The sequence below is a fragment of the Camellia sinensis genome, chromosome 5, assembly GCF_055761805.1.
Source record: "Camellia sinensis isolate YWXY chromosome 5, ASM5576180v1, whole genome shotgun sequence".
NCBI lineage: Eukaryota > Viridiplantae > Streptophyta > Magnoliopsida > Ericales > Theaceae > Camellia > Camellia sinensis.
The window spans coordinates 413116-485204 of NC_138965.1; positions in this window are offsets into that span (position 1 = coordinate 413116).

The window sequence follows — 72089 nt, forward strand, 5'->3', positions numbered from 1 at the left end:
ATCGCACTGTTTTCTGCACAATACTTGTATTTCGCACGCTATCTTGCGCACCTCATCGCACTGTTTTCTGCACATTACTTGCATTTTGCATGCATTTTGTCGCGCTATCTTGCGCAACTCATCGCACTGTATTCTGCACATTACTTGCATTTTGCATGCATTCTATCACGCTATCTTGCGCATCGCGCTATTTTGCGTTGTGACCATTACTTGCATTTGGCATGCATTTTATCGCGCAATCTTGCGCATCTCATCGCACTGTTTTCTGCACATTACTTTCATTTTGCATGAATTTTGTCGCGCTATCTTGTGCTCCTCATCGCACTGTTTTCTGCACATTACTTGCATTTTGCATGCATTTTGTCGCGCTATCTTGCGATCCTCATCGCACTTTTTTCGGCACATTACTTGCATTTTGCATGCATTTTATCGCGCTATCTTGCGCATTGCGCTATTTTGCGCTGTGACCATTACATGCATTTTGCATGCTTTTTGTCGCGCTATCTTGCGCACCTCATCGCATTGTTTTCTGCACATTACTTGCATTTTTCATGCATTTTATCGAGCTATCTTGCGCACCTCAACGCGCTGTTTTCTGCACATTACTTGCATTTTGCATGCATTTTCTCGCGCTATCTTGCTCACCTCATCGCACTGTTTTCTGCACATTACTTCCATTTTGCATGCATTTTGTCGCGCAATCTTGCGACCTCATCGCACTGTTTTCTGCACATTACTTGCATTTTGCATGCATTTTATCGCGCTATCTTGCGCACCTCATCGAACTGTTTTCTGCACATTACTTGCATTTTGCATGCATTTTATCGCGCTATGTTGCGCATCACGCTATTTTGCGATGTGACCGTTACTTGCATTTTGCATGCATTTTATCGCGCTATCTTGCGCACCTCATCGCACTGTTTTCTGCATATTACTTGCATTTTGCATGTATTTTATCGCGCTATCTTGCGCATCGCGATATATTGGGCCGTTTGAAATTCTTGAGAAAGTTAACACCGTTGCTTACAGACTCGCTTTGCCGCCAGATTTGAGCCAAGTCCACAGTGTGTTCCATGTTTCAATGCTGAGGAAATATATCCGAGACCCACTGCATGTAATAGATTACTCCGGGGTTGTAGTTAATGAAGACTTGGGCTACGAAGAGAAGCCGACGAGAATTATCGACAGACAAGTGAGACAATTGAGAAACAAGTCGATACCAATGGTGAAAATCGAATGGGAGAAGCATTATGGCGAGGAGGCCACATGGGAAAAGGAAGGGGAGATGAAAATCCGTTACCCGGAGTTATTCGTAGGACGAGGTAACTTAAGTTTGGGGACCAAACTTCTTTAAGGAGGGTAGACTGTAAGAACCCACATTTTATGTCCTCATCATGTTCATGAGCATCTGTATGATTATGGCTTGTTAAATTTGCATGTGTGTGCTTGTGACTTGTTTCGCTTAAGCGAGTGTGATTCATGCCTTGTTTTGAAGCATTGTGAATTGTCTAAGTGTAGAATGCTTGTCTTGTTCCTTCCTTGATGTGAAACTTAGGTCACGCCTTGCCTGAGTTTTTGCTAGCCGATGTTATTCCGAGCCGAGGTCATCCTTAGTCTAGTAGTAGTGTCTTGGAACCCTTGTTGACCTCCGTCCTTGCCTTGAACACATTAGCCGAGATGTTACCTTGCACCCAAGTGATCTCGTCCTGGAGTGGTATGACCTAGGCCGAGGTGTGGCACATCTACGCCAAGATGTGGCACGGCTTAGTCAAGTGTTGTCCTTCCTAGCCGAGGTCATTGTCACCTTAGTTGCCGAAGTCCTTTGTTAGCCGATGTCATTGCCTTGTCAGAGAGCCCATACCGCTTTACCTGTTAAACACCCTTCCTCCATGCTTTGTCTGGTCTGTCAGCCACCTTTTCAGGAAGAACCCAACCAGTCGCCGCCACGTGTCTCAGCAGAGGGTTAACCCCAGAACCGGGTATAGAAAACTATCATTTAGTATCATAACCTTGTCTTGTAGAGAGAGAAACTCTAGGAGGAAGAAGGAGTTTTAGAGTGAGGAAGTAGATCTTCAAGCTTGATTCCTAGAGATCCAACCGTTAGATCCGCGTTCTAAGGTTAGATTCTTGATCTACTCGTGATGTTCTTTATGTTTATGTTATTGCATTGCATGATTAAAAATGATTTGTAAGCCACGCATCGTTTTGAAGTCCGATTTTAGAAAGAGAAAATGACATTCATGTGTTCTTCAAGAAAGTCTTGTTTTGATCCGAAAGCTTGCATAAAGAATTCCAAGTACGGGTACCCAGGTCCATGTTTTCAAACTCATAGCACGAAAATCCCAGATTTGTGATGACAGATTATGATTGAGCATTCAATATTTTTCATGTTTCACACTCATGTTTTTCATGTTCATCAGCAGAGGGAAACCCAGAATTTCCCGACCTCTTTTCCTTGCATGTGGCCCTCGGGAACACACCTTGGCGAGGAGGTGTGGAACCTCGGCTGGACCTGGTTGGTGCCCAGCATGTTTTCCGAAACCATTTGTGTACATACGAAACTTGTTGAAGGTGCATTCAATAGGCTTTGCCCTGTGTTTGTAGGACTTGGGCTTGTCTCGACCCCGACGTGTGAAGAAACTATGTGAGTGGTATTTCTAATAAAGCTATGTTATAACGTTTTGTTAAAGCTTCGCTTCGCTTGTTTTGAAAAGTACTTGATCTAGCATGAATGACTATCCCTACTTGTATATTAAACACTATCTTGTTTTGATGACATGTCTTGAAAGTCCTTAGCTGCAGGGGACTATAATGCAACTGCACTCTTGTCTTGAAAGTCCTTAGCTGCAGGGGACTATAATGCAACTGCACTCTTGTCTTGAAAGTCCTTAGTTGCAGGGGACTATAATGCAACTGCACTTTTGTCTTGAAAGTCCTTAGCTGCAGGGGACTATAATGCAACTGCACTCTTGTCTTGATATGTCATCGCACTTGTAATATGTAGATGTAATAACATCCAAAGAACTTGAAAGGCCGGCAATAAGCTTGATTTCCCTCTTGATTGTAAAGTATGCTATGTATCGTTTTGAAAGAAATCTTGGATATCAATCATGCAAAACCTTTATTACTAATATCATTCACTGAGTATCCAAGCTCACCCTCTCTATATATATGTAGGTAACGAACAAGAAGGCATTGAGGCCTAGACGTGATGCCGATGTGTTTTTGGGTGCATAGCCGACATGTTTTGGATTAGCATTTTTGTACCGTCTTGAAGATCATGCTTCTCGGCTTATTTTTCATTTGTACTTGTGTATGTCGGCTTGAGAAGCCTTTTGGTCAAGATGTGTTTTGTACCTCATTTCCTTATTGTATTTAAGTTGTAAGACTTTATAAAGATGTATGTCATTTCATTTGACTTATGCACTGCTCTTATGGACCACTTGTATCTTGAATTATTGCTTCCGCATTTGTGAGCCCCCTATATAAATACTCTGATTGTGAGTGATTCTTGTAAGTCGGCCTTCGGTAATTACGGATTACTGGCCATCATGGCTCCAAACTACTAGGGGCGGTTTGGGGGCGTGACATCATCGCACTTTTTTCTGCACATTACTTGCATTTTGCATGCATTTTATCGCGCTATTTTGCGCATCGCGCTATTTTGCGATGTGACCATTACTTGCATTTTCCATGCATTTTATCGCGCAATCTTGCGCACCTCATCGCACAGTTTTCTGCACATTACTCGCATTTTGCATGCATTTCATCGCGCTATGCTGCGCACCTCATCGCACGGTTTTCTACACATTACTTGCATTTTGCTTGCATTTTATCGCGCTATCTTTCGCATCGCGCTATTTTTCGCTGTGACCATTACTTGCATTTTGCATGCATTTTATCGCGCTATCTTGCGCACCTCATCGCACTGTTTTCTGCACATTACTTGCATTTTGCATGCATTTTATCGCGGTATCTTACGCATCGCGATATATTGTGTTGTAACCATTACTTGCATTTTGCACGCATTTTGTCGCGCTATCTTGCGCATCTCATCGCACTGTTTTCTGCACATTACTTGCATTTTGCATGCATTTTGTCGCGTTATCTTGCGCACCTCATCGCACTTTTTTCTGCACATTACTTGCATTTTCCATGCATTTTATCGCGCTATCTTGCGCACCTCATCGCACTGTTTTCTACACATTACTTGCATTATGCTTGCATTTTATCGCGCTATCTTGCGCACCTCATCGCACTGTTTTCTGCACATTACTGTCATTTTCCATCCATTTTATCGCGCTGTCTTGCGCACCTCATCGCACTGTTTCTGTACATTACTTGCATTTTGCTTGCATTCTGTCGCGCTATCTTGCGCAACTCATCGCACTGTTTTCTGCACATTACTTGCATTTTGCATGCATTTTATCGCCCTACCTTGCGCACCTCGTCGCACTATTTTCTGCACGTTACTTGCATTTTGCATTCATTTTATCGCGCTATCTTGCGCACCTCATCGCACTGTTTTCTGCACATTACTTTCATTTTCAATGCATTTTATCGCGCGATCTTGCGCACCTCATCGCACTATTTTCTGCACATTACTTGCATTTTGCATGCATTTTGTCGCGCTATCTTACGCACCTCATCGCACTGTTTTCTGCACATTACTTGCATTTTGCATGCATTTTACTGCCCTATCTTGCGCACCTCATCGCACTGTTTTCTGCACATTACTTGCATTTTGCATGCATTTTATCGCGCTATCTTGCGCATCGCGCTATTTTGCATTGTGACCATTACTTGCATTTTGCATGCATTTTGTCGCGCTATCTTGCGCACCTCATCGCACCGTTTTTTGAACGTTACTTGCATTTTGCATGCATTTTGTCGCGCTATCTTGCGCACCTCATCGTACTGTTTTCTGCACATTACTTTCATTTTCAATGCATTTTATCGCGCTATCTTGCGCACCTCATCGCACTGTTTTTTGCACATTACTTGCATTTTGCATGCATTTTGTCGCGCTATCTTGCGCACCTCATCGCACTGTTTTCTGCACATTACTTGCATTTTGCATGCATTTTACTGCCCTATCTTGCGCACCTCATCGCACTGTTTTCTGCACATTACTTGCATTTTGCATGCATTTTATCGCGCTATTTTGCGCATCGCGCTATTTTGCACTGTGACCATTACTTGCATTTTGCATGCATTTTGTCGCGCTACCTTGCGCACCTCATCGCACAATTTTTTGCACGTTACTTGCATTTTGCATGCATTTTATCGCGCTATCATGCGCACCTCATCGCACTGTTTTCTGCACCTTACTTGCATTTTGCTTGCATTTTATCGCGCTATCTTGCGCACCTCATCGCACTGTTTTCTGCACATTACTTGCAATTTGCATGTATTTTATCGCCCTATCTTGGCCACCTCATCGCACTGTTTTCTGCACATTACTTGCATTTTGCATCCATTTTATCGCCCTATCTTGCGCATCACGCTATTTTGCGTTGTGACCATTACTCGCATTTTGCATGCATTTTGTCGCGCTATCTTGCGCACCTCATCGCACGGTTTTTGCACATTACTTGCATTTTGCATGCATTTTGTGGCGCTATGTTACGCACCTCATCGCACTTTTTTCGGCACATTACTTGCATTTTGCAAGCATTTTATCGCAATATCTTGCGCACCTCATCGCACTGTTTTCTGCACATTACTTGCATTTTGCATACATTTTATCACCCTATCTTGTGCACCTCATCGCACTGTTTTCTGCACATTACTTGTATTTCGCCTTCATTTTATCGCGCTATCTTGCCCATCACGCTATTTTGCGCTGTGACCATTACTTCCATTTTGCATGCATTTTATCGCGCTATCTTGCGCACCTCATCGCACTGTTTTCTGCACAACACTTGCATTTTGCATGCATTTTGTCGTGCTATCTTGCGCACCTCATATTTTGCGCTGTGACCATTACTTGCATTTTGCATGCATTTTGTCGTGCTATCTTGCGCACCTTATCGCACTGTTTTCTGCACATTACTTGCATTTTGCATGCATTTTATCGCGCTATCTTGCGCATCGCGCTATCTTGCGCTGTGACCATTACTTGCATTTTACATGCATTTTATCGCGCTATCTTGCGCATCTCATCGCATTGTTTTCTGCACATTACTTGCATTTTCGATGCATTTTATCGCGCTATCTTGCGCACCTCATCGCACTGTTTTCTGCACATTACTTGCATTTTGCATGCATTTTATCGCGCTTTCTTGCGCATCGCGCTGTTTTGCGCTGTGACCATTACTTGCATTTTACATGCATTTTATCGCGCTATCTTGCGCACCTCATCGCACTGTTTTCGGCACATTACTTGCATTTTCCATGCATTTTATCGCGCTATCTTACGCACCTCATCGCACTGTTTTCTGCACATTACTTGCATTTTGCATACATTTTATCGTGCAATCTTGCGCATCACGATATTTTGCGCTGTGACCATTACTTGCATTTTGCATGCATTTTGTCGCACTATCTTGCGCACCTCATTGCACTGTTTTCTGCACATTACTTGCATTTTGCACGCATTTTGTCGCGCTATCTTGCGCACTTCATATTTTGTGCCGTGACCATTACTTGCATTTTCCATGCATTTTGTCGTGCTATCTTGCGCACCTCATCACACTATTTTCTGCACATTACATGCATTTTGCATGCATTTTCTCACGCCATCTTGCGCATCGCGCTATTTTGCGCTGTGACCATTACTTGCATTTAACATGCATTTTATCGCGCTACCTTGCGCACCCCATCGCACTCTTTTCTGCACATTACTTGCATTTTGCATGCATTTTATCGCACTATCTTGCGCACCTCATCGCACTGTTTTCTGCACATTACTTGCATTTTGCTTGCATTTTATCGCGCTATCTTGCGCAGCGCGCTATTTTGCGCTGTGACCATTACTTGCATTTTGCATGTTTTTTATCGCGCTATCTTGAGCACCTCATCGCACTGTTTTCTGCACATTACTTGCATTTTCCATGCATTTTATCGCGCTATCTGGCGCACCTCATCGTACGGTTTTCTGCACATTACTTGTATTTTGCATGCATTTTATCGTGCTATCTTGCGCACCTCATCGCACTGTTTTCTGCACATCACTTGCATTTGGCATGCATTTTATCGCGCTATCTTGCGCATCGCGATATTTTGCGCTGTGACCATTACTTGCATTTTGCATGCATTTTGTCGCGCTATCTTGCGCATCTCATCGCACTGTTTTCTGCACATTACTTGTATTTTGCATGCATGTTGTCGCGCTATCTTGCGCACCTCATCGCACTTTTTTCTGCACATTACTTGCATTTTGCATGCATTTTATCGCGCAATTTTGCGCATCGCGCTATTTTGCGCTGTGACCATTACTTGCATTTTCCATGCATTTTATCGCGCTATCTTGCGCACCTCATCGCACAGTTTTCTGCACATTACTTGCATTTTGCATGCATTTTATCGCGCTATCTTGCGCACCTCGTCGCACTGTTTTCTGCGCATTACTTGCGTTTTGCATGCATTTTATCGCGCTATCTTGCGCATGGCGCTATCTTGCGCTGTCACCATTACTTGCATTTTGCATGCATTTTATCGTGCTATCTTGCCCACCTCGTCGCACTGTTTTCTACACATTACTTGAATGTTTCATGCATTTTATTGCGCTATCTTGCGCACCTCGTCGCACTATTTTCTGCACGTTACTTGCATTTTGCATGCATTTTATCGCGCTGTCTTGCGTACCTCATCGCACGGTTTTCTACGCATTACTTGCATTTTGCATGCATTTTATCGCGCTATCTTGCGCATCGCGCTATCTTGCGCTGTGACCATTACTCGCATTTTGCATGCAATTTATCGCGCCATCTTGCGCACCTCATCGCACTGTTCTCTGCACATTACTTGCATTTTGCATGCATTTTGTCGCGCTATCCTGCGCACCTCATCGCACTGTTTTCTGCACATTACTTGCATTTTGCATGCATTTTACCGCCCTATCTTGCGCACCTCATCGCACTGTTTTCTGCACATTACTTGCATTTTTCATGCATTTTATCGCGCTATCTTGCGCATCGCGCTATTTTGCACTGTGACCATTACTTGCATTTTGCATGCATTTTGTCGCGCTATCTTACGCACCTCATCGCACTGTTTTTTGCACGTTACTTGCATTTTGCATGCATTTTATCGCGCTATCTTGCGCACCTCATCGCACTGTTTTCTGCACCTTACTTGCATTTTGCAAGCATTTTATCGCGCTATCTTGCGCACCTCATCGCACTGTTGTCTGCACATTACTTGGATTTTGCATGCGTTTTATCGCCCTATCTTGCGCACCTCATCGCACTGTTTTCTGCACATTACTTGCATTTTGCATGCATTTTATCGCCCTATCTTGCGCACCTCATCGCACTGTTTTCTGCACATTACTTGCATTTTGCATGCATTTTATCGCCCTCTCTTGCAGATCGCGCTATTTTGCGTTGTGACCATTACTCGCATTTTGCATGCATTTTGTTGTGCTATCTTGCGCACCTCATCGCACTGTTTCTGCACATTACTTGCATTTTGCATGCATTTTGTGGCGCTATCTTGCGCACCTCATCGCACTTTTTTCGGCACATTACTTGCATTTTGCAAGCATTTTATCGCGCTATCTGGCGCACCTCATCGCACTGTTTTCTGCACATTACTTGCATTTTGCATGCATTTTATCACGCTATCTTGCGCACCTCATCGCACTATTTTCTGCACATTACTTGCATTTCGCCTTCATTTTATCGCGCTATCTTGCTCATCACGCTATTTTACGCTGTGACCATTACTTGCATTTTGCATGCATTTTATCGCGCTATCTTGCGCACCTCATCGCACTGTTTTCTGCACATTACTTGCATTTTGCATGCATTTTATCGCGCTATCTTGCGCACCTCATCGCACTGTTTTCTGCGCATTACTTGCGTTTTGCATGCATTTTATCGCGCTATCTTGCTCATCGCGCTATCTTACGCTGTGACCATTACTTGCATTTTGCATGCATTTTATCGCGCCATCTTGCGCACCTCATCGCACTGTTTTCTGCACATTACTTGCATTTTGCATGCATTTTGTCGCGCTATCCTGCGCACCTCATCGCACTGTTTTCTGCACATTACTTGCATTTTGCATGCATTTTACCGCCCTATCTTGCGCACCTCATCGCACTGTTTTCTGCACATTACTTGCATTTTTCATGCATTTTATCGCGCTATCTTGCGCATCGCGCTATTTTGCACTGTGACCATTACTTGCTTTTTGCATGCATTTTGTCGCGCTATCTTACGCACCTCATCGCACTGTTTTTTGCACGTTACTTGCATTTTGCATGCATTTTATCGCGCTATCTTGCGCACCTCATCGCACTGTTTTCTGCACCTTACTTGCATTTTGCAAGCATTTTATCGCGCTATCTTGCGCACCTCATCGCACTGTTGTCTGCACATTACTTGGATTTTGCATGCGTTTTATCGCCCTATCTTGCGCACCTCATCGCACTGTTTTCTGCACATTACTTGCATTTTGCATGAATTTTATCGCCCTATCTTGCGCACCTCATCGCACTGTTTTCTGCACATTACTTGCATTTTGCATGCATTTTATCGCACTATCTTGCGCATCGCGCTATTTTGCGCTACACGTTACTCGCATTTTGCATGCATTTTGTCGCGCTATCATGCGCATCTCATCGCACGGTTTTCTGCACATTACTTGCATTTTGCATGCATTTTGTCGCCCTATCTTGCGTATCGCGCTATTTTGCGTTGTGACCTTTACTGGCATTTTGCATGCATTTTGTCGCGCTATCTTGCGCACCTCATCGCACTGTTTCTGCACATTACTTGCATTTTGCATTCATTTTATCGCCCTATCTTGCGCACCTCATCGCACTGTTTTCTGCACATTACTTGCATTTTGCAAGCATTTTATCGCCCTATCTTGCGCACCTCATCGCACTGTTTTCTGCACATTACTTGCATTTTGCATGCATTTTATCGCCCTCTCTTGCAGATCGCGCTATTTTACGTTGTGACCATTACTCGCATTTTGCATGCATTTTGTCGCGCTATCTTGCGCACCTCATCGCACTGTTTCTGCACATTACTTGCATTTTGCATGCATTTTGTGGCGCTATCTTGCGCACCTCATCGCACTTTTTTCGGCACATTACTTGCATTTTACTTGCATTTTATCGCGCTATCTTGCGTACCTCATCGCACTGTTTTCTGCACATTACTTGCATTTTGCATGCATTTTATCACGCTATCTTGCGCACCTCATCGCACTATTTTCTGCACATTACTTGCATTTCGCCTTCATTTTATCGCGCTATCTTGCTCATCACGCTATTTTACGCTGTGACCATTACTTGCATTTTGCATGCATTTTATCGCGCTATCTTGCGCACCTCATCGCACTGTTTTCTGCACAATACTTGCATTTTGCATGCATTTTGTCGCGCTATCTTGCGCACCTCATATTTTGCGCTGTGACCATTACTTGCATTTTGCATGCATTTTGTCGTGCTATCTTGCGCACCTCATCGCACTGTTTTCTGCACATTACTGGCATTTTGCATGCATTTTATCGCGCTATCTTGCGCATCGCGCTATTTTGCGCTGTGACCATTACTTGAATTTTACATGCATTTTATCGCGCTATCTTGCGCATCTCATCGCATTGTTTTCTGCACATTACTTGCATTTTCGATGCATTTTATCGCGCTATCTTGCGCACCTCATCGCACTGTTTTCTGCACATTACTTGCATTTTGCATGCATTTTATCGCGCTTTCTTGCGCATCGCGCTATTTTGCGCTGTGACCATTACTTGCATTTTACATGCATTTTCTCGCGCTATCTTGCGCACCTCATCGCACTGTTTTCGGCACATTACTTGCATTTTCCATGCATTTTATCGCGCAATCTTACGCACCTCATCGCACTGTTTTCTGCACATTACTTGCATTTTGCATGCATTTTATCGCGCAATCTTGCGCATCGCGATATTTTGCGCTGGGACCATTACTTGCATTTTTAATGCATTTTGTCGCGCTATCTTGCGAACCTCATTGCACTGTTTTTTGCACATTACTTGCATTTTGCATGCATTTTGTCGCGCGATCTTGCGCACTTCATATTTTGTGCCGTGACCATTACTTGCATTTTCCATGCATTTTTGTCGTGCTATCTTGCGCACCTCATCGCACTATTTTCTGCACATTACTTGCATTTTGCATGCATTTTATCGCGCAATCTTGCGCATCGCGCTATTTTGCGCTGTGACCATTACTTGCATTTTGCATGCATTTTATCGCGCTACCTTGCGCACCCCATCGCACTGTTTTCTGCACATTACTTGCATTTTGCATGCATTTTATCGCACTATCTTGCGCACCTCATCGCACTGTTTTCTGCACATTACTTGCATTTTGCTTGCATTTTATCGCGCTATCTTGCGCAGCGCGCTATTTTGCGCTGTGACCATTACTTGCATTTCGCATGTATTTTATCGCGCTATCTTGAGCACCTCATCGCACTGTTTTCTGCACATTACTTGCATTTTCCATGCATTTTATCGCGCTATCTGGCGCACCTCATCGCACGGTTTTCTGCACGTTACTTGTATTTTGCATGCATTTTATCGTGCTATCTTGCGCACCTCATCGCACTGTTTTCTGCACATCACTTGCATTTGGCATGCATTTTATCGCGCTATCTTGCGCATCGCGATATTTTGCGCTGTGACCATTACTTGCATTTTACATGCATTTTGTCGCGCTATCTTGCGCATCTCATCGCACTGTTTTCTGCACATTACTTGTATTTTGCATGCAAGTTGTCGCGCTATCTTGCGCACCTCATCGCACTTTTTTCTGCACATTACTTGCATTTTGCATGCATTTTATCGCGCTATCTTGCGCATCGCGTTATCTTGCGCTGTGACCATTACTTGCATTTTGCATGCATTTTATCGCGCTATCTTGCGCACCTCATTGCACTGTTTTCTGCACATTACTTGCATTTTGCATGCATTTTGTCGCGCTATCCTGCGCACCTCATATTTTGCGCTGTGACCATTACTTGCATTTTGCATGCATTTTGTCGCGCTATCTTGCGCACCTCATCGCACTTTTTTCTGCACATTACTTGCATTTTGCATGCATTTTATCGCGCTATTTTACGCGTCGTGCTATTTTGCGCTGTGACCATTTCTTGCATTTTCCATGCATTTTATCGCGCTATCTTGCGCATCTCATCGCACAGTTTTCTGCACATTACTTGCATTTTTTTGCATGCATTTTATCGCCCTATCTTGCGCACCTCATCGCACTGTTTTCTGCACATTACTTGCATTTTGCATGCATTTTATCGCCCTCTCTTGCAGATCGCGCTATTTTACGTTGTGACCATTACTCGCATTTTGCATGCATTTTGTCGCGCTATCTTGCGCACCTCATCGCACTGTTTCTGCACATTACTTGCATTTTGCATGCATTTTGTGGCGCTATCTTGCGCACCTCATCGCACTTTTTTCGGCACATTACTTGCATTTTACTTGCATTTTATCGCGCTATCTTGCGTACCTCATCGCACTGTTTTCTGCACATTACTTGCATTTTGCATGCATTTTATCACGCTATCTTGCGCACCTCATCGCACTATTTTCTGCACATTACTTGCATTTCGCCTTCATTTTATCGCGCTATCTTGCTCATCACGCTATTTTACGCTGTGACCATTACTTGCATTTTGCATGCATTTTATCGCGCTATCTTGCGCACCTCATCGCACTGTTTTCTGCACAATACTTGCATTTTGCATGCATTTTGTCGCGCTATCTTGCGCACCTCATATTTTGCGCTGTGACCATTACTTGCATTTTGCATGCATTTTGTCGTGCTATCTTGCGCACCTCATCGCACTGTTTTCTGCACATTACTGGCATTTTGCATGCATTTTATCGCGCTATCTTGCGCATCGCGCTATTTTGCGCTGTGACCATTACTTGAATTTTACATGCATTTTATCGCGCTATCTTGCGCATCTCATCGCATTGTTTTCTGCACATTACTTGCATTTTCGATGCATTTTATCGCGCTATCTTGCGCACCTCATCGCACTGTTTTCTGCACATTACTTGCATTTTGCATGCATTTTATCGCGCTTTCTTGCGCATCGCGCTATTTTGCGCTGTGACCATTACTTGCATTTTACATGCATTTTCTCGCGCTATCTTGCGCACCTCATCGCACTGTTTTCGGCACATTACTTGCATTTTCCATGCATTTTATCGCGCAATCTTACGCACCTCATCGCACTGTTTTCTGCACATTACTTGCATTTTGCATGCATTTTATCGCGCAATCTTGCGCATCGCGATATTTTGCGCTGGGACCATTACTTGCATTTTTAATGCATTTTGTCGCGCTATCTTGCGAACCTCATTGCACTGTTTTTTGCACATTACTTGCATTTTGCATGCATTTTGTCGCGCGATCTTGCGCACTTCATATTTTGTGCCGTGACCATTACTTGCATTTTCCATGCATTTTTGTCGTGCTATCTTGCGCACCTCATCGCACTATTTTCTGCACATTACTTGCATTTTGCATGCATTTTATCGCGCAATCTTGCGCATCGCGCTATTTTGCGCTGTGACCATTACTTGCATTTTGCATGCATTTTATCGCGCTACCTTGCGCACCCCATCGCACTGTTTTCTGCACATTACTTGCATTTTGCATGCATTTTATCGCACTATCTTGCGCACCTCATCGCACTGTTTTCTGCACATTACTTGCATTTTGCTTGCATTTTATCGCGCTATCTTGCGCAGCGCGCTATTTTGCGCTGTGACCATTACTTGCATTTCGCATGTATTTTATCGCGCTATCTTGAGCACCTCATCGCACTGTTTTCTGCACATTACTTGCATTTTCCATGCATTTTATCGCGCTATCTGGCGCACCTCATCGCACGGTTTTCTGCACGTTACTTGTATTTTGCATGCATTTTATCGTGCTATCTTGCGCACCTCATCGCACTGTTTTCTGCACATCACTTGCATTTGGCATGCATTTTATCGCGCTATCTTGCGCATCGCGATATTTTGCGCTGTGACCATTACTTGCATTTTACATGCATTTTGTCGCGCTATCTTGCGCATCTCATCGCACTGTTTTCTGCACATTACTTGTATTTTGCATGCAAGTTGTCGCGCTATCTTGCGCACCTCATCGCACTTTTTTCTGCACATTACTTGCATTTTGCATGCATTTTATCGCGCTATCTTGCGCATCGCGTTATCTTGCGCTGTGACCATTACTTGCATTTTGCATGCATTTTATCGCGCTATCTTGCGCACCTCATTGCACTGTTTTCTGCACATTACTTGCATTTTGCATGCATTTTGTCGCGCTATCCTGCGCACCTCATATTTTGCGCTGTGACCATTACTTGCATTTTGCATGCATTTTGTCGCGCTATCTTGCGCACCTCATCGCACTTTTTTCTGCACATTACTTGCATTTTGCATGCATTTTATCGCGCTATTTTACGCGTCGTGCTATTTTGCGCTGTGACCATTTCTTGCATTTTCCATGCATTTTATCGCGCTATCTTGCGCATCTCATCGCACAGTTTTCTGCACATTACTTGCATTTTTTTGCATGCATTTTATCGCCCTATCTTGCGCACCTCATCGCACTGTTTTCTGCACATTACTTGCATTTTGCATGCATTTTACTGCCCTATCTTGCGCACCTCATCGCACTGTTTTCTGCACATTACTTGCATTTTGCATGCATTTTATCTCGCTATCTTGCGCATCGCGCTATTTTGCACTGTGACCATTACTTGCATGATGCATGCATTTTGTCGCGCTATCTTGCGCACCTCATCGCACTGTTTTTTGCACGTTACTTGCATTTTGCATGCATTTTATCGCGCTATCTTGCGCACCTCATCGCACTGTTTTCTACACATTACTTCCATTTTGCATGCATTTTATCGCGCTATCTTGCGCACCTCATCGCACTGTTTTCTGCACATTACTTGCATTTTGCATTTTATCGCGCTATCTCGCGCACCACATCGCACTGTTTTCTGCACATTACTTGCATTTTGCATGCATTTTATCGCCCTATCTTGCGCATCGCGCTATTTTGCGTTGTGACCATTACTCGCATTTTGCATGCATTTTGTCGCGCTATCTTGCGCACCTCATCGCACTGTTTCTGCACATTACTTGCATTTTGCATGCATTTTGTGGCCCTATCTTGCGCACCTCATCGCACTGTTTCGGCACAATACTTGCATTTTGCAAGCATTTTATCGCGCTATCTTGCTCATCACGCTATTTTGCTCTGTCACCATTACTTGCATTTTGCATGCATTTTATCGCGCTATCTTGCGCACCTCAACGCACTGTTTTCTGCACAATACTTGCTTTTTGCATGCATTTTGTCGCGCTATCTTGCGCACCTCATCGCACTGTTTTCTGCACATTACTTGCATTTTGCATGCATTTTATCGCGCTATCTTGCGCACCTCATCGCACTGTTTTCTGCACATTATTTGCATTTTCCATGCATTTTATCGCGCTATCTTGCACACCTCATCGCACTGTTTTCTACACATTACTTGCATTTTGCATGCATTTTATCGCGCTATCTTGTGCACCTCATCGCACTGTTTTCTGCACATTACTTGCATTTCGCATGCATTTTATCGCGCTATCTTGCGGATCGCGATATTTTGCGCTGTGACCATTACTTGCATTTTGCAGGCATTTGGTCGCACTATCTTGCGCATCTCATCGCACTGTTTTCTGCACGTTACTTGCAGTTTGCAAGCATTTTGTCGAGCTATCATGCGCACCTCATCGCACATTTTTCTGCACATTACTTGCACTTTGCATGCATTTTATCGCGCTATTTTGCGCATCGCGTTATTTTGCGCTGTGACCATTACTTGCATTTTCCATGCATTTTATCGCGCTATCTTGCGCACCTCATCGCACAGATTTCTGCACATTACTTGCATTTTGCATGCATTTTATAGCGCTATTTTGCGCATCGGGCTATTTTGCGATGTGACCATTACTTGCATTTTGCATGAATTTTATCGCACTATCTTGCGCACCTCATCGCACTGTTTTCTGCACATTACTTGCATTTTGCATGCATTTTATCGCGCTATCTTGCGCACCTCATTGCACTGTTTTCTGCACATTACTTGCATTTTGCATGCATTTTGTCGCGCTATCCTGCGCACCTCATATTTTGCGCTGTGACCATTACTTGCATTTTGCATGCATTTTGTCGCGCTATCTTGCGCACCTCATCGCACTTTTTTCTGCACATTACTTGCATTTTGCATGCATTTTATCGCGCTATTTTACGCGTCGTGCTATTTTGCGCTGTGACCATTTCTTGCATTTTCCATGCATTTTATCGCGTTATCTTGCGCATCTCATCGCACAGTTTTCTGCACATTACTTGCATTTTTTTGCATGCATTTTATCGCCCTATCTTGCGCACCTCATCGCACTGTTTTCTGCACATTACTTGCATTTTGCATGCATTTTACTGCCCTATCTTGCGCACCTCATCGCACTGTTTTCTGCACATTACTTGCATTTTGCATGCATTTTATCTCGCTATCTTGCGCATCGCGCTATTTTGCACTGTGACCATTACTTGCATGATGCATGCATTTTGTCGCGCTATCTTGCGCACCTCATCGCACTGTTTTTTGCACGTTACTTGCATTTTGCATGCATTTTATCGCGCTATCTTGCGCACCTCATCGCACTGTTTTCTACACATTACTTCCATTTTGCATGCATTTTATCGCGCTATCTTGCGCACCTCATCGCACTGTTTTCTGCACATTACTTGCATTTTGCATTTTATCGCGCTATCTCGCGCACCACATCGCACTGTTTTCTGCACATTACTTGCATTTTGCATGCATTTTATCGCCCTATCTTGCGCATCGCGCTATTTTGCGTTGTGACTATAGCGGTCCCGATATTTCCTGTTGTTGTTTAACTATAATCCGGACTCGGTTCCGTAGATTCGTTGTTATCTTATCCTCATTTCTATCCCTTACTCTTTTAATTAGAATTTTGGGTTGTGTTGGGCAGGTTGGGAATAAGTGGGTCGTGTTTTAAAACTTAGAAATTTTGCCCAGGTTTTGGTCTCTCCGCTCGAGCGGCGATTTGACGCTCGAGCGGGATTTTGTTGTTGCCTCTCCGCTCGAGCGGCAGTTTGGACGCTCGAGCGTGAATTTCCTTCTCTCAGCATTTTGGTCGTCTGCAGAAAATTCTGGGAGAGTGCACCCGGCGCTCGAGCGGATCTTTGGACGCTCGAGCGTGAACCTGTGTCTGTACGCTCGAGCGGGGTGTTGTACGCTCGAGCGGACCTGCTTTTATATCAGTTCGTGAAACCACCTTTTTGATCACTTTTTGATTTCCTTTCTCTCTCTTACTTTTTCAAAACCTCCATTGGAGAGCACCTCACTCTAAAACCGAACTTCTCTCTTAGGATTGATCTACCTAGAGTGTTTTCCTCACCTTGGGCCTTTGTAAGAAGTGTGTTGATCGTCGAGGGCTTTGTTGAGATCTGAGAAATTTGGGATTTGGAGCACTTCCGAGTTTTACTCATCTTCTCCCTTGGAGCTCTGAATTTGAGGTAGGGATAACCTACTCCTCTCTATGGGTTTTGTCTTTAAATTTTGGTAATTTGAGAGGTTAGGGTTGGTTTGGTAATTTTGTGAAAGTTTGGGCCTTTTGTGTTATCTTACAAAAGTTGGAGTTTTATTTGTAATAAACCTAGATGCATGTTTGGTATAGAGAAATGGAATAAATGTTGAATCATTGATGAAAATGGGACCTAAGGGTGGTAATGGTAATTATGGAAAATGACCTAATTACATTGTTTAATTAATTGAGATAATTAATTGTGGGAAATGAGGAAATGAAATGGAATTGTTGAGATTGGGAGTGCATGGGGTTAAAGGGTGTAGTTGAATTATTTATCACTCACCGAATTGAAATGTCGATTGAATATCCATTGTGCATTTATTTCCTGCTTAGAAATAATTGCTTTGGGCTACCGGTGGAGGGTAGTGTTGATTGTTGTAGACAATGCTTGATGATTAGGCAAACTAAAACTAATCAATTGGATGTGTCATAGAGCATGTCGGTTGATAGAATACATTAATTTTATGTATTGATTGATTGCATATGTGATTCTGTGTTTATATGCATTACTTGTGTATGGGAGGAGATAGGGGATGTACTCCACGGTTTAGGGGAAGATGGGGGATGTACCTCTAAACCGGTTAATGGTTTAGGGGAAGATGGGGGATGTACCTCTAAACCGGTTGTTGGAATGTTGATATAGCTCATATGCTTATCGGTTGAAGTGTTGATACAGCTCATATGCTTATCTGTTGTAGTAGTGATATAGCTCATATGCTTATCTATTGAAAAGTTTGTTTGATTTGATATAGCACTAAAATGTATATCATCATTGTTTGCGAAGTATGGGAGTAGTTTATGTGTTATTGATACAACACCATAATGTGTATCCACCTTGGATTTCGAAAGTGTTCTAGTGATGAACTATAATCTCATCAAACGTTCTGGCCAGAGTACTGAGCCTTGTTTTCAAACTCAAAGTTGAACAAAAATGAAAAGTGAATTGTAATATAGACTTGGCTGTCATGGTAACGTAGGGAGATGTAAATGGAAGTGTCAGTGTTGACCATCTACCAGTTGCTAATCTTTTAGTCATTGTTCATGGTTGGTTTAGTGTATTTCTACTGGGCTGTGGCTCACCCTATATGGGAATATCATTTTCAGGTACAGGTAGCATGCCACCTCCAAGGACGTAGCTTGGGAGGCCAGAGGCGGACTTTTTGTTGTTTTACTTTTGATGTATTACATGTAAATTCAAGCCAAGGGCTTAACGTGTTTGAGTTAGTACTCTTTTGTTGTAACCAAGTGTTAACTTGGAAAGCTGTAAGCCCATAGGGCATTTGCTTTTGTTGTTAACATGTAATACTTTTTGTAATGAAACTCTGATAAATGAAAGAATGTGAAGCTTTTGAATATCAATGCATGTCTTATTTAATGGGTTTAAAGTTATTATTTTGAGGGCGTTACAACTTGGTATCAGAGCGTACCTGGTTCGAATACTTTGGGTACGTGGGAAGTGATTAGTATCACAATGGGTTTCTCTCGCTTGTTAGAGACTTAGACGTAATGTTACGTACTTTTGTGATAACATGTTTATGTGACTATTTGGGTATGGAATGTAGTTTCTTGGATGTTGATTGGATCCTTGGGTTTCTGGGAGTCCAGTTGGAAAGGCACTTGATCAATGCTGTTTCTGATCGGAACTCTAGTAACGCCTCGGGACTATCATTATCTGGAAATGAAATTCGTAAGTGCTTACATGTTTATGTGCTTATGTGGAGTGAATTACAGTTGTCCATGTGTTAGGATGTAAGTGTTTAGCTTCGGCACATGTATGAGTGTGCTAACGTGTCTCCGTTACTTTTACTAGGATGCCTAGGCGAGGAAGTTGCGATTTCCCTCCTTCCGCTCGGGAAGAGCTGCGGAAACAATTTGTGGAATTACGCCAAGGTACTACACCTTTGGTGCGGTTCGAAAGATGGTTTGCTAATCTGTCGAGGTTTGCTCCAGAATTGGTGGAGACAGAGGACTTACGTTGTTTTGAGTTTGAGAGTAAGCTGCGTGACGACATCCGTGTAAGGATAGCGGGGTCTTGGCATAAAAGATATAGGGCGCTTGTTGAGGCGGCCGCCCATGTAGAGGCTGCAGTGCTAGCAATGGGGCAGAGTGGGGAGGAAGCCATCTCGGCGACTCCTGTGACTCAGGGTGTTGGTAGGCCTTTTAAGAGGCAGAGGGTTTTAAACTCGCAACAGGGAGGACGGGCTAGAACTGCCCTTCCAGTGTCAGATTTGGGTTCGGGGGAAAGTAAGCAGAGGGGCATCATTTGTTTCAGATGCGGTCTGCTGGGCCACAGGGTTTCGGTTTGCCCACAGAAGAAAGGGGTGGGGTTAGCAGTTCAACCAGTAGTTGTACCACCAGGATCATCCAACCAGTCGGGTTTTGGACCGATTAAATGCTCAGTGGGGAGGAAGTTGTTGGGGTCTTCATCAGCCCAGATTCTGAACCAATCTCGTGCTCAGGCACCGCCTACCTGTTGGGTGTGTAATCAGCCGGGTCATATTCGACGTTCTTGTACTCAGCCGGGAGCTTCTTTAGGGGTTTTGCAACCTAACCAGGCTCAGTTTCTTTCGACTGGACAGGAACAGTATCGTTTTGGGGGACTAGCAGGCCAGATTGCGAGGGCCTCAGTAGAGTCAAGTTCCCAAGTCCCAGCTAGGGAAGTTTGTAGTTGTTCCAGGTGTGCGCAGAGGGGGCATACCAGTGGTTCTTGTCCGTGACTTGTAAGCTCGTAGGTTGCCTTATGTTCGGGGATGACCAACTTCGGCGGTCCAACAAGGGACGGTAGTAGTAGTAATACTGATGGGATGGTTTTGTTTTGACTAATCCGTTTTGTAATCAGTGGATTATTGTTTTGTGATCATTGGGTTCCGTTGTGTAACCAATGTGTTTTGGGAAGGTTGAAACATCTAAACTGTTTGTTTATATATATATATATACATATATGCTTTGTTTGTTAATTTCCCTAGAGTGGGTGAATTGGAGCATGTCGTAGCTCTAAAATTTTATTAATGTATAAAGTTCCTATATAAAAAAAAAAATTTTTTTTTTTTATGCTTGTGACTTGATTTGGGCAGGATGAGGGCTAGAGAACCATGTTTTCAAAATTTGGAAGAACCACCGAGGGGTACGTGTCCTAGCCAAGGTAATATTGGAGCGAGAACTGTTTTACTTGCCGAGTGTGTGGAATTACATGAGTACTACCCATTTAAAGTTTTGTGCGTGGTATAGCTTTTGATCTACTGTCGGGTGAACTTGAGAGGATGTGAAGTGTACGATTAATACTAGATGTAACACGTATTTAATATGGTGTCCTACGGGGGCATGGCACATAATTTTGTCAAGGTTGGACTCGTACCTTCGTGGTAAGTAACGTTGTCAAGATTGCAGGTGTACTGATTGGCCGTTTCAAGTGAAGGGATGTCAGTCCCTATATAAGGTTGTGATTGTTGTATCGGGAGCGATGTGTTGTGAGTAGCTGGTACTATACCTCGAGCTGTAGTATAATGGATGTCTCCCTAAGTTTTCAAATTTCTTTATTTGGATTGAATGTGATAAGTTCGTACCTTAGCACTGGTCAAGTCAGAGGATATTATCAGAAGCGTTAATTGGGTATATAGCCCATGGTTAGAGTGTGACCCGTGGGTGGAGTCACAGTGGTATGGTGTTTGCAGATGAAGATGTGGGTTAATGACGAGGGAGGCGAGGACTTTTACCCCTCTGGAAAGTTAGATGAGTGAATCTTTGGAAGCCCTATCGGCGACTTGTGACGGTGTCGGGGTTTGGTTCATGATGGTTGCCTAGCGGTAGTGTGGACTAGTGGTTTAGCACGGAGGCCGGGCCTCTTGATGGTACTCTCGAGATGAGTGATAAGTAAGATATAGAGTAACGAGTGGATCCTATGAGTTATTGGAGGATTCGGTGTAGGAGTAAGAGGGCTTGCAAAATAAGGAGGTTTTGCCTAGTACGGTTGAATGTGTTAGATGGGATGGTTTCGAGAGTTGCGCGGTGTTGGCAGGACTATATGAGAATGTTCGAGGGAACGTGAGATTTGTATCTCGAGTTAGTGGGAATGGTACCTGTATGCTGGTTCGTGTGTTGGGCCTTGCTAGATAGTGAGTCTGTGGTGACCCCCCCTTGGTTGTATAGGGGTAGTGTTCATATTGTGATTGGTTATCCATTGTTGGGTGTGGGTTATGAGTGGATGCTGCCAACATTCTTTGAAGGAAGAGCAATTCGTGTTCTAAAGTAATGAGTATAGCGTGGGTCAAAGTAGTCCTTCGTATTCGGGATGTTGTGATTGAGGTTGACCATGTCGGTCTTCGGTCAAGGAAGTGAGCAGGCTTGCTAGATAACCATGGCGGGGGATGGTGATTCCTTTAGACGCGATGTTGAGGCGGTTAAATTTTAGGAAATCCAGTGAGATTCCAAAATTTGTGGTTCGTGTAGAGAACTCCGTGGTTGGGGTTAGTGGTCTGAGTAGCACATCAGTGTGTGGATTACTGAGTGTAGAGTTTATTGAGCTGACTAGTCAGCTTGTCGGTATCGGGTGTTGGGGTGGCATTGGTCACCTTGAGTTTAGTCTCGTTCGTTGTAGACTACGTATGTTGATTAAGGAAAACTGAAATTAATCGAACATGTTTTGTCGTTGAGTCTGACGGTTGGAATAATACATCTAATATATGTATTGATTGATCATTGTGAATGATTGGCTTTTTATACATTATGAGTGTATGGTGTTTAGTTTGATGTTGATACAGCACTATAATGTGTATCATTTGTGTATTTCTGAGCCGTGTTTATGATTTTAAAGTGGTTAAGTAAAGGGAGGCGGGATAAAATTGCAAAACCATGAATTTCTTATACCTTATGTGTTGATAGTACTGTTGTTATTTCTATTAATTATCATTATAGAAATGTTATGTTCTGTGTCGGTTGTGGCATCACTGTATGAGTGATGGTTGTGGATAGTGCTGTTTTGGAAAGAAATGGAAAACAAAATTTTTCCAGTGTTTGGACCATATAAATGCGTTGTTGAAAAGTTGATTTAATTCAAGAATTTTAAAGAATTCCAGATTAATCTTTTGGCAAATAAACTGTGGATGACTCTGCGTTTTGGGTAACACCGTATTTGTGAAAAATGTTTGCAAAGCTTTTGAGTTTTCGTACGGAACATGCAAGATTTATTCCGGAACGTTAACGTTGAAAATTTAAACATCTTTGGGAAATGCCTCTTGAACAAGAAAATGTTTTCTTATTATCTACTCTAAAGATTTGCTTTGGTCGTGTTGTTGAGTAGTGACTTAGCTTGGAATGCTAGCCGGTTGTTGGTGAATTGTTTCGGGGGAGGTTTGGTTTGTTGAGGCTTGCGTACCTAAGGTGTGGTTGTTTAGAATGTGTTTCCTTGGTTAGTATCTTCCTTGCTAAGAGTAAGTCGGAGGTTTGTTGTGAGAGTAATTTCTTTCCTTGGGGCTCGATTGTTGAATGCTCTGTTATCAGTTGGCCTTGTGTTTTGGCGTACCCTTAATTTCGGGGACGAAATTCTTTAAGGGGGGGAGGTTATAGCGGTCCCGATATTTCCTGTTGTTGTTTAACTATAATCCGGACTCGGTTCCGTAGATTCGTTGTTATCTTATCCTCATTTCTATCCCTTACTCTTTTAATTAGAATTTTGGGTTGTGTTGGGCAGGTTGGGAATAAGTGGGTCGTGTTTTAAAACTTAGAAATTTTGCCCAGGTTTTGGTCTCTCCGCTCGAGCGGCGATTTGACGCTCGAGCGGGATTTTGTTGTTGCCTCTCCGCTCGAGCGGCAGTTTGGACGCTCGAGCGTGAATTTCCTTCTCTCAGCATTTTGGTCGTCTGCAGAAAATTCTGGGAGAGTGCACCCGGCGCTCGAGCGGATCTTTGGACGCTCGAGCGTGAACCTGTGTCTGTACGCTCGAGCGGGGTGTTGTACGCTCGAGCGGACCTGCTTTTATATCAGTTCGTGAAACCACCTTTTTGATCACTTTTTGATTTCCTTTCTCTCTCTTACTTTTTCAAAACCTCCATTGGAGAGCACCTCACTCTAAAACCGAACTTCTCTCTTAGGATTGATCTACCTAGAGTGTTTTCCTCACCTTGGGCCTTTGTAAGAAGTGTGTTGATCGTCGAGGGCTTTGTTGAGATCTGAGAAATTTGGGATTTGGAGCACTTCCGAGTTTTACTCATCTTCTCCCTTGGAGCTCTGAATTTGAGGTAGGGATAACCTACTCCTCTCTATGGGTTTTGTCTTTAAATTTTGGTAATTTGAGAGGTTAGGGTTGGTTTGGTAATTTTGTGAAAGTTTGGGCCTTTTGTGTTATCTTACAAAAGTTGGAGTTTTATTTGTAATAAACCTAGATGCATGTTTGGTATAGAGAAATGGAATAAATGTTGAATCATTGATGAAAATGGGACCTAAGGGTGGTAAGGGTAATTATGGAAAATGACCTAATTACATTGTTTAATTAATTGAGATAATTAATTGTGGGAAATGAGGAAATGAAATGGAATTGTTGAGATTGGGAGTGCATGGGGTTAAAGGGTGTAGTTGAATTATTTATCACTCACCGAATTGAAATGTCGATTGAATATCCATTGTGCATTTATTTCCTGCTTAGAAATAATTGCTTTGGGCTACCGGTGGAGGGTAGTGTTGATTGTTGTAGACAATGCTTGATGATTAGGCAAACTAAAACTAATCAATTGGATGTGTCATAGAGCATGTCGGTTGATAGAATACATTAATTTTATGTATTGATTGATTGCATATGTGATTCTGTGTTTATATGCATTACTTGTGTATGGGAGGAGATAGGGGATGTACTCCACGGTTTAGGGGAAGATGGGGGATGTACCTCTAAACCGGTTAATGGTTTAGGGGAAGATGGGGGATGTACCTCTAAACCGGTTGTTGGAATGTTGATATAGCTCATATGCTTATCGGTTGAAGTGTTGATACAGCTCATATGCTTATCTGTTGTAGTAGTGATATAGCTCATATGCTTATCTATTGAAAAGTTTGTTTGATTTGATATAGCACTAAAATGTATATCATCATTGTTTGCGAAGTATGGGAGTAGTTTATGTGTTATTGATACAACACCATAATGTGTATCCACCTTGGATTTCGAAAGTGTTCTAGTGATGAACTATAATCTCATCAAACGTTCTGGCCAGAGTACTGAGCCTTGTTTTCAAACTCAAAGTTGAACAAAAATGAAAAGTGAATTGTAATATAGACTTGGCTGTCATGGTAACGTAGGGAGATGTAAATGGAAGTGTCAGTGTTGACCATCTACCAGTTGCTAATCTTTTAGTCATTGTTCATGGTTGGTTTAGTGTATTTCTACTGGGCTGTGGCTCACCCTATATGGGAATATCATTTTCAGGTACAGGTAGCATGCCACCTCCAAGGACGTAGCTTGGGAGGCCAGAGGCGGACTTTTTGTTGTTTTACTTTTGATGTATTACATGTAAATTCAAGCCAAGGGCTTAACGTGTTTGAGTTAGTACTCTTTTGTTGTAACCAAGTGTTAACTTGGAAAGCTGTAAGCCCATAGGGCATTTGCTTTTGTTGTTAACATGTAATACTTTTTGTAATGAAACTCTGATAAATGAAAGAATGTGAAGCTTTTGAATATCAATGCATGTCTTATTTAATGGGTTTAAAGTTATTATTTTGAGGGCGTTACAGTGACCATTACTCGCATTTTGCATGCATTTTGTCGCGCTATCTTGCGCACCTCATCGCACTGTTTCTGCACATTACTTGCATTTTGCATGCATTTTGTGGCCCTATCTTGCGCACCTCATCGCACTGTTTCGGCACAATACTTGCATTTTGCAAGCATTTTATCGCGCTATCTTGCTCATCACGCTATTTTGCTCTGTCACCATTACTTGCATTTTGCATGCATTTTATCGCGCTATCTTGCGCACCTCAACGCACTGTTTTCTGCACAATACTTGCTTTTTGCATGCATTTTGTCGCGCTATCTTGCGCACCTCATCGCACTGTTTTCTGCACATTACTTGCATTTTGCATGCATTTTATCGCGCTATCTTGCGCACCTCATCGCACTGTTTTCTGCACATTATTTGCATTTTCCATGCATTTTATCGCGCTATCTTGCACACCTCATCGCACTGTTTTCTACACATTACTTGCATTTTGCATGCATTTTATCGCGCTATCTTGTGCACCTCATCGCACTGTTTTCTGCACATTACTTGCATTTCGCATGCATTTTATCGCGCTATCTTGCGGATCGCGATATTTTGCGCTGTGACCATTACTTGCATTTTGCAGGCATTTGGTCGCACTATCTTGCGCATCTCATCGCACTGTTTTCTGCACGTTACTTGCAGTTTGCAAGCATTTTGTCGAGCTATCATGCGCACCTCATCGCACATTTTTCTGCACATTACTTGCACTTTGCATGCATTTTATCGCGCTATTTTGCGCATCGCGTTATTTTGCGCTGTGACCATTACTTGCATTTTCCATGCATTTTATCGCGCTATCTTGCGCACCTCATCGCACAGATTTCTGCACATTACTTGCATTTTGCATGCATTTTATAGCGCTATTTTGCGCATCGGGCTATTTTGCGATGTGACCATTACTTGCATTTTGCATGAATTTTATCGCACTATCTTGCGCACCTCATCGCACTGTTTTCTGCACATTACTTGCATTTTCCATGCACTTTATCGCGCTATCTTGCGCACCTCATCGCACTGTTTTCTACACATTACTTGCATTTTGCATGCATTTTATCGCGCTATCTTGCGCACCTCATCGCACTGTTTTCTGCACAATACTTGCATTTTGCATGCATTTTGTCGCGCTATCTTGCGCACCTCATATTTTGCGCTGTGACCATTACATGCATTTTGCATGCATTTTGTCGTGCTATCTTGCGCACCTCATCGCACTGTTTTCTGCACATTACTTGCATTTTGCATGCATTTTTTCGCGCTATCTTGCGCATCGCGCTATTTTGCGCTGTGACCATTAATCGCATTTTGCATGCATTTTGTCGCGCTATCATGCGCACCTCATCGCACTGTTTTCTGCACATTACTTGCATTTTGCATGCATTTTTTCGCGCTATCTTGCGCATCGCGCTATTTTGCGCTGTGACCATTAATCGCATTTTGCATGCATTTTGTCGCGCTATCATGCGCACCTCATCGCACTGTTTTCTGCACATTACTTGCATTTTGCATGCATTTTGTGGCGCTATCTTGCGCAACTCATCGCACTTTTTTCGGCACATTACTTGCATTTTGCAAGCATTTTATCGCGCTATCTTGCGCACCTCATCGCACTGTTTTCTGCACATTACTTGCATTTTCCACGCATTTTATCGCGCTATCTTGCGCACCTCATCGCACTATTTTCTGCACATTACTTGCATTTTGCCTTCATTTTATCGCGCTATGTTGCTCATCACGCTATTTTGCGCTGTGACCATTACTTACATTTTGCATGCATTTTGTCGTGCTATCTTGCGCACCTCATTGCACTGTTTTCTGCACATTACTTGCGTTTTGCATGCATTTTATCGCGCTATCTTGCGCATCGCGCTCTTTTGCGCTGTGACCGTTACTTGCATTTTGCATGCATTTTATCGCGCTATCTTGCGAACCTCATCGCATTGTTTTCTGCACATTACTTGCATTTTCCATGCATTTTATCGCACTATCTTGCGCACCTCATCGCACTGTTTTCTGCACATTACTTGCATTTTGCATGCATTTTATCGCGCTATTTTGCGCATCGCGCTATTTTGCGATGTGACCATTACTTGCATTTTGCATGCATTTTATCGCGCTATCTTGCGCACCTCATCGCACTGTTTTCTGCACATTACTTGCATTTTCCATGCATTTTATCGCGCTATCTTGCGCACCTCATCGCACTGTTTTCTACACATTACTTGCATTTTGCATGCATTTTATCGCGCTATCTTGCGGATCGCGATATTTTGCGCTGTGACCATTACTTGCATTTTGCAGGCATTCGGTCGCACTATCTTGCGCATCTCATCGCACTGTTTTCTGCACGTTACTTGCATTTTGCAAGCATTTTGTCGAGCTATCATGCGCACCTCATCGCACCTTTTTCTGCACATTACTTGCACTTTGCATGCATTTTATCGCGCTATTTTGCGCATCGCGTTATTTTGCGCTGTGACCATTACTTGCATTTTCCATGCATTTAACCGCGCTATCTTGCGCACCTCATCGCACAGATTTCTGCACATTACTTGCATTTTGCTTGCATTTTATCGCGCTATTTTGCGCATCGGGCTATTTTGCGATGTGACCATTACTTGCATTTTGCATGCATTTTATCGCGCTATCTTGCGCACCTCATCGCACTGTTTTCTGCACATTACTTGCATTTTGCATGCATTTTATCGACCTATCTTGCGCACCTCATCGCACTGTTCTCTACACATTACTTGCATTTTGCAAGCATTTTATCGCGCTATCTTGTGCACCTCATCGCACTGTTTTCTGCACCTTACTTGCATTTTGCACGCATTTTATCGCGCTATCTTGCGGATCGCGATATTTTGCGCTGTGACCATTACATGCATTTTGCATGCATTTTTTCGCGCTATCATGCGCATCGCGCTATTTTGCGCAGTGACCATTACTCGCATTTTCCATGCATTTTGTCGCGCTATCATGCGCACCTCATCGCACTGTTTTCTGCACATTACTTGCATTTTGCAAGCATTTTATCGCGCTATCTTGCGCACCTCATCGCACTGTTTTCTGCACATTACTTGCATTTTCCACGCATTTTATCGCGCTATCTTGCGCACCTCATCGCACTGTTTTCTGCACATTACTTGCATTTTCCATTCATTTTGTCGCGCTATCTTGCGCAAATCATCGCACTGTTTTCTGCACATTACTTGCATTTTGCCTTCATTTTATCGCGCTACCTGGCTCATCACGCTATTTTGCGCTGTGACCATTACTTGCATTTTGCATGCATTTTGTCGTGCTATCTTGCGCACCTCATCGCACTGTTTTCTGCACATTACTTGCGTTTTGCATGCATTTTATCGCGCTATCTTGCGCATCGCGTTCTTTTGCGCTGTGACCGTTACTTGCATTTTGTATGCATTTTATCGCGCTATCTTGCGCACCTCATCGCATTGTTTTCTGCACATTACTTGCATTTTCCATGCATTTTATCGCACTATCTTGCGCACCTCATCGCACTGTTTTCTGCACATTACTTGCATTTTGCATGCATTTTATCGCGCTATTTTGCGCATCGCGCTATTTTGCGATGTGACCATTACTTGCATTTTGCATCTATTTTATCGCGCTATCTTGCGCACCTCATCGCACTGTTTTCTGCACATTACTTGCATTTTCCATGCATTTTATCGCGCTATCTTGCGCACCTCATCGCACTGTTTTCTACACATTACTTGCATTTTGCATGCATTTTATCGCGCTATCTTGCGGATCGCGATATTTTGCGCTGTGACCATTACTTGCATTTTGCATGCATTTTGTCGCACTATCTTGCGCATCTCATCGCACTGTTTTCTGCACGTGACTTGCATTTTGAATGCATTTTGTCGCGCTATCTTGCGCACCTCATCGCACTTTTTTCTGCATATTACTTGCATTTTGCATGCATTTGATCGCGCTATTTTGCGCATCGGGCTATTTTGCGCTGTGACCATTACTTGCATTTTTCATGCATTTTATCACGCTATCTTGCGCACCTCATCGCACAGTTTTCTGCACATTAATTGCATTTTGCATGCATTTTGTCGCGCTATCTTGCGCTCCTCATCGCATTTTTTTGGGCACATTAGTTGCATTTTGCATGCATTTTATCGCGCTATCTTGCGCACCTCATCGTACTATTTTCTGCACATTACTAGCATTTTGCATGCATTTTGCCGCGCTATCTTGCGTATCTCATCGCACTGTTTTCTGCACATTACTTGCATTTTGCATGCATTTTGTCGCGCTATCTTGCGCACCTCATCGCATTTTTTTCTGCACATTACTTGCATTTTGCGTGCATTTTATCGCGCTATTTTGCGCTGTGACCATTTCTTGCATTTTCCATGCATTTTATCGCGCTATCTTGCGCATCTCATCGCACAGTTTTCTGCACATTACTTGCATTTTTTTCCATGCATTTTATCGCCCTATCTTGCGCACCTCATCGCACTATTTTCGGCACATTACTTGCATTTTGCATGCATTTTACTGCCCTATCTTGCGCACCTCATCGCACTGTTTTCTGCACATTACTTGCGTTTTGCATGCATTTTATCGCGCTATCTTGCGCACCTCATCGCACTGTTTTCTGCACATTACTTGCATTTTGCATGCATTTTATCGCGCTATCTTACGCACCTCATCGCACTGTTTTCTGCACATTAATTGCATTTTGCATTTTATCGCCCTATCTTGCGCACCTCATCGCACTGTTTTCTACACATTACTTGCATTTTGCAAGCATTTTATCGCCCTATCTTGCGCATCGCGCTATTTTACGTTGTGACCATCACTCGCATTTTGCATGCATTTTGTCGCGCTATCTTGCGCACCTCATCGCACTGTTTCTGCACATTACTTGCATTTTGCATGCATTTTGTGGCGCTATCTTGCGCACCTCATCGCACTTTTTTCGGCACATTACTTGCATTTTGCAAGCATTTTATCGCGCTATCTTGCGCACCTCATCGCACTGTTTTCTGCACATTACTTGCATTTTGCATGCATTTTATCACGCTATCTTGCGCACCTCATCGCACTGTTTTCTGCACATTACTTGCATTTCGCCTTCATTTTATCGCGCTATCTTGCTCATCACGCTATTTTGCGCTGTGACCATTACTTGCATTTTCCATGCATTTTATCGCGCTATCTTGCGCACCTCATCGCACTATTTTCTGCACATTATTTGCATTTTCCATGCATGTTATCGCGCTATCTTGCACACCTCATCGCACTGTTTTCTACACATTACTTGCATTTTGCATGCATTTTATCGCGCTATCTTGTGCACCTCATCGCACTGTTTTCTGCACATTACTTGCATTTTGCATGCATTTTATCGCGCTATCTTGCGGATCGCGATATTTTGCGCTGTGACCATTACTTGCATTTTGCAGGCATTTTGTCGCACAATCTTGCGCATCTCATCGCACTGTTTTCTGCACGTTACTTGCATTTTGCATGCATTTTGTCGAGCTATCATGCGCACCTCATCGCACTTTTTTCTGCACATTACTTGCACTTTGCATGCATTTTATCGCGCTATTTTGCGCATCGCGTTATTTTGCGCTGTGACCATTACTTGCATTTTCCATGAATTTTATCGCGCTATCTTGCGTACCTCATCGCACAGATTTCTGCACATTACTTGCATTTTGCATGCATTTTATCGCGCTATTTTGCGCATCGGGCTATTTTGCGATGTGACCATTACTTGCATTTTGCATGCTTTTTATCGCGCTATCTTGCGCACCTCATCGCACTGTTTTCTGCACATTACTTGCATTTTGCATACATTTTATCGACCTATCTTGCACACCTCATCGCACTGTTCTCTACACATTACTTGCATTTTGCATGCATTTTATCGCGCTATCTTGTGCACCTCATCGCACTGTTTTCTGCACCTTATTTGCATTTTGCATGCATTTTATCGCGCTATCTTGCGGATCGCGATATTTTGCGCTGTGACCATTACTTGCATTTTGCATGCATTTTGTCGCACTGTCTTGCGCATCTCATCGCACCGTTTTCTGCACGTTACTTGCATTTTGCATGCATTTTGTCGCGCTATCTTGCGCAACTCATCGCACTTTTTTCTACACATTACTTGCATTTTGCATGTATTTTATCGCGCTATCTTGCGCACCTCATCGCACTGTTTTCTGCACAACACTTGCATTTTCCATGCATTTTGTCGCGCTATCTTGCGCACCTCATATTTTGCGCTATGACCATTACTTGCATTTTGCATGCATTTTGTCGTGCTATCTTGCGCACCTCATCGCACTGTTTTCTGCACATTACTTGCATTTTGCATGCATTTTTTCGCGCTATCTTGCGCATCGCGCTATTTTGCGCTGTGACCATTACTCGCATTTTGCATGCATTTTGTCGTGCTATCTTGCGCACCTCATCGCACTATTTTCTGCACATTACTTGCGTTTTGCATGCATTTTATCACGCTATCTTGCGCATCGCGCTCTTTTGCGCTGTGACCGTTACTTGCATTTTGCAAGCATTTTATCGCGCTATCTTGCGCACCTCATCGCATTGTTTTCTGCACATTACTTGCATTTCGCATGCATTTTATCGCACTATCTTGCGGATCGCGATATTTTGCGCTGTGACCACTACTTGCATTTTGCATGCATTTTGTCGCACTATCTTGCCCATCTCATCGCACTGTTTTCTGCACGTGACTTGCATTTTGCATGCATTTTGTCGCGCTATCTTGCGTACCTCATCGCACTATTTTCTGCACATTACTTGCATTTTCCATGCATTTTATCGCACTATCTTGCGCACCTCATCGCACTGTTTTCTGCACATTACTTGCATTTTGCGTGCATTTTATCGCGCTATTTTGCGCATCGCGCTATTTTGCGATGTGACCATTACTTGCATTTTGCATGCATTTTATCGCGCTATCTTGCGCACCTCATCGCACTGTTTTCTGCACATTACTTGCATTTTCCATGCATTTTATCGCGCTATCTTGCGCACCTCATCGCACTGTTTTCTACACATTACTTGCATTTTGAGTGCATTTTATCGCGCTATCTTGCGGATCGCGATATTTTACGCTGTGACCATTACTTGCATTTTGCATGCATTTTGTCGCACTATCTTGCGCATCTCATCGCACTGTTTTCTGCACGTGACTTGCATTTTGCATGCATTTTGTCGCGCTATCTTGCGCACCTCATCGCACTTTTTTCTGCACATTACTTGCATTTTGCATGCATTTTATCGCGCTATTTTGCGCATCGGGCTATTTTGCGCTGTGACCACTACTTGCATTTTCCATGCATTTTATCGCTCTATCTTGCGCACCTCATCGCACAGTTTTCTGCACATTAATTTCATTTTGCATGCATTTTGTCGCGCTATCTTGCGCATCTCATCGCACTGTTTTCTGCACATTACTTGCATTTTGCATGCATTTTGTCGCGCTATCTTGCGCACCTCATCGCACTGTTTCTGCACATTACTTGCATTTTGCATGCATTTTATCGCCCTATCTTGCGCACCTCATCGCACTGTTTTCTGCACATTACTTGCATTTTGTATTTTATCGCCCTATCTTGCGCACCTCAACGCACTGTTTTCTGCACATTACTTGCATTTTGCATGCATTTTATCGCCCTATCTTGCGCATCGCGCTATTTTGCGTTGTGACCATTACTCGCATTTTGCATGCATTTTGTCGCGCTATCTTGCGCACCTCATCGCAATGTTTCTGCACATTACTTCCATTTTGCATGCATTTTGTGGCGCTATCTTGCGCACCTCATCGCACTTTTTTCGGCAAATTACTTGCATTTTGCAATCATTTTATCGCGCTATCTTGCGCACCTCATCGCACTGTTTTTTGCACATTACTTGCATTTTGCATGCATTTTGTCACGCTATCTTGCGCACCACATCGCACTGTTTTCTAAACATTACTTGCATTTTGCATGCATTTTGTCGCGCTATCTTGCGCACCTCGTATTTTGCGCTGTGACCATTAATTGCATTTTGCATGCATTTTGTCGTGCTATCTTGCGCACCTCATCGCACTGTTTTCTGCACATTACTTGCATTTTGCATGCATTTTATCGCGCTATCTTACGCATCGTGCTATATTACGCTGTGACCATTACTTGCATTTTATCGCGCTATCTTGCGCACCTCATCGCATTGTTTTCTGCACATTACTTGCATTTTCGAGGCATTTTATCGCGCTATCTTGCGCACCTCGTCGCACTGTTTTCTGCACATTACTTACATTTTGCATGCATTTTATCGTGCTATCTTGCACATCGAGCTATTTTGCGCTGTGACCATTACTTGCATTTTGCATGCATTTTATCGCGCTATCTTGCGCACCTCATCGCACTGTTTTCTGCACATTACTTGCATTTTGCATACATTTTATCGCGCAATCTTGCGCATCGTTATATTTTGCGCTGTGACCATTACTTGCATTTTGCATGCATTTTGTCGCGCTAACTTGCGCGCCTCATTCCACTGTTTTCTGCACATTACTTGCATTTTGCATACATTTTGTCGCGCTATCTTGCGCACTTCATATTTTGTGCCGTGACCATTACTTGCATTTTGCATGTATTTTGTCGTGCTATCTTGCGCACCTCATCGCACTTTTTTCTGCACATTACTTGCATTTTGCATGCATTTTATCGCGTCATCTTGCGCATCGCTCTATTTTGCGCTGTGTCCAATACTTGCATTTTGCATGCATTTTATCGCGCTACCTTACGCACCCCATCGCACTGTTTTCTGCACATTACTTGCATTTTGCATGCATTTTATCGCGCTATCTTGCGCACCTCATTGCACTATTTTCTGCACATTACTTGCATTTTGCTTGAATTTTATCGCGCTATCTTGCACAGCGCGCTATTTTGCGCTGTGACCATTACTAGCATTTTGCATGTATTTTATCGCGCTATCTTGCGCACCTCATCGCACTGTTTTCTGCACATTACTTGCATTTTCCATGCATTTTATCGCGTTATCTTGCGCACCTCACCGCACGGTTTTCTGCACATTACTTGTATTTTGCATGCATTTTATCGTGCTATCTTGTGCACGGTATCGCAATGTTTTCTGCACATCACTTGCATTTGGCATGCATTTTATCGCGCTATCTTGCAAATCGCGATATTTTGCGCTGTGACCATTACTTGCATTTTGCATGCATTTTGTCGCGCTATCTTGCGCATCTCATCGCACTGTTTTCTGCACATTACTTGTATTTCGCATGCATGTTGTCGCGCTATCTTGCGCACCTCATCGCACTTTTTTCTGCACATTACTTCCATTTTGCATGCATTTTATCGCGCTATCCTGCGCACCTCATCGCACTGTTTTCTGCGCATTACTTGCGTTTTGCATGCATTTTATCGCGCTATCTTGCGTTGTGACCATTACTTGCATTTTGCATGCATTTTACCGCGCTATCTTGCGCACCTCATCGCACTGTTTTCTGCACATTACTTGATTTTTCCATGCATTTTCTCGCGCTATCTTGCGCACCTCATCGCACTGTTTTCTGCACATTACTTGCATTTTGCATGCATCTTATCGCGCTATCTTGCGTACCTCATCGCACGGTATTCTACACATTACTTGCATTTTGCATGCATTTTATCGCGCTATCTTGCGCATCGCGGTATCTTGCGCTGTGACCATTACTTGCATTTTGCATGCATTTTATCACGCTATCTTGCGCACCTCATCGCACTGTTTTCTACACATTACTTGCATTTTGCATGCATTTTGTCGCGCTATCCGGCCCTTCTCATCGCACTGTTTTCTGCACATTACTTGCATTTTGCATGCATTTTACCACCCTATCTTGCCCACCTCATCGCACTGTTTTCTGCACATTACTTGCATTTTGCAAGCATTTTGTCGCGCTATCTTGCGCACCTCATCGCACTGTTTTCTGCACATTACTTGCATTTTGCATGCATTTTGTCGCGCTATCTTGCGCACCTCATCGCACTGTTTTCTGCACATTACTTGCATTCTGCATGCATTTTATCGTGCTATCTTGCGCACCTCATCGCGTTGTTTTCTGCACATTACTTGCATTTTTCATGCATTTTATCGCGCTATCTTGTTCACCTCATCGCACTATTTTCTGCACATTACTGGCATTTTGCATGCATTTTGTCGCGCTACCGTGCGCACCTCATCGCACTGTTTTCTGCATATTACTTGCATTTTGCATGCATTTTCTCGCGCTATCTTGGGCACCTCATCGCACTATTTTCTGCACATTACTTGCATTTTGCATGCATTTTGTCGCGCAATCTTGCGCACCTCATCGCACTCTTTTCTGCACATTACTTCCATTTTGCATGCATTTTATTGCGCAATGTTGCGCATCGCGCTATTTTGCGCTGTGACCGTTACTTGCATTTTGCATGCATTTTATCGTGCTATCTTGCGCACCTCATCGCACTGTTTTCTGCACATTACTTGCATTTTGCATGCATTTTATCACGCTATCTTGCCCATCGCGATATTTTGTGCTGTAACCATTACTTGCATTTTGCTTGCATTTTGTCCTGCTATCTTGCGCACCTCATCGCACTGTTTTCTGCACATTACATGCATTTTGCATGCTTTTTGACGCGCTATCTTGCGCATCTCATCGCACTTTTTCTGCACATTACTTGCATTTTGCATTCATTTTATCGCGCTATTTTGCGCATCGTGCTATTTTGCGCGGTGACCATTACTTGTATTTTCCATGCATTTTCTCGCGCTATCGTGCACACCTCATCGCACAGTTTTCTTCACATTACTTCATTTTGCATGCATTTTATCGTGCTATCTTGCGCACCTCATCGCACTGTTTTCTGCACATTACTTTAACTTTGCATGCATTTTATTGCGCTATCTTGCGCACCTCATCGCACTGTTTTCTGCACATTACTTGCATTTTGCATGCATTTTGTCGCGCTATCTTGCGCAGCTCATCGCACTGTTTTCTGCACATTACTTGCATTTTGCATGCATTTTATCGCCCTATCTTGCGCACCTCAACGCACTATTTTCTGCACATTACTTGCATTTTGCATGCATTTTATCGCGCTATCTTGCGCATCACGCTATTTTGCACTGTGTCCATTACTTGCATTTTGCATGCATTTTGTCGCGCTATCTTGCGCGCCTCATCGCACTGTTTTCTGCACTTTACTTGCATTTTGCATGCATTTTATCGCGCTATCTTGCGCACCTCATCGCACTGTTTTCTGCACATTACTTGCGTTTTGCATGCATTTTGTCGCGCTATCTTGCGCACCTCATCGCACTGTTTTCTGCACATTACTTGCATTTTGCATGCATTTTATCGCCCTATCTTGCGCACCTCATCGCACTGTTTTCTACACATTACTTGCATTTTGCATGCATTTTATGACGCTATCTTGCGCACCTCATCGCACTGTTTTCTGCACATTATTTGCATTTTGCCTTCATTTTATCGCGCTATCTTTCGCATCACGCTATTTTGCGTTGTGACCATTACTTGCATTTTGCATGCATTTTATCGCGCTATCTTGCGCACCTTATCGCACTGTTTTCTGCACATTACTTGCATTTTGCATGCATTTTGTCGCGCTATCTTGCGCACCTCATATTTTACGCTGTGACCATTACTTGCATTTTGCATGCATTTTATCATGTTATCTTGCGCACCTCAGCGCACTGTTTTCTGCACCTTACTTGCATTTTGCATGCATTTTAACGCGCTATCTTGCGTATCGCGCTACTTTGCGCAGTGACCATTACTTGCATTTTGCATGCATTTTATCGCGCTATCTTGCGCACCTCATCGCACTGTTTTCTGCACATTACTTGCATTTTGCATGCATTTTCTCGCGCTATCTTGCGTATCGCGCTATTATGCGCAGTGACCATTACTTGCGTTTTGCATGCATTTTATCTCGCTATCTTGCGCACCTCATCGCGCTGTTTTCTGCACATTATTTACATTTTCCATGCATTTTATCGCGCTATCTTGCACACCTCATCGCACTGTTTTCTACACATTACTTGCATTTTGCATGCATTTTGTCGCGCTATCTTGGGCACCTCATCGCACTGTTTTCTGCACAATACTTGCATTTTGCATGCATTTTATCGCGCTATCTTGCGTATCGCGATATTTTGCGCTGTGACCATTACTTGCATTTTGCAGGCATTTTGTCGCACTATCTTGCGCATCTCATCGCACTGTTTTCTGCACGTTACTTGCATTTTGCATGCATTTTGTCGAGCTATCATGCGCACCTCATCACACTTTTTTCTGCCTATTACTTGCACTTTGCATGCATTTTATCGCGCTATTTTGCGCATCGCGTTATTTTGCGCTGTGACCATTGCTTTCATTTTCCATGCATTTTATCGCGCTATCCTGCGCACCTCATCGCACTGTTTTCTGCACAATACTTGCATCTTCCATGCATTTTATCGCGCTATCCTGCGCACCTCATCGCACTGTTTTCTGCATAATACTTGCATTTTGCATGCATTTTGTCGCGCTATCTTGCGCACCTCATCGCACTGATTTCTGCACATTACTTGCATTTTGCATGCATTTTATCGCCCTATCTTGCGCACCTCATCGCACTGTTTTCTGCGCATTACTTGCATTTTGCATGCATTTTATCGCGCTATCTTGCGCATCGCGCTATTTTGCGCTGTGACCATTACTTGCATTTTGCATGCATTTTGTCGCGCTATCGTGCGCGCCTCATCGCACTATTTTCTGCACATTACTTGCATTTTGCATGCATTTTGTCGCGCTATCTTGCGCACCTCATCGCACTGTTTTCTACACATTACTTGCATTTTGCATGCATTTTGTCGCGCTATCTTGCGCACCTCATCGCGTTGTTTTCTGCACATTACTTGCATTTTGCATGCATTTTGTCGCGCTATCTTGCGCACCTCATCGCACTGTTTTCTGCACATTACTGGCATTTTGCATGCATTTTGTCGCGCTACCGTGCGCACCTCATCGCACTGTTTTCTGCATATTACTTGCATTTTGCATGCATTTTCTCGCGCTATCTTGGGCACCTCATCGCACTATTTTCTGCACATTACTTGCATTTTGCATGCATTTTGTCGCGCAATCTTGCGCACCTCATCGCACTGTTTTCTACACATTACTTGCATTTTGCATGCATTTTATCGCGCTATCTTGCGCACCTCATCGCACTCTTTTCTGCACATTACTTCCATTTTGCATGCATTTTATTGCGCAATGTTGCGCATCGCGCTATTTTGCGCTGTGACCGTTACTTGCATTTTGCATGCATTTTATCGTGCTATCTTGCGCACCTCATCGCACTGTTTTCTGCACATTACTTGCATTTTGCATGCATTTTATCACGCTATCTTGCCCATCGCGATATTTTGTGCTGTAACCATTACTTGCATTTTGCTTGCATTTTGTCCTGCTGTCTTGCGCACCTCATCGCACTGTTTTCTGCACATTACTTGCATTTTGCATGCTTTTTGACGCGCTATCTTGCGCATCTCATCGCACTTTTTCTGCACATTACTTGCATTTTGCATTCATTTTATCGCGATATTTTGCGCATCGCGCTATTTTGCGCAGTGACCATTACTTGTATTTTCCATGCATTTTATCGCACTATCGTGCACACCTCATCGCACAGTTTTCTGCACATTACTTCATTTTGCGTGCATTTTATCGTGCTATCTTGCGCACCTCATCGCACTGTTTTCTGCACATTACTTTAACTTTGCATGCATTTTATTGCGCTATCTTGCGCACCTCATCGCACTGTTTTCTACAAATTACTTGCATTTTGCATGCATTTTGTCGCGCTATCTTGCGCAGCTCATCGCACTGTTTTCTGCACATTACTTGCATTTTGCATGCATTTTATCGCCCTATCTTGCGCACCTCAACGCACTATTTTCTGCACATTACTTGCATTTTGCATGCATTTTATCGCGCTATCTTGCGCATCACGCCATTTTGCACTGTGTCCATTACTTGCATTTTGCATGCATTTTGTCGCGCTATCTTGCGCGCCTCATCGCACTGTTTTCTGCACTTTACTTGCATTTTGCATGCATTTTATCGCGCTATCTTGCGCACCTCATCGCACTGTTTTCTGCACATTACTTGCATTTTGCATGCATTTTGTCGCGCTATCTTGCGCACCTCATCGCACTGTTTTCTGCACATTACTTGCATTTTGCATGCATTTTATCGCCTTATCTTGCGCACCTCATCGCACTGTTTTCTGCACATTACTTGCATTTTGCATGCATTTTATGACGCTATCTTGCGCACCTCATCGCACTGTTTTCTGCACATTATTTGCATTTTGCCTTCATTTTATCGCGCTATCTTTCGCATCACGCTATTTTGCGTTGTGACCATTACTTGCATTTTGCATGCATTTTATCGCGCTATCTTGCGCACCTTATCGCACTGTTTTCTGCACATTACTTGCATTTTGCATGCATTTTGTCGCGCTATCTTGCGCACCTCATATTTTGCGCTGTGACCATTACTTGCATTTTGCATGCATTTTATCATGTTATCTTGCGCATCTCAGCGCACTGTTTTCTGCACCTTACTTGCATTTTGCATGCATTTTATCGCGCTATCTTGCGTATCGCGCTACTTTGCGCAGTGACCATTACTTGCATTTTGCATGCATTTTATCGCGCTATCTTGCGCACCTCATCGCACTGTTTTCTGCACATTACTTGCATTTTGCATGCATTTTATCGCGCTATCTTGCGTATCGCACTATTATGCGCAGTGACCATTACTTGCGTTTTGCATGCATTTTATCTCGCTATCTTGCGCACCTCATCGCGCTGTTTTCTGCACATTATTTACATTTTCCATGCATTTTATCGCGCTATCTTGCACACCTCATCGCACTGTTTTCTACACATTACTTGCATTTTGCATGCATTTTGTCGCGCTATCTTGGGCACCTCATCGCACTGTTTTCTGCACAATACTTGCATTTTGCATGCATTTTATCGCGCTATCTTGCGTATCGCGATATTTTGCGCTGTGACCATTACTTGCATTTTGCAGGCATTTTGTCGCACTATCTTGCGCATCTCATCGCACTGTTTTCTGCACGTTACTTGCATTTTGCATGCATTTTGTCGAGCTATCATGCGCACCTCATCACACTTTTTTCTGCCTATTACTTGCACTTTGCATGCATTTTATCGCGCTATTTTGCGCATCGCGTTATTTTGCGCTGTGACCATTGCTTTCATTTTCCATGCATTTTATCGCGCTATCCTGCGCACCTCATCGCACTGTTTTCTGCACAATACTTGCATCTTCCATGCATTTTATCGCGCTATCCTGCGCACCTCATCGCACTGTTTTCTGCATAATACTTGCATTTTGCATGCATTTTGTCGCGCTATCTTGCGCACCTCATCGCACTGATTTCTGCACATTACTTGCATTTTGCATGCATTTTATCGCCCTATCTTGCGCACCTCATCGCACTGTTTTCTGCGCATTACTTGCATTTTGCATGCATTTTATCGCGCTATCTTGCGCATCGCGCTATTTTGCGCTGTGACCATTACTTGCATTTTGCATGCATTTTGTCGCGCTATCGTGCGCGCCTCATCGCACTATTTTCTGCACATTACTTGCATTTTGCATGCATTTTGTCGCGCTATCTTGCGCACCTCATCGCACTGTTTTCTACACATTACTTGCATTTTGCATGCATTTTGTCGCGCTATCTTGCGCACCTCATCGCGTTGTTTTCTGCACATTACTTGCATTTTGCATGCATTTTGTCGCGCTATCTTGCGCACCTCATCGCACTGTTTTCTGCACATTACTGGCATTTTGCATGCATTTTGTCGCGCTACCGTGCGCACCTCATCGCACTGTTTTCTGCATATTACTTGCATTTTGCATGCATTTTCTCGCGCTATCTTGGGCACCTCATCGCACTATTTTCTGCACATTACTTGCATTTTGCATGCATTTTGTCGCGCAATCTTGCGCACCTCATCGCACTGTTTTCTACACATTACTTGCATTTTGCATGCATTTTATCGCGCTATCTTGCGCACCTCATCGCACTCTTTTCTGCACATTACTTCCATTTTGCATGCATTTTATTGCGCAATGTTGCGCATCGCGCTATTTTGCGCTGTGACCGTTACTTGCATTTTGCATGCATTTTATCGTGCTATCTTGCGCACCTCATCGCACTGTTTTCTGCACATTACTTGCATTTTGCATGCATTTTATCACGCTATCTTGCCCATCGCGATATTTTGTGCTGTAACCATTACTTGCATTTTGCTTGCATTTTGTCCTGCTGTCTTGCGCACCTCATCGCACTGTTTTCTGCACATTACTTGCATTTTGCATGCTTTTTGACGCGCTATCTTGCGCATCTCATCGCACTTTTTCTGCACATTACTTGCATTTTGCATTCATTTTATCGCGATATTTTGCGCATCGCGCTATTTTGCGCAGTGACCATTACTTGTATTTTCCATGCATTTTATCGCACTATCGTGCACACCTCATCGCACAGTTTTCTGCACATTACTTCATTTTGCGTGCATTTTATCGTGCTATCTTGCGCACCTCATCGCACTGTTTTCTGCACATTACTTTAACTTTGCATGCATTTTATTGCGCTATCTTGCGCACCTCATCGCACTGTTTTCTACAAATTACTTGCATTTTGCATGCATTTTGTCGCGCTATCTTGCGCAGCTCATCGCACTGTTTTCTGCACATTACTTGCATTTTGCATGCATTTTATCGCCCTATCTTGCGCACCTCAACGCACTATTTTCTGCACATTACTTGCATTTTGCATGCATTTTATCGCGCTATCTTGCGCATCACGCCATTTTGCACTGTGTCCATTACTTGCATTTTGCATGCATTTTGTCGCGCTATCTTGCGCGCCTCATCGCACTGTTTTCTGCACTTTACTTGCATTTTGCATGCATTTTATCGCGCTATCTTGCGCACCTCATCGCACTGTTTTCTGCACATTACTTGCATTTTGCATGCATTTTGTCGCGCTATCTTGCGCACCTCATCGCACTGTTTTCTGCACATTACTTGCATTTTGCATGCATTTTATCGCCTTATCTTGCGCACCTCATCGCACTGTTTTCTGCACATTACTTGCATTTTGCATGCATTTTATGACGCTATCTTGCGCACCTCATCGCACTGTTTTCTGCACATTATTTGCATTTTGCCTTCATTTTATCGCGCTATCTTTCGCATCACGCTATTTTGCGTTGTGACCATTACTTGCATTTTGCATGCATTTTATCGCGCTATCTTGCGCACCTTATCGCACTGTTTTCTGCACATTACTTGCATTTTGCATGCATTTTGTCGCGCTATCTTGCGCACCTCATATTTTGCGCTGTGACCATTACTTGCATTTTGCATGCATTTTATCATGTTATCTTGCGCATCTCAGCGCACTGTTTTCTGCACCTTACTTGCATTTTGCATGCATTTTATCGCGCTATCTTGCGTATCGCGCTACTTTGCGCAGTGACCATTACTTGCATTTTGCATGCATTTTATCGCGCTATCTTGCGCACCTCATCGCACTGTTTTCTGCACATTACTTGCATTTTGCATGCATTTTATCGCGCTATCTTGCGTATCGCACTATTATGCGCAGTGACCATTACTTGCGTTTTGCATGCATTTTATCTCGCTATCTTGCGCACCTCATCGCGCTGTTTTCTGCACATTATTTACATTTTCCATGCATTTTATCGCGCTATCTTGCACACCTCATCGCACTGTTTTCTACACATTACTTGAATTTTGCATGCATTTTGTCGCGCTATCTTGGGCACCTCATCGCACTGTTTTCTGCACAATACTTGCATTTTGCATGCATTTTATCGCGCTATCTTGCGTATCGCGATATTTTGCGCTGTGACCATTACTTGCATTTTGCAGGCATTTTGTCGCACTATCTTGCGCATCTCATCGCACTGTTTTCTGCACGTTACTTGCATTTTGTCGAGCTATCATGCGCACCTCATCACACTTTTTTCTGCATATTACTTGCACTTTGCATGCATTTTATCGCGCTATTTTGCGCATCGCGTTATTTTGCGCTGTGACCATTGCTTTCATTTTCCATGCATTTTATCGCGCTATCCTGCGCACCTCATCGCACTGTTTTCTGCACAATACTTGCATCTTCCATGCATTTTATCGCGCTATCCTGCGCACCTCATCGCATTGTTTTCTGCATAATACTTGCATTTTGCATGCATTTTGTCGCGCTATCTTGCGCACCTCATCGCACTGATTTCTGCACATTACTTGCATTTTGCATGCATTTTATCGCCCTATCTTGCGCACCTCATCGCACTGTTTTCTGCGCATTACTTGCATTTTGCATGCATTTTATCGCGCTATCTTGCGCATCGCGCTATTTTGCGCTGTGACTATTACTTGCATTTTGCATGCATTTTGTCGCGCTATCGTGCGCGCCTCATCGCACTATTTTCTGCACATTACTTGCATTTTGCATGCATTTTGTCGCGCTATCTTGCGCACCTCATCGCACTGTTTTCTACACATTACTTGCATTTTGCATTCATTTTGTCGCGCTATCTTGCGCACCTCATCGCACTTTTTTCGGCACATTACTTGCATTTTGCATGCATTTTGTCGCGCTATCTTGCGCACCTCATCGCACTTTTTTCGGCACATTACTTGCATTTTGCATGCATTTTATCACGCTATTTTGCGCACCTCATCGCACTGTTTTCTGCCATTTACTACCATTTTGCATGCATTTTATCGCGCTATGCTGCGCACCTCATCGCACTGTTTTCTGCATAATACTTGCATTTTGCATGCATTTTGTCGCGCTATCTTGCGCACGTCATCGCACCGTTTTCTACACATTATTTGCATTTTGCATGCATTTTGTCGCGCTATCTTGCGCACCTCATCGCACTTTTTTCTGCCCATTACTTGCATTTTGCACGCATTTTATCGCGCTATTTTGCGCATCGCGCTATTTTGCGCTGTGACCATTACTTGCATTTTCCATGCATTTTATCGCGCTATCTTAGGCACCTCATCGCACAGTTTTCTGCACATTACTTGCATTTTGCATCCATTTTATCGCGCTATCTTGCACACCTCATCACACTGTTTTCTGCACATTACTTTCATTTTCCATGCATTTTATCGCTCCATCTTGCGCACCTCATCGCACTGTTTTCTGCACATTACTTGCATTTTGCATGCATTTTGTCGCGCTTTCTTGTGCACCTCATCGCACTGTTTTCTGCACATTACTTGCATTTTGCATGCATTTTATCGCGCTATCTTGCGCACCTCATCGCACTGTTTTTTGCACATTATTTGCATTTTGCATACTTTTTATCGCCCTATGTTGTGCATCGCGCTATTTTACGCTGTGACCATTACTTGCATTTTGCATGCATTTTGTCGCGCTATCTTGCGCACCTCATCGCGCTGTTTTCTGCACATTACTTGCATTTTGCATGCATTTTATCGGGCTATCTTGCGCACCTCATCGCACTGTTTTCTGCACATTACTTGCGTTTTGCATGCATTTTGTCGCGCTATCTTGCGCACCTCATCGCACTGTTTTCTGCACATTACTTTCATTTTGCATGGATATTATCGCCCTATCTTACGCACCTCATCGAACTGTTTTCTGCACATTACTTGCATTTTGCATGCATTTTATCGCGCTATCTTGCGCATCGCGCTATTTTGCGCTGTGACCATTACTCGCATTTTGCATGCATTTTGTAGCGCTATCTTGCGTTCCTCATCGCACAGTTTTCTGCACATTACTTGCATTTTGCATGCATTTTATCGCGCTATATTGCGCACCTCATTGCACTATTTTCTGCACATTACTTGCATTTTGCATGCATTTTATCGCGCTATCTTGTGCACCTCATCGCACTGTTTTCTGCACCTTCCTTGCATTTTGCATGCATTTTATCGTGCTATCTTGCGGATCGCGATATTTTGCGCTGGGACCATTACTTGCATTTTTCATGCATTTTGTCGCACTATCTTGCGCATCTCATCGCACTGTTTTCTGCACGTTACTTGCATTTTGCATGCATTTTGTCGCGCTATCTTGCGCACCTCATCGCACTTTTTTCTGCACATTACTTGCATTTTGCATGCATTTTATCGCGCTATTTTGCGCATCGCGCTATTTTGCGCGGTGACCATTACTTGCATTTTCCATGCATTTTATCGCGCTATCTTGCGCACCTCATCGCACAGTTTTCTGCACATTACTTGCATTTTGCATTCATTTTGTCGTGCTATCTTGCGCTCCTCATCGCACTTTTTTCGGCACATTACTTGCATTTTGCATGCATTTTATCGCGCTATCTAGCGCACCTCATCGCACTGTTTCTGCACATTGCTAGCATTTTGCATGCATTTTGCCGCGCTATCTTGCGCATCTCATCGCACTATTTTCTGCACATTACTTGCATTTTGCATGCATTTTGTCGCGCTATCTTGCGCACCTCATCGCAGTTTTTTCTGCACAATACTTGCATTTTGCATGCATTTTATCGCGCTATTTTGCGCAGCGCGCCATTTTGCGCTGTGACCATTTCTTGCATTTTCCATGCATTTTATCGCGCTATCTTGCGCACCTCATCGCACAGTTTTCTGCACATTACTTGCATTTTGCATGCATTTTATCGCGCTATCTTGCGCACCTCATCACACTGTTTTCTGCACATTACTTTCAATTTCAATGCATTTTATCGCGCAATCTTGCGCACCTCATCGCACTGTTTTCTGCACATTACTTGCATTTTGCATGCATTTTGTCGCGCTATCTTGCGCACCTCATCGCACTGTTTGCTGCACATTACTTGCATTTTGCATGCGTTTTATCGCCCTATCTTGCGCACCTCATCGCACTGTTTTCTGCACATTACTTGCATTTTGCATGCATTTTATCGCACTATCTTGCGCACCTCATCGCACTGTTTTCTGCACATTACTTTCATTTTCAATGCATTTTATCGCGCTATCGTGCGCACCTCATCGCACTGTTTTCTGCACAATACTTCAATTTTGCATGCATTTTGTCGCGCCATCTTGCGCACCTCATATTTTGCGCTGTGACCATTACTTGCATTTTGCATTTATTTTGTCGTGCTATCTTGCGCACCTCATCGCACTGTTTTTTACACATTACTTGCATTTTGCATGCATTTTATCGCGCTATCATGCGCATCGCGCTATTTTACGCTGTGACCATTACTTGCATTTTACATGCATTTTATTGCGCTTTCTTGCACACCTCATCGCATTATTTTCTGCACATTACTTGCATTTTCCATGCATTTTATCGCGCTATCTTGCGCACCTCATCGCACTGTTTTCTGCACATTACTTGCATTTTGCATGCATTTTATCGTGCTATCTTGCGCATCGCGCTATTTTGCGCTGTGACCATTACTTGCATTTTGCATGCATTTTATCGTGCTATCTTGCGCACCACATCGCGCTGTTTTCTGCACATTACTTGCATTTTGCATGCATTTTGTCCCGCCATCTTGCGCATCTCATCGCACTGTTTTCTGCACATAACTTGCATTTTGCATGCATTTTGTCGCGCTATCTTGCGCAGCTCATCGCACTTTTTTCAGCACATTACTTGCATTTTGCATGCATTTTATCGTGCTATTTTGCGCATCGCACTATTTTGCGCTGTGACCATTACTTGCATTTTCCATGCATTTTATCGCGCAATCTTGCGCACCTCATCACACAGTTTTCTGCACATTACTTGCATTTTGCATGCATTTTGTCGCGCTATCTTGCGCACCTCATCGCACTGTTTTGTGCACATTACTTGCATTTTGCATGGATATTATCGCCCTATGTTACGCACCTCATCGCACTGTTTTCTGCACATTACTTCCATTTTGCATGCATTTTATCGCGCTATCTTGCGCATCGCGCTATTTTGCGCTGTGACCATTACTCGCATTTTGCATGCATTTTGTAGCGCTATCTTGCGTTCCTCATCGCACAGTTTTCTGCACATTACTTGCATTTTGCATGCATTTTATCGCGCTATCTTGCGCACCTCATTGCACTATTTTCTGCACATTACTTGCATTTTGCATGCATTTTATCGCGCTATCTAGCGCACCTCATCGCACTGTTTCTGCACATTGCTAGCATTTTGCATGCATTTTGCCGCGCTATCTTGCGCATCTCATCGCACTATTTTCTGCACATTACTTGCATTTTGCATGCATTTTGTCGCGCTATCTTCCGCACCTCATCGCAGTTTTTTCTGCACAATACTTGCATTTTGCATGCATTTTATCGCGCTATTTTGCGCAGCGCGCCATTTTGCGCTGTGACCATTTCTTGCATTTTCCATGCATTTTATCGCGCTATCTTGGGCACCTCATCGCACAGTTTTCTGCACATTACTTGCATTTTGCATGCATTTTATCGCGCTATCTTGCGCACCTCATCACACTGTTTTCTGCACATTACTTTCAATTTCAATGCATTTTATCGCGCAATCTTGCGCACCTCATCGCACTGTTTTCTGCACATTACTTGCATTTTGCATGCATTTTGTCGCGCTATCTTGCGCACCTCATCGCACTGTTTGCTGCACATTACTTGCATTTTGCATGCGTTTTATCGCCCTATCTTGCGCACCTCATCGCACTGTTTTCTGCACATTACTTGCATTTTGCATGCATTTTATCGCACTATCTTGCGCACCTCATCGCACTGTTTTCTGCACATTACTTTCATTTTCAATGCATTTTATCGCGCTATCGTGCGCACCTCATCGCACTGTTTTCTGCACAATACTTCAATTTTGCATGCATTTTGTCGCGCCATCTTGCGCACCTCATATTTTGCGCTGTGACCATTACTTGCATTTTGCATTTATTTTGTCGTGCTATCTTGCGCACCTCATCGCACTGTTTTTTACACATTACTTGCATTTTGCATGCATTTTATCGCGCTATCATGCGCATCGCGCTATTTTACGCTGTGACCATTACTTGCATTTTACATGCATTTTATTGCGCTTTCTTGCACACCTCATCGCATTATTTTCTGCACATTACTTGCATTTTCCATGCATTTTATCGCGCTATCTTGCGCACCTCATCGCACTGTTTTCTGCACATTACTTGCATTTTGCATGCATTTTATCGTGCTATCTTGCGCATCGCGCTATTTTGCGCTGTGACCATTACTTGCATTTTGCATGCATTTTATCGTGCTATCTTGCGCACCACATCGCGCTGTTTTCTGCACATTACTTGCATTTTGCATGCATTTTGTCCCGCCATCTTGCGCATCTCATCGCACTGTTTTCTGCACATAACTTGCATTTTGCATGCATTTTGTCGCGCTATCTTGCGCAGCTCATCGCACTTTTTTCAGCACATTACTTGCATTTTGCATGCATTTTATCGTGCTATTTTGCGCATCGCACTATTTTGCGCTGTGACCATTACTTGCATTTTCCATGCATTTTATCGCGCAATCTTGCGCACCTCATCGCACAGTTTTCTGCACATTACTTGCATTTTGCATGCATTTTGTCGCGCTATCTTGCGCACCTCATCGCACTGTTTTGTGCACATTACTTGCATTTTGCATGGATATTATCGCCCTATGTTACGCACCTCATCGCACTGTTTTCTGCACATTACTTCCATTTTGCATGCATTTTATCGCGCTATCTTGCGCATCGCGCTATTTTGCGCTGTGACCATTACTCGCATTTTGCATGCATTTTGTAGCGCTATCTTGCGTTCCTCATCGCACAGTTTTCTGCACATTACTTGCATTTTGCATGCATTTTATCGCGCTATCTTGCGCACCTCATTGCACTATTTTCTGCACATTACTTGCATTTTGCATGCATTTTATCGCGCTATCTTGTGCACCTCATCGCACTGTTTTCTGCACCTTCCTTGCATTTTGCATGCATTTTATCGTGCTATCTTGCGGATCGCGATATTTTGCGCTGGGACCATTACTTGCATTTTTCATGCATTTTGTCGCACTATCTTGCGCATCTCATCGCACTGTTTTCTGCACGTTACTTGCATTTTGCATGCATTTTGTCGCGCTATCTTGCGCACCTCATCGCACTTTTTTCTGCACATTACTTGCATTTTGCATGCATTTTATCGCGCTATTTTGCGGGGTGACCATTACTTGCATTTTCCATGCATTTTATCGCGCTATCTTGCGCACCTCATCGCACAGTTTTCTACACATTACTTGCATTTTGCATTCATTTTGTCGTGCTATCTTGCGCTCCTCATCGCACTTTTTTCGGCACATTACTTGCATTTTGCATGCATTTTATCGCGCTATCTAGCGCACCTCATCGCGCTGTTTCTGCACATTGCTAGCATTTTGCATGCATTTTGCCGCGCTATCTTGCGCATCTCATCGCACTATTTTCTGCACATTACTTGCATTTTGCATGCATTTTGTCGCGCTATCTTGCGCACCTCATCACAGTTTTTTCTGCACAATACTTGCATTTTGCATGCATTTTATCGCGCTATTTTGCGCAGCGCGCTATTTTGCGCTGTGACCATTTCTTGCATTTTCAATGGATTTTATCGCGCTATCTTGCGCACCTCATCGCACAGTTTTCTGCACATTATTGCATTTTGCATGCATTTTATCGCACTATCTTGCGCACCTCATCGCACTGTTTTCTGCACTTTACTTTCATTTTCAATGCATTTTATCGCGCTATCGTGCACACCTCATCGCACTGTTTTCTGCACAATACTTCCATTTTGCATGCATTTTGTCACGCCATCTTGCGCACCTCATATTTTGCGCTGTGACCATTACTTGCATTTTGCATGTATTTTGTCGTGCTATCTTGCGCACCTCATCGCACTATTTTTTACACATTACTTGCATTTTGCATGCATTTTATCGCGCTATCTTGCGCATCGCGCTATTTTACGCTGTGACCATTACTTGCATTTTACATGCATTTTATTGCGCTATCTAGCGCACCTCATCGCATTGTTTTCTGCACATTACTTGCATTTTCCATGCATTTTATCGCGCTATCTTGCGCACCTCATCGCACTGTTTTCTGCACATTACTTGCATTTTGCATGCATTTTATCGTGCTATCTTGCGCATCGCGCTATTTTGCGCTGTGACCATTACTTGCATTTTGCATGCATTTTATCGTGCTATCTTGCGCACCATATCGCGCTGTTTTCTGCACATTACTTGCATTTTGCATGCATTTTGTCCCGCTATCTTGCGCATCTCATCGTACTGTTTTCTGCACATAACTTGCATTTTGCATGCATTTTGTCGCGCTATCTTGCGCAGCTCATCGCACTTTTTTCAGCACATTACTTGCATTTTGCATGCATTTTATCGTGCTATTTTGCGCATCGCACTATTTTGCGCTGTGACCATTACTTGCATTTTCCATGCATTTTATTGCGCAATCTTGCGCACCTCATCGCACAGTTTTCTGCACATTACTTGCATTTTGCATGCATTTTATCGCGCTATCTTGCGCACCTCATCGCACTGTTTTCTGGACATTACTTTCATTTTCCATGCATTTTATCGCGCTATCTGACGCACCTCGTCGCACTGTTTTCTGCACATTACTTGCATTTTGCATTCATTTTGTCGAGCTATCTCGCGCACCTCATCGCACTGTTTGCTGCACATTACTTGCATTTTGCATGCGTTTTATCGCCCTATCTTGCGCACCTCATCGCACTGTTTTCTGCACATTACTTGCATTTTGCATGCATTTTGTCGCGCTATCTTGCGCACCTCATCGCACTTTTTTCTGCACATTACTTGCATTTTGCATGCATTTTATCGCGCTATTTTGCGCATCGCACTATTTTGCGCTGTGACCATTACTTGCATTTTCCATGCATTTTATCGCGCTTTCTTGCGCACCTCATCGGACTGTTTTCTGCACATTACTTTCATTTTCGATGCATTTTATCGCGCTATCTGGCGCACCTGATCGCACTGTTTTCTGCACATTACTTGCATTTTGCATGCATTTTGTCGCGCTATCTTGCGCACCTCATCGCACTGTTTGCTGCACATTACATGCATTTTGCATGCGTTTTATCGCCCTATCTTGCGCACCTCATCGCACTGTTTTCTGCACATTACTTGCATTTTGCATGCATTTTATCGCGCTACTTTGCGCATCGCGCTATTTTACGCTGTGACCATTTCTTGCATTTTCCATGGATTTTATCGCGCTATCTTGCGCACCTCATCGCACAGTTTTCTGCACATTACTTGCATTTTGCATGCATTTTATCGCGCTATCTTGCGCACCTCATCGCACTATTTTCTGCACATTACTTTCATTTTTAATGCATTTTATCGCGCTATCTTGCGCACCTCATCGCACTGTTTTCTGCACAATACTTGCATTTTGCACGAATTTTGTCGCGCTATCTTGCGCACCTCATATTTTGCGCTGTGACCATTACTTGCATTTTGCATGTATTTTGTCGTGCTATCTTGCGCACCTCATCGCTCTATTTTCTGCCCATTACTTGCATTTTGCATGCATTTTTTTGCGCTATCTTGCGCATCTCATCGCACTGTTTTCTGCACATTACTTGCATTTTGCATGCATTTTGTCGCGCTATCTTGCGCACCTCATCGCACTTTTTTCTGCACATTACTTGCATTTTGCATGCATTTTGTCGCGCTATCTTGCGCACCTCATCGCACTGTTTGCTGCACATTACTTGCATTTTGCATGCGTTTTATCGCCTTATCTTGCGCACCTCATCGCACTGTTTTCTGCCCATTACTTGTATTTTGCATGCATTTTATCGCGCTACTTTGCGCATCGCACTATTTTGCGCTGTGACCATTTCTTGCATAGTCCATGGATTTTATCGCGCTATCTTGCGCACCTCATCGCACAGTTTTCTGCACATTACTTGCATTTTGCATGCATTTTATCGCACTATCTTGCGCACCTCATCGCACTGTTTTCTGCACATTACTTTCGTTTTCAATGCATTTTATCGCGCTATCTTGCGCACCTCATTGCATTGTTTTCTGCACAGTACTTGCATTTTGCACGCATTTTGTCGCGCTATCTTGCGCACCTCATATTTTGCGCTGTGACCATTACTTGCATTTTGCATGTATTTTGTCGTGCTATCTTGCGTACCTCATCGCACTGTTTTCTGCACATTACTTGCATTTTGCATGCATTTTATCGCGCTATCTTGCGCATCGCGCTATTTTACGCTGTGACCATTATTTGCATTTCACATGCATTTTATCGCGCGATCTTGCGCACCTCATCGCATTGTTTTCTGCACATTACATTCATTTTCCATGCATTTTATCACGCTATCTTGCGCACCTCATCGCACTGTTTTCTGCACATTACTTGCATTTTCCATGCATTTTATGGCGCTATCTTGCGCACCTCATCGCACTGTTTTCTACGCATTACTTGCATTTTGCATGCATTTTATCTTGCTATCTTGCGTACCTCATCGCACTGTTTTCTGCACCTTATTTGCATTTTGCATGCATTCTATCGCGGTATCTTGCGGATCGCGATATTTTGCGCTGTGACCATTACTTGCATTTTGCATGCATTTTGTCGCACTATCTTGCGCATCTCATCGCACTGTTTTCTGCACGTTACTTGCATTTTGCATGCATTTTGTCGCGCTATCTTGGGCACCTCATCGCACTTTTTTCTGCACATTACTTGCATTTTGCATGCATTTTAGCGCGCTATTTTGCGCATCGCACTATTTTGCGCTGTGACCATTACTTGCATTTTCCATGCATTTTATCGCGCTATCTTGCGCACCTCATCGCACAGTTTTCTGCACATTACTTGCATTTTGCATGCATTTTATCGCGCTATCTTGCGCACCTCATCGCACTGTTTCTGCACATTACTTTCATTTTCCATGCATTTTATCGCGCTATCTGGCGCACCTCATCGCACTGTTTTCTGTACATTACTTGCATTTTGAATGCATTTTGTCGCGCTATCTTGCGCACCTCATCGCACTGTTTTCTGCACATTACTTGCATTTTGCATGCATTTTATCGCGCTATCTTGCGCATCGCGCTATTTTACGCTGTGACCATTATTTGCATTTCACATGCATTTTATCGCGCTATCTTGCGCACCTCATCGCATTGTTATCTGCACATTACATTCATTTTCCATGCATTTTATCGCGCTATCTTGCGCACCTCATCGCACTGTTTTCTGCACATTACTTGCATTTTCCATGCATTTTATGGCGCTATCTTGCGCACCTCATCGCACTGTTTTCTACGCATTACTTGCATTTTGCATGCATTTTATCGTGCTATCTTGCGTACCTCATCGCACTGTTTTCCGCACCTTATTTGCATTTTGCATGCATTTTATCGCGGTATCTTGCGGATCGTGATATTTTGCGCTGTGACCATTACTTGCATTTTGCATGCATTTTGTCGCACTATCTTGCGCATCTCATCGCACTGTTTTCTACACGTTACTTGCATTTTGCATGCATTTTGTCGCGCTATCTTGCGCACCTCATCGCACTTTTTTCTGCACATTACTTGCATTTTGCATGCATTTTATCGCGCTATTTTGCTCATCGCACTATTTTGCGCATCGCACTATTTTGCGCTGTGACCATTACTTGCATTTTCCATGCATTTTATCGCGCTATCTTACGCACCTCATCGCACAGTTTTCTGCACATTACTTGCATTTTGCGTGCATTTTATCGCGCTATATTGCGCACCTCATCGCACTGTTTTCTGCACATTACTTTCATTTTCAATGCATTTTATCGCGCTATCTTGCGCACTTCATCGCACTGTTTTCTGCACAATACTTGCATTTTGCATGCATTTTGTCGCGCTATCTTGCGCACCTCATATTTTGCGCTGTGACCATTACTTGCATTTTGCATGTATTTTGTCGTGCTATCTTGCGCACCTCATCGCACAGTTTTCTGCACATTACTTGCAATTTGCATGCATTTTATCGCGCTATCTTGCGCACCTCATCGCACTGTTTCTGCACATTACTTGCATTTTCCATGCATTTTATCGCGCTATCTGGCGCACCTCATCGCACTGTTTTCTGTACGTTACTTGCATTTTGAATGCATTTTGTCGCGCTATCTTGCGCACCTCATCGCACTGTTTTCTGCACATTACTTGCATTTTGCATGCATTTTATCGCGCTATCTTGCGCATCGCGCTATTTTACGCTGTGACCATTATTTGCATTTCACATGCATTTTATCGCGCTATCTTGCGCACCTCATCGCATTGTTTTCTGCACATTACATTCATTTTCCATGCATTTTATCGCGCTATCTTGCGTACCTCATCGCACTGTTTTCTGCACATTACTTGCACTTTCCATGCATTTTATGGCGCTATCTTGCGCACCTCATCGCACTGTTTTCTACGCATTACTTGCATTTTGCATGCATTTTATCGTGCTATCTTGCGTACCTCATCGCACTGTTTTCTGCACCTTATTTGCATTTTGCATGCATTTTATCGCGGTATCTTGCGGATCGCGATATTTTGCGCTGTGACCATTACTTGCATTTTGCATGCATTTTGTCGCACTATCTTGCGCATCTCATCGCACTGTTTTCTACACGTTACTTGCATTTTGCATGCATTTTGTCGCGCTATCTTGTGCACCTCATCGCACTTTTTTCTGCACATTACTTGCATTTTGCATGCATTTTATCGCGCTATTTTGCGCATCGCACTATTTTGCGATATGACCATTACTTGCATTTTCCATGCATTTTATCGCGCTATCTTGCGCACCTCATCGCACAGTTTTCTGCACATTACTTGCATTCTGCATGCATTTTATCGCGCTATCTTGCGCACCTCATCGCACTGTTTTCTGCACATTACTTTCATTTTCCGTGCATTTTATCGCGCTATCTAACGCACCTCATCGCACTGTTTTCTGCACATTACTTGCATTTTGAATGCATTTTGTCGCGCTATCTTGCGCACCTCATCGCACTTTTTTCTGCACATTACTTGCGTTTTGCATGCATTTTATCGCGCTATTTTGCGCATCGCACTATTTTGCACTGTGACCATTACTTGCATTTTCCACGCATTTTATCGCGCTTTCTTGCGCACCTCATCGCACTGTTTTCTGCACATTACTTTCATTTTCCATGCATTTTATCGCGCTATCTGGCGCACCTCATCGCATTGTTTTCTGCACATTACTTGCATTTTGCATGCATTTTGTCGCGCTATCTTGCGCACCTCATCGTACTGTTTGCTGCACATTACTTGCATTTTGCATGCGTTTTATCGCCCTATCTTGCGCACCTCATCGCACTGTTTTCTGCACATTACTTGCATTTTGCATGCATTTTATCGCGCTACTTTGCGCATCGCGCTATTTTGCGCTGTGACCATTACTTGCATTTTCTATGGATTTTATCGCGCTATCTTGCGCACCTCATCGCACTGTTTTCTGCACATTACTTGCATTTTGCTTGCATTTTATCGCGCTATCTTGCGCACCTCAACGCACTGTTTTCTGCACATTACTTTCATTGTCAATGCATTTTATCGCGCTATCTTGCGCACCTCATCGCACTGTTTTCTGCACAATACTTGCATTTTGCATGCATTTTGTCGCACTATCTTGCGCACCTCATATTTTGCGCTGTGACCATTACTTGCATTTTGCATGTATTTTGTCGTGCTATCTTGCGCACCTCATCGCACTGTTTTCTGCACATTGCTTGCATTTTGCATGCATTTTATCGCGCTATCTTGCGCATCGCGCTATTTTACGCTGTGACCATTATTTGCATTTCACATGCATTTTATCGCGCTATCTTGCGCACCTCATCGCATTGTTTTCTGCACATTACATTCATTTTCCATGCATTTTATCGCGCTATCTTGCGCACCTCATTGCACTGTTTTCTGCACATTACTTTGATTTTCCATGCATTTTATCGCCCTATCTTGCGCACCTCATCGCACTGTTTTCTACATAATACTTACATTTTGCTTGCATTTTATCGTGTTATCCTGCGTACCTCATCGGACTGTTTTCTACACCATACTTGCATTTTGCATGCATTTTATCGCGCTATCTTGCGGATCACGATATTTTGCGCTGTGACCATTACTTGCATTTTCCATGCATTTTGTCGCACTATCTTGCGGATCTCATCGCACTGTTTTTTGCATGTTACTTGCATTTTGCATGCATTTTATCGCGCTATCTTGCGGATCACGATATTTTGCGCTGTAACCATTACTTGCATTTTGCATGCATTTTGTCGCACTATCTTGCGTATCTCATCGCACTGTTTTTTGCACGTTACTTGCATTTTGCATGCATTTTGTCGCGCTATCTTGCGCACCTCATCGCACTTTTTTTCTGCACATTACTTGCGTTTTGCATGCAATTTATCGCGCTATTTTGCGCATCGCACTATTTTGCGCTGTGACCATTACTTGCATTTTCCATGCATTTTATCGCGCTATCTTGCGCACCTCATCGCACAGTTTTCTGCACATTACTTGCATTTTGCATGCATTTTATCGCGCTATCTTGCGCACCTCATCGCACTGTTTTCTGCACATTACTTTCATTTTCCATGCATTTTATCGTGCTATCTGGCGCACCTCATCGCACTGTTTTCTGCACATTACTTGCATTTTGCATGCATTTTGTCGCGCTATCTTGCGCACCTCATCGCACTGTTTGCTGCATATTACTTGCATTTTGCATGCGTTATATCGCCCTATCTTGCGTACCTCATCGCACTGTTTTCTGCACATTACTTGCATTTTGCATGCATTTTATCGCGCTACTTTGCGCATTGCGCTATTTTGCGCAGTGACCATTTCTTGCATTTTTCATGGATTTTATCGCGCTATCTTGCGCACCTCATCGCACAGTTTTCTGCACATTACTTGCATTTTGCATGCATTTTGTCGCGCTATCTTGCGCACCTCATCGCACAGTTTTCTGCACATTACTTGCATTTTGCATGCATTTTATCGCGCTATCTTGCGCACCTCATCGCACTGTTTTCTGCACATTACTTTCATTTTCAATGCATTTTATCGCGCTATCTTGCGCACCTCATAGCACTGTTTTCTGCACAATACTTGCATTTTGCATGCATTTTGTCGCGCTATCTTGCGCACCTCATATTTTGTGCTGTGACCATTACTTGCATTTTGCATGTATTTTGTCGTGCTGTCTTGCGCACCTCATCGCACTGTTTTCTGCACATTACTTGCATTTTGCATGCATTTTATCGCGCTATCTTGCGCATCGCGCTATTTTACGCTGTGACCATTTTTTGCATTTTCCATGGATTTTATCGCGCTATCTTGCGCACCTCATCGCACAGTTTTCTGCACATTACTTGCATTTTGCATGCATTTTGTCGCGCTATCTTGCGCACCTCATCGCACAGTTTTCTGCACATTACTTGCATTTTGCGTGCATTTTATCGCGCTATCTTGCGCACCTCATCGCACTGTTTTCTGCACATTACTTTCATTTTCAATGCATTTTATCGCGCTATCTTGCGCACTTCATCGCACTGTTTTCTGCACAATACTTGCATTTTGCATGCATTTTGTCGCGCTATCTTGCGCACCTCATATTTTGCGCTGTGACCATTACTTGCATTTTGCATGTATTTTGTCGTGCTATCTTGCGCACCTCATCGCACTGTTTTCTGCACATTACTTGCATTTTGCTTGCATTTTATCGCGCTATCTTGCGCATCGCGCTATTTTACGCTGTGACCATTATTTGCATTTCACATGCATTTTATCGCGCTATCTTGCGCACCTCATCGCATTGTTTTCTGCACATTACATTCATTTTCCATGCATTTTATCGCGCTATCTTGCGTACCTCATCGCACTGTTTTCTGCACATTACTTGCATTTTCCATGCATTTTATGGCGCTATCTTGCGCACCTCATCGCACTGTTTTCTACGCATTACTTGCATTTTGCATGCATTTTATCGTGTTATCTTGCGTACCTCATCGCACTGTTTTCTGCACCTTATTTGCATTTTGCATGCATTTTATCGCGGTATCTTGCGGATCGCGATATTTTGCGCTGTGACCATTACTTGCATTTTGCATGCATTTTGTCGCACTATCTTGCGCATCTCATCGCACTGTTTTCTGCACGTTACTTGCATTTTGCATGCATTTTGTCGCGCTATCTTGCGCACCTCATCGCACTTTTTTCTGCACATTACTTGCAATTTGCATGCATTTTATCGCGCTATTTTGCGCATCGCACTATTTTGCGCTGTGACCATTACTTGCATTTTCCATGCATTTTATCGCCCTATCTTGCGCACCTCATCGCACAGTTTTCTGCACATTACTTGCATTTTGCATGCATTATATCGCGCTATCTTGCGCACTTCATCGCACTGTTTTCTGCACATTACTTTCATTTTCCATGCATTTTATCGCGCTATCTGGCGCACCTCATCGCACTGTTTTCTGCACATTACTTGCATTTTGAATGCATTTTGTCGCGCTATCTTGCGCACCTCATCGCACTTTTTTCTGCACATTACTTGCCTTTTGCATGCATTTTATCGCGCTATTTTGCGCATCGCACTATTTTGCGTTGTGACCATTACTTGCATTTTGCACGCATTTTATCGCGCTATCTTGCGCACCTCATCGCACTGTTTTCTGCACATTACTTTCATTTTCCATGCATTTTATCGCGCTATCTGGCGCACCTCATCGCACTGTTTTCTGCACATTACTTGCATTTTGCATGCATTTTGTCGCGCTATCTTGCGCACCTCATCGTACTGTTTGCTGCACATTACTTGCATTTTGCATGCGTTTTATCGCCCTATCTTGCGCACCTCATCGCACTGTTTTCTGCACATTACTTGAATTTTGCATGCATTTTATCGCGCTACTTTGCGCATCGCGCTATTTTGCGCTGTGACCATTACTTGCATTTTCTATGGATTTTATCGCGCTATCTTGCGCACCTCATCGCACAGTTTTTTGCACATTACTTGCATTTTGCTTGCATTTTATCGCGCTATCTTGCGCACCTCAACGCACTGTTTTCTGCACATTACTTTCATTGTCAATGCATTTTATCGCGCTATCTTACGCACCTCATCGCACTGTTTTCTGCACAATATTTGCATTTTGCATGCATTTTGTCGCGCTATCTTGCGCACCTCATATTTTGCGCTGTGACCATTACTTGCATTTTGCATGTATTTTGTCGTGCTATCTTGCGCACCTCATCGCACTGTTTTCTGCACATTGCTTGCATTTTGCATGCATTTTATCGCGCTATCTTACGCATCGCGCTATTTTACGCTGTGACCATTATTTGCATTTCCCATGCATTTTACCGCGCTATCTTGCGTACCTCATCGCACTGTTTTCTGCACCTTATTTGCATTTTGCATGCATTTTATCGCGCTATCTTGCGGATCACGATATTTTGCGCTGTAACCATTACTTGCATTTTGCATGCATTTTGTCGCACTATCTTGCGCATCTCATCGCATTGTTTTTTGCACGTTACTTGCATTTTGCATGCATTTTGTCGTGCTATCTTGCGCACCTCATCGAACTTTTTTCTGCACATTACTTGCGTTTTGCATGCAATTTATCGCGCTATTTTGCGCATCGCACTATTTTGTGCTGTGACCATTACTTGCATTTTCCATGCATTTTATCGCGCTATCTTGCGCACCTCATCGCACAGTTTTCTGCACATTACTTGCATTTTGCATGCATTTTATCGCGCTATCTTGCGCACCTCATCGCACTGTTTTCTGCACATTACTTTCATTTTGCATACATTTTATCGCGCTGTCTGGCGCACCTCATCGCACTGTTTTCTGCACATTACTTGCATTTTGCATGCATTTTGTCGCGCTATCTTGCGCACCTCATCGCACTGTTTGCTGCATATTACTTGCATTTTGCATGCGTTTTATCGCCCTATCTTGCGCACCTCATCGCACTGTTTTCTGCACATTACTTGCATTTTGCATGCATTTTATCGCGCTACTTTGCGCATCGCGCTATTTTGCGCTGTGACCATTTCTGGCATTTTCCATGGATTTTATCGCGCTATCTTGCGCACCTCATCGCACAGTTTTCTGCACATTATTTGCATTTTGCATGCATTTTGTCGCGCTATCTTGCGCACATCATCGCACAGTTTTCTGCACATTACTTGCATTTTGCATGCATTTTATCGCGCTATCTTGCGCACCTCATCGCACTGTTTTCTGCACATTACTTTCATTTTCAATGCATTTTATCGCGCTATCTTGCGCACCTCATAGCACTGTTTTCTGCACAATACTTGCATTTTGCATGCATTTTGTCGCGCTATCTTGCGCACCTCATATTTTGCGCTGTGACCATTACTTGCATTTTGCATGTATTTTGTCGTGCTGTCTTGCGCACCTCATCGCACTGTTTTCTGCACATTACTTGCATTTTGCATGCATTTTATCGCGCTATCTTGCGCATCGCGCTATTTTACGCTGTGACCATTTCTTGCATTTTCCATGGATTTTATCGCGCTATCTTGCGCACCTCATCGCACAGTTTTCTACACATTACTTGCATTTTGCATGCATTTTGTCGCGCTATCTTGCGCACCTCATCGCACAGTTTTCTGCACATTACTTGCATTTTGCATGCATTTTATCGCGCTATCTTGCGCACCTCATCGCATTGTTTTCTGCACATTACTTTCATTTTCAATGCATTTTATCGCGCTATCTTGCGCACCTCATAGCACTGTTTTCTGCACAGTACTTGCATTTTGCATGCATTTTGTCGCGCTATCTTGCGCACCTCATATTTTCCGCTGTGACCATTACTTGCATTTTGCATGTATTTTGTCGTGCTGTCTTGCGCACCTCATCGCACTGTTTTCTGCACGTTACTTGCATTTTGCTTGAATTTTGTCGCGCTATCTTGCGCACCTCATCGCACTTTTTTCTGCACATTACTTGCATTTTGCATGCATTTTATCGCGCTATTTTGCGCATCGCACTATTTTGCGCTGTGACCATTACTTGCATTTTCCATGCATTTTATCGCGCTATCTTGCGAACCTCATCGCACTGTTTTCTGCACATTACTTTCATTTTCCATGCATTTTATCGCGCTATCTGGCGCACCTCATCGCACTGTTTTCTGCACATTACTTGCATTTTGCATGCATTTTGTCGCGCTATCTTGCACACCTCATCGCACAGTTTTCTGCACATTACTTGCATTTTGCATGCATTTTATCGCGCTATCTTGCGCACCTCATCGCACTGTTTTCTGCACATTACTTTCATTTTCCATGCATTTTATCGCGCTATCTGGCGCACCTCATCGCACTGTTTTCTGCACATTACTTGCATTTTGAATGCATTTTATCGCGCTATCTTGCGCACCTCATCGCACTTTTTTCTCCACATTACTGGCATTTTGCATGCATTTTATCGCGCTATTTTGCGCATCGCACTATTTTGCGCTGTGACCATTACTTGCATTTTCCATGCATTTTATCGCGCTATCTTGCGCACGTCATCGCACTGTTTTCTGCACATTACTTTCATTTTCCATGCATTTTATCGCGCTATCTGGTGCACCTCATCGCACTGTTTTCTGCACATTACTTGCATTTTGTATGCATTTTGTCGCGCTATCTTGCGCACCTCATCGCACTGTTTGCTGCACATTACTTGCATTTTGCATGCGTTTTATCGCCCTATCTTGCGCACCTCATCGCACTGTTTTCTACACATTACTTGCATTTTGCATGCATTTTATCGCGCTACTTTGCGCATCGCGCTATTTTGCGCTGTGACCATTACTTGCATTTGCCATGGATTTTATCGCGCTATCTTGCGCACCTCATCGCACAGTTTTCTGCACATTACTTGCATTTTGCTTGCATTTTATCGCGCTATCTTGCGCACCTCAACGCACTGTTTCCTGCACATTACTTTCATTGTCAATGCATTTTATCGCTCTATCTTGCGCACCTCATCGCACTGTTTTCTGCACAATACTTGCATTTTGCATGCATTTTGTCGCGCTATCTTGCGCACCTCATATTTTGCGCTGTGACCATTACTTGCATTTTGCATGTATTTTGTCGTGCTATCTTGCGCACCTCATCGCATTGTTTTCTGCACATTGCTTGCATTTTGCATGCATTTTATCGCGCTATCTTGCGCATCGCGCTATTTTACGCTGTGACCATTATTTGCATTTCACATGCATTTTATCGCGCTATCTTGCGCACCTCATCGCACTGTTTTCTGCACATTACTTGCATTTTCCATGCATTTTATCGCCCTATCTTGCGCACCTCATCGCACTGTTTTCTACATAATACTTATATTTTGCATGCATTTTATCGTGTTATCTTGCGTACCTCATCGCACTGTTTTCTGCACAATACTTGCATTTTGCATGCATTTTGTCGCGCTATCTTGCGCACCTCATATTTTGCGCTGTGACCATTACTTGCATTTTGCATGTATTTGGTCGTGCTATCTTGCGCACCTCATCGCACTGTTTTCTGCACATTGCTTGCATTTTGCATGCATTTTATCGCGCTATCTTGCGCATCGTGCTATTTTACGCTGTGACCATTATTTGCATTTCACATGCATTTTATCGCGCTATCTTGCGCACCTCATCGCATTGTTTTCTGCACATTACTTGCATTTTGCATGCGTTTTATCGCCCTATCTTGCGCACCTCATCGCACTGTTTTCTGCACATTACTTGAATTTTGCATGCATTTTATCGCGCTACTTTGCGCATCGCGCTATTTTGCGCTGTGACCATTACTTGCATTTTCTATGGATTTTATCGCGCTATCTTGCGCACCTCATCGCACAGTTTTTTGCACATTACTTGCATTTTGCTTGCATTTTATCGCGCTATCTTGCGCACCTCAACGCACTGTTTTCTGCACATTACTTTCATTGTCAATGCATTTTATCGCGCTATCTTACGCACCTCATCGCACTGTTTTCTGCACAATACTTGCATTTTGCATGCATTTTGTCGCGCTATCTTGCGCACCTCATATTTTGCGCTGTGACCATTACTTGCATTTTGCATGTATTTTGTCGTGCTATCTTGCGCACCTCATCGCACTGTTTTCTGCACATTGCTTGCATTTTGCATGCATTTTATCGCGCTATCTTACGCATCGCGCTATTTTACGCTGTGACCATTATTTGCATTTCCCATGCATTTTACCGCGCTATCTTGCGTACCTCATCGCACTGTTTTCTGCACCTTATTTGCATTTTGCATGCATTTTATCGCGCTATCTTGCGGATCACGATATTTTGCGCTGTAACCATTACTTGCATTTTGCATGCATTTTGTCGCACTATCTTGCGCATCTCATCGCATTGTTTTTTGCACGTTACTTGCATTTTGCATGCATTTTGTCGTGCTATCTTGCGCACCTCATCGAACTTTTTTCTGCACATTACTTGCGTTTTGCATGCAATTTATCGCGCTATTTTGCGCATCGCACTATTTTGTGCTGTGACCATTACTTGCATTTTCCATGCATTTTATCGCGCTATCTTGCGCACCTCATCGCACAGTTTTCTGCACATTACTTGCATTTTGCATGCATTTTATCGCGCTATCTTGCGCACCTCATCGCACTGTTTTCTGCACATTACTTTCATTTTGCATACATTTTATCGCGCTGTCTGGCGCACCTCATCGCACTGTTTTCTGCACATTACTTGCATTTTGCATGCATTTTGTCGCGCTATCTTGCGCACCTCATCGCACTGTTTGCTGCATATTACTTGCATTTTGCATGCGTTTTATCGCCCTATCTTGCGCACCTCATCGCACTGTTTTCTGCACATTACTTGCATTTTGCATGCATTTTATCGCGCTACTTTGCGCATCGCGCTATTTTGCGCTGTGACCATTTCTGGCATTTTCCATGGATTTTATCGCGCTATCTTGCGCACCTCATCGCACAGTTTTCTGCACATTATTTGCATTTTGCATGCATTTTGTCGCGCTATCTTGCGCACATCATCGCACAGTTTTCTGCACATTACTTGCATTTTGCATGCATTTTATCGCGCTATCTTGCGCACCTCATCGCACTGTTTTCTGCACATTACTTTCATTTTCAATGCATTTTATCGCGCTATCTTGCGCACCTCATAGCACTGTTTTCTGCACAATACTTGCATTTTGCATGCATTTTGTCGCGCTATCTTGCGCACCTCATATTTTGCGCTGTGACCATTACTTGCATTTTGCATGTATTTTGTCGTGCTGTCTTGCGCACCTCATCGCACTGTTTTCTGCACATTACTTGCATTTTGCATGCATTTTATCGCGCTATCTTGCGCATCGCGCAATTTTACGCTGTGACCATTTCTTGCATTTTCCATGGATTTTATCGCGCTATCTTGCGCACCTCATCGCACAGTTTTCTACACATTACTTGCATTTTGCATGCATTTTGTCGCGCTATCTTGCGCACCTCATCGCACAGTTTTCTGCACATTACTTGCATTTTGCATGCATTTTATCGCGCTATCTTGCGCACCTCATCGCATTGTTTTCTGCACATTACTTTCATTTTCAATGCATTTTATCGCGCTATCTTGCGCACCTCATAGCACTGTTTTCTGCACAGTACTTGCATTTTGCATGCATTTTGTCGCGCTATCTTGCGCACCTCATATTTTGCGCTGTGACCATTACTTGCATTTTGCATGTATTTTGTCGTGCTATCTTGCGCACCTCATCGCACTGTTTTCTGCACATTGCTTGCATTTTGCATGCATTTTATCGCGCTATCTTACGCATCGCGCTATTTTACGCTGTGACCATTATTTGCATTTCCCATGCATTTTACCGCGCTATCTTGCGTACCTCATCGCACTGTTTTCTGCACCTTATTTGCATTTTGCATGCATTTTATCGCGCTATCTTGCGGATCACGATATTTTGCGCTGTAACCATTACTTGCATTTTGCATGCATTTTGTCGCACTATCTTGCGCATCTCATCGCATTGTTTTTTGCACGTTACTTGCATTTTGCATGCATTTTGTCGTGCTATCTTGCGCACCTCATCGAACTTTTTTCTGCACATTACTTGCGTTTTGCATGCAATTTATCGCGCTATTTTGCGCATCGCACTATTTTGCGCTGTGACCATTACTTGCATTTTCCATGCATTTTATCGCGCTATCTTGCGCACCTCATCGCACAGTTTTCTGCACATTACTTGCATTTTGCATGCATTTTATCGCGCTATCTTGCGCACCTCATCGCACTGTTTTCTGCACATTACTTTCATTTTGCATACATTTTATCGCGCTATCTGGCGCACCTCATCGCACTGTTTTCTGCACATTACTTGCATTTTGCATGCATTTTGTCGCGCTATCTTGCGCACCTCATCGCACTGTTTGCTGCATATTACTTGCATTTTGCATGCGTTTTATCGCCCTATCTTGCGCACCTCATCGCACTGTTTTCTGCACATTACTTGCATTTTGCATGCATTTTATCGCGCTACTTTGCGCATCGCGCTATTTTGCGCTGTGACCATTTCTGGCATTTTCCATGGATTTTATCGCGCTATCTTGCGCACCTCATCGCACAGTTTTCTGCACATTATTTGCATTTTGCATGCATTTTGTCGCGCTATCTTGCGCACATCATCGCACAGTTTTCTGCACATTACTTGCATTTTGCATGCATTTTATCGCGCTATCTTGCGCACCTCATCGCACTGTTTTCTGCACATTACTTTCATTTTCAATGCATTTTATCGCGCTATCTTGCGCACCTCATAGCACTGTTTTCTGCACAATACTTGCATTTTGCATGCATTTTGTCGCGCTATCTTGCGCACCTCATATTTTGCGCTGTGACCATTACTTGCATTTTGCATGTATTTTGTCGTGCTGTCTTGCGCACCTCATCGCACTGTTTTCTGCACATTACTTGCATTTTGCATGCATTTTATCGCGCTATCTTGCGCATCGCGCTATTTTACGCTGTGACCATTTCTTGCATTTTCCATGGATTTTATCGCGCTATCTTGCGCACCTCATCGCACAGTTTTCTACACATTACTTGCATTTTGCATGCATTTTGTCGCGCTATCTTGCGCACCTCATCGCACAGTTTTCTGCACATTACTTGCATTTTGCATGCATTTTATCGCGCTATCTTGCGCACCTCATCGCATTGTTTTCTGCACATTACTTTCATTTTCAATGCATTTTATCGCGCTATCTTGCGCACCTCATAGCACTGTTTTCTGCACAGTACTTGCATTTTGCATGCATTTTGTCGCGCTATCTTGCGCACCTCATATTTTGCGCTGTGACCATTACTTGCATTTTGCATGTATTTTGTCGTGCTATCTTGCGCACCTCATCGCACTGTTTTCTGCACATTGCTTGCATTTTGCATGCATTTTATCGCGCTATCTTACGCATCGCGCTATTTTACGCTGTGACCATTATTTGCATTTCCCATGCATTTTACCGCGCTATCTTGCGTACCTCATCGCACTGTTTTCTGCACCTTATTTGCATTTTGCATGCATTTTATCGCGCTATCTTGCGGATCACGATATTTTGCGCTGTAACCATTACTTGCATTTTGCATGCATTTTGTCGCACTATCTTGCGCATCTCATCGCATTGTTTTTTGCACGTTACTTGCATTTTGCATGCATTTTGTCGTGCTATCTTGCGCACCTCATCGAACTTTTTTCTGCACATTACTTGCGTTTTGCATGCAATTTATCGCGCTATTTTGCGCATCGCACTATTTTGCGCTGTGACCATTACTTGCATTTTCCATGCATTTTATCGCGCTATCTTGCGCACCTCATCGCACAGTTTTCTGCACATTACTTGCATTTTGCATGCATTTTATCGCGCTATCTTGCGCACCTCATCGCACTGTTTTCTGCACATTACTTTCATTTTGCATACATTTTATCGCGCTATCTGGCGCACCTCATCGCACTGTTTTCTGCACATTACTTGCATTTTGCATGCATTTTGTCGCGCTATCTTGCGCACCTCATCGCACTGTTTGCTGCATATTACTTGCATTTTGCATGCGTTTTATCGCCCTATCTTGCGCACCTCATCGCACTGTTTTCTGCACATTACTTGCATTTTGCATGCATTTTATCGCGCTACTTTGCGCATCGCGCTATTTTGCGCTGTGACCATTTCTGGCATTTTCCATGGATTTTATCGCGCTATCTTGCGCACCTCATCGCACAGTTTTCTGCACATTATTTGCATTTTGCATGCATTTTGTCGCGCTATCTTGCGCACATCATCGCACAGTTTTCTGCACATTACTTGCATTTTGCATGCATTTTATCGCGCTATCTTGCGCACCTCATCGCACTGTTTTCTGCACATTACTTTCATTTTCAATGCATTTTATCGCGCTATCTTGCGCACCTCATAGCACTGTTTTCTGCACAATACTTGCATTTTGCATGCATTTTGTCGCGCTATCTTGCGCACCTCATATTTTGCGCTGTGACCATTACTTGCATTTTGCATGTATTTTGTCGTGCTGTCTTGCGCACCTCATCGCACTGTTTTCTGCACATTACTTGCATTTTGCATGCATTTTATCGCGCTATCTTGCGCATCGCGCTATTTTACGCTGTGACCATTTCTTGCATTTTCCATGGATTTTATCGCGCTATCTTGCGCACCTCATCGCACGGTTTTCTACACATTACTTGCATTTTGCATGCATTTTGTCGCGCTATCTTGCGCACCTCATCGCACAGTTTTCTGCACATTACTTGCATTTTGCATGCATTTTATCGCGCTATCTTGCGCACCTCATCGCATTGTTTTCTGCACATTACTTTCATTTTCAATGCATTTTATCGCGCTATCTTGCGCACCTCATAGCACTGTTTTCTGCACAGTACTTGCATTTTGCATGCATTTTGTCGCGCTATCTTGCGCACCTCATATTTTCCGCTGTGACCATTACTTGCATTTTGCATGTATTTTGTCGTGCTGTCTTGCGCACCTCATCGCACTGTTTTCTGCACGTTACTTGCATTTTGCTTGAATTTTGTCGCGCTATCTTGCGCACCTCATCGCACTTTTTTCTGCACATTACTTGCATTTTGCATGCATTTTATCGCGCTATTTTGCGCATCGCACTATTTTGCGCTGTGACCATTACTTGCATTTTCCATGCATTTTATCGCGCTATCTTGCGAACCTCATCGCACTGTTTTCTGCACATTACTTTCATTTTCCATGCATTTTATCGCGCTATCTGGCGCACCTCATCGCACTGTTTTCTGCACATTACTTGCATTTTGCATGCATTTTGTCGCGCTATCTTGCACACCTCATCGCACAGTTTTCTGCACATTACTTGCATTTTGCATGCATTTTATCGCGCTATCTTGCGCACCTCATCGCACTGTTTTCTGCACATTACTTTCATTTTCCATGCATTTTATCGCGCTATCTGGCGCACCTCATCGCACTGTTTTCTGCACATTACTTGCATTTTGAATGCATTTTATCGCGCTATCTTGCGCACCTCATCGCACTTTTTTCTCCACATTACTGGCATTTTGCATGCATTTTATCGCGCTATTTTGCGCATTGCACTATTTTGCGCTGTGACCATTACTTGCATTTTCCATGCATTTTATCGCGCTATCTTGCGCACGTCATCGCACTGTTTTCTGCACATTACTTTCATTTTCCATGCATTTTATCGCGCTATCTGGTGCACCTCATCGCACTGTTTTCTGCACATTACTTGCATTTTGTATGCATTTTGTCGCGCTATCTTGCGCACCTCATCGCACTGTTTGCTGCACATTACTTGCATTTTGCATGCGTTTTATCGCCCTATCTTGCGCACCTCATCGCACTGTTTTCTACACATTACTTGCATTTTGCATGCATTTTATCGCGCTACTTTGCGCATCGCGCTATTTTGCGCTGTGACCATTACTTGCATTTGCCATGGATTTTATCGCGCTATCTTGCGCACCTCATCGCACAGTTTTCTGCACATTACTTGCATTTTGCTTGCATTTTATCGCGCTATCTTGCGCACCTCAACGCACTGTTTCCTGCACATTACTTTCATTGTCAATGCATTTTATCGCTCTATCTTGCGCACCTCATCGCACTGTTTTCTGCACAATACTTGCATTTTGCATGCATTTTGTCGCGCTATCTTGCGCACCTCATATTTTGCGCTGTGACCATTACTTGCATTTTGCATGTATTTTGTCGTGCTATCTTGCGCACCTCATCGCATTGTTTTCTGCACATTGCTTGCATTTTGCATGCATTTTATCGCGCTATCTTGCGCATCGCGCTATTTTACGCTGTGACCATTATTTGCATTTCACATGCATTTTATCGCGCTATCTTGCGCACCTCATCGCACTGTTTTCTGCACATTACTTGCATTTTCCATGCATTTTATCGCCCTATCTTGCGCACCTCATCGCACTGTTTTCTACATAATACTTATATTTTGCATGCATTTTATCGTGTTATCTTGCGTACCTCATCGCACTGTTTTCTGCACAATACTTGCATTTTGCATGCATTTTGTCGCGCTATCTTGCGCACCTCATATTTTGCGCTGTGACCATTACTTGCATTTTGCATGTATTTGGTCGTGCTATCTTGCGCACCTCATCGCACTGTTTTCTGCACATTGCTTGCATTTTGCATGCATTTTATCGCGCTATCTTGCGCATCGTGCTATTTTACGCTGTGACCATTATTTGCATTTCACATGCATTTTATCGCGCTATCTTGCGCACCTCATCGCATTGTTTTCTGCACATTACTTGCATTTTGCATGCATTTTATCGTGCTATCTTGCGTACCTCATCGCACTGTTTTCTGCACCTTACTTGCATTTTGCATGCATTTTATCGCGCTATCTTGCGGATCGCGATATTTTGCGCTGTGGCCATTATTTGCATTTTGCATGCATTTTGTCGCACTATCTTGCGCATCTCATCGCACTGTTTTCTGCACGTTACTTGCATTTTGCATGCATTTTGTCGCGCTATGTTGCGCACCTCATCGCACTTTTTTCTGCACATTACTTGCATTTTGCATGCATTTTGTCGCGCTATCTTGCGCACCTCATATTTTGCGCTGTGACCATTACTTGCATTTTGCATGTATTTTGTCGTGCTGTCTTGCGCACCTCATCGCACTGTTTTCTGCACATTACTTGCATTTTGCATGCATTTTATCGCGCTATCTTGCGCATCGCGCTATTTTGCGCTGTGACCATTTCTTGCATTTTCCATGGATTTTATCGCGCTATCTTGCGCACCTCATCGCACAGTTTTCTACACATTACTTGCATTTTGCATGCATTTTGTCGCGCTATCTTGCGCACCTCATCGCACAGTTTTCTGCACATTACTTGCATTTTGCATGCATTTTATCGCGCTATCTTGCGCACCTCATCGCATTGTTTTCTGCACATTACTTTCATTTTCAATGCATTTTATCGCGCTATCTTGCGCACCTCATAGCACTGTTTTCTGCACAGTACTTGCATTTTGCATGCATTTTGTCGCGCTATCTTGCGCACCTCATATTTTCCGCTGTGACCATTACTTGCATTTTGCATGTATTTTGTCGTGCTGTCTTGCGCACCTCATCGCACTGTTTTCTGCACGTTACTTGCATTTTGCTTGAATTTTGTCGCGCTATCTTGCGCACCTCATCGCACTTTTTTCTGCACATTACTTGCATTTTGCATGCATTTTATCGCGCTATTTTGCGCATCGCACTATTTTGCGCTGTGACCATTACTTGCATTTTCCATGCATTTTATCGCGCTATCTTGCGAACCTCATCGCACTGTTTTCTGCACATTACTTTCATTTTCCATGCATTTTATCGCGCTATCTGGCGCACCTCATCGCACTGTTTTCTGCACATTACTTGCATTTTGCATGCATTTTGTCGCGCTATCTTGCACACCTCATCGCACAGTTTTCTGCACATTACTTGCATTTTGCATGCATTTTATCGCGCTATCTTGCGCACCTCATCGCACTGTTTTCTGCACATTACTTTCATTTTCCATGCATTTTATCGCGCTATCTGGCGCACCTCATCGCACTGTTTTCTGCACATTACTTGCATTT